Source organism: Notolepis coatsorum, assembly GCF_963971535.1.
Source record: "Notolepis coatsorum genome assembly, contig: SUPER_8_unloc_1, whole genome shotgun sequence".
NCBI classification, from domain to species: Eukaryota; Metazoa; Chordata; class Actinopteri; order Aulopiformes; family Paralepididae; genus Notolepis; species Notolepis coatsorum.
Window position 1 is genome coordinate 2052548 of NW_028174873.1, and position 72089 is coordinate 2124636.

At 44.2% G+C, this 72089-nt stretch overlaps 2 protein-coding genes across 2 annotated transcripts in view; one reads left to right on the top strand and one right to left on the bottom strand.

The window, feature by feature from the left end:
- Positions 1 to 3949: 3949 nt before the first annotated feature.
- On the bottom strand, positions 3950 to 53151 carry pom121 (POM121 transmembrane nucleoporin). Its single transcript, XM_084338374.1, has 14 exons — positions 52710 to 53151; positions 48345 to 48557; positions 46518 to 46682; positions 43671 to 43745; positions 42407 to 42569; positions 38124 to 38192; positions 36505 to 36587; positions 34753 to 34835; positions 31994 to 32115; positions 30143 to 30242; positions 27099 to 27380; positions 15364 to 17310; positions 11533 to 11652; positions 3950 to 4481 (listed from the first exon to the last, which is right to left on the bottom strand). The coding sequence occupies exons 1-14, from the start codon at positions 52820 to 52822 to the stop codon at positions 4381 to 4383; spliced, it is 3636 nt and encodes a 1211-aa protein (XP_084194500.1). The 5' UTR covers positions 52823 to 53151; the 3' UTR covers positions 3950 to 4380.
- Positions 53152 to 64756: 11605 nt separating this feature from the next.
- The window catches only part of LOC311233911 (cornifelin homolog B-like), a 20800-nt gene continuing 13467 nt past the window's right edge, over positions 64757 to 72089 (top strand). Inside the window, exon 1 of the mRNA XM_084338367.1 lies at positions 64757 to 64833. The gene's annotated coding sequence lies outside the window, so the exon portion shown is untranslated. The remainder of the gene's footprint in view (positions 64834 to 72089) is intronic.

Below are 72089 nucleotides of genomic sequence, written 5' to 3' on the forward strand. Positions count from 1 at the left end.
GTAACGTGTTGACGTGCCTCAGTGAGCAGCAAGCCAGGCGAGCGGAGCCCCGTGTTATTACCGTGGTGTACGGAGCCCCGTGTTATTACCGTGGTGTACGGAAGTTCAATCAATAATTGTGAGCATGAGATACTCTCTCATAAAGCCAGAAACCAGAGAAGACTCACACACGTGATGTCATCAGGTATAACGTCTGGTCGCTGCTCCACAGACAATGAATGGGAGACTTTGTGAACCCAAAGAATTTCTATTATATAATTATTATTATTTAAAAAAAAAAAAAAAAAATTATTCTATAGTAGTGTGCTCAGTTCTGCAACAGAAAATGTGCCCCTATACTCCTCTATGTTCCCCTGGGTGCTCTATCAGTGTCATCTATACCATCATATACTCAGAACATTCTCCTGGGTGTCTCTCAGTGTCATCTATACCATCATATACTCAGAACATTCTCCTGGGTGTCTCTCAGTGTCATCTATACCATCATATACTCAGGACATTCTCCTGGGTGTCTCTCAGTGTCATCTATAACATCATATACTCAGAACATTCCCCTGGGTGTCTCTCAGTGTCATCTATAACATCATATACTCAGAACATTCTCCTGGGTGTCTCTCAGTGTCATCTATACCATCATATACTCAGGACATTCTCCTGGGTGTCTCTCAGTGTCATCTATAACATCATATACTCAGAACATTCTCCTGGGTGTCTCTCTCAGTGTCATCTATAACATCATATACTCAGGACATTCTCCTGGGTGTCTCTCAGTGTCATCTATACCATCATATACTCCGAACATTCTCCTGGGTGTCTCTCTCAGTGTCATGTCACCTTTACCATCTCTCCCAATTCACTGTCTATGGAGCAGTTTTAGAGCCAATACCTGATGACATCACATAGTTTTAGCACTGTAGTTTCTGGATTTGCGGGGAGAGTTGCTCATGTTCATTAATATCTTTGGACCGTCTTTGACCATAAGACTAACATATATGAATTCTGAAGGTGGGCATTATTCCCCTTTTAAAGGGCTTCATCGTTGGAATAGGAGTGTAGCCAGGACCGGTGATTGTAGCAGAGTTATAAACATTTACACGTTACCCAAAACCAGCTTGCGTGAATAGCTGGGTCCAGAAAGTAAAGAGACCATGCACAGAATGTTTGTGTAATTATCTTTCTTCCAACATGGATGGTAGAGTAGGAAAAAAAGTTTGGAAAAAGATATTACTATTACACTGCGACTTAGAAGATCCAGTAATAAGACGCCAATTTATAAAATGTTTGTTGATAAATTGGCAACCACCGTTTTGCACATAAGAAACGTGTCTCTTCCAACATGGTGGACAAACGGGGCATTCCAAACATTGCGTGAAAGGCCTCTAATTCCCCGTCAACGTAGCCACAGAGTGAGAGAGTGGGTGTACAGAGAGAGGTAGTCGTATACAAACGAACACAAACCTGGAATAAAGGTGGTTCAGGGATCAAGGAGTATTTTCAAAGGTCTAACTCTCAGGTACGGCCTCTGGAGGAGGCGGGCGGCCGGAGCAAACATCTGCTCCAAAGTAGTTAAAGGGTCACTTCACCAAAAAGAAAACAACAATACCGATTCATTTTGATCACCATCGATCTCACACACATCCAAAAACGGCGCTAAAAAAAGCCGTTTTGCACACATTCATTTAGTTTGACAGTTATTGAGAGTGAATGAATTTGAATATGGCCACCTGGTGATGTCATCTGGGACATTGAATTGTTGCGTTAATTACAGCGCCATGAAATGAGGTAGATGGGGATAAAAATAGCAATACCTTGTCTTCATCTTCAATCCTTTAATTGAGCTGTAATTAACACAACACAAGGATCCAATGTCCCGGTGGCCACGTGCAAACTCACTCACTCTCAACAGCCGTCTGACTGGATGTAACGTGTGTGAGACCACGTGTAGGGATGGAGGCACCAGTGATGTGGTGAGACCACGTGTAGGGATGGATGTAATGTGTGTGAGACCACGTGTAGGGATGGAGGCACCAGTGATGTGTTGAGATCATGTGTAGGGATGGAGGCACCAGTGATGTGGTGAGACCACGTGTAGGGATGGATGTAACGTGTGTGAGACCACGTGTAGGGATGGAGGCACCAGTGATGTGGTGAGATCATGTGTAGGGATGGAGGCACCAGTGATGTGTTGAGACCACGTGTAGGGATGGAGGCACCAGTGATGTGTTGAGATCATGTGTAGGGATGGATGTAATGTGTGTGAGACCACGTGTAGGGATGGAGGCACCAGTGATGTGTTGAGATCATGTGTAGGGATGGATGTAATGTGTGTGAGACCACGTGTAGGGATGGAGGCACCAGTGATGTGTTGAGATCCTGTGTAGGGATGGATGTAACGTGTGTGAGATCCTGTGTAGGGATGGAGGCACCAGTGATGTGTTCCCAGACCGAGCGCTCGCATGAATCACTAGAGCGGCGCTCGAGCAAGTGTTTAGGGAAATACATTTTTAGAACGCTGCATCTTGACCCTTTCACTACCACACTACAGAAGATTAACCTTTCACACTACAGATGGTTAACAGTCTGTAGTGTGTTGTAGTGAAAGTGTTAACCTTCTGTGTAGTATGGCAGTGAAAGGGTTAACCATTTTGCTGCTGTGTGGCAGTGAACGGGTTAAAGTGCACGACGGCAGCAATAGCGAGATATTGCGCAGTCTCACGTGCGCGCTACCGATTTGTATCAAGTCTCGCTCTCCGCGGACGTAGCGATGGACAGCGATATACCCGACGCTTAATGCATAGTCAAAACAGTCGGCTGCCATTTGTAATGATAATTACATGACCTCCACCTGTCTATCTGCATCAGGTGTCCGTATCAACACTAGTCTATGAACGATACGCAAAGTGGGCGACATGTTGTTGGCACAATTTGGAAATGCACAAACACCGCTGTTTTAATTTTTTGGATAGTGGTGGTAAGCGGTAACGCATACACCAGCCATGCTCCACAGCTTCCTGCCACAACTCACGCCTCGCGGGATTTCGGAGAGATTTCAAAGCAAGTTTTCCGTTTCATTAGCAGCACAAACAGGCACTTTTGGTGAAAAAAAAAAAAAAAAAACATAAAATAAAACCGAGCACCCTCAAAAATGTGTTGAAACAAATCAATATAGGTTTATTTATTTTTTTTTGTGAAGTGCCCCTTTTAACTGCAGCTCAGCTTTTGAGCAGCGACAGCCGATCGGAGAGCCGTAGCCGTGAGGTACTTCCGGCACGATCCGCCCACCGCTCGCCGCGCCGTGTATCCAAGAGCAGCCGACACTCGACACCCAACGTCACCGCTCACCGCCATCGGTGGAAATCGAGTGTAAAGTATAAAGAACTGGCTTTGGTTCGTCAGTCGGTCGTCGTCATAATAAAATACTGTATGAACCCAACAACAATGGAATCCTTTCCGTCATTCGATTCCATTATTCCACCGAATTTCACTAACGGAATGGCGACAGTAGTCGTTCGTGGGGAGAAAATAAGAACGTCAGTGTCGAAGGACTTCAAATGTAGGGAATGTTTAAAAAACGAAACATGCGCTACTAGAACACAAGGGGGCGCCAGCTACAGTAAGAACTCTACAGCCCACTATGATGTCCTCAAGTTATACAGGGTCAAAGAGACAATTCTTTAATAACAAAAAAAAAATCTCTTTACATTTATTGTTCTCCTGCCCCCCCCCCCCCGCACGTACATGTACACTGCATCGCGTGCAGCTCGAGGAGGAGTCCTTGTCTCGTCGAATTGTGCGTCACGCCCTATTTTCCATAGAGAATGTATTCAGACCCGCCTCCTTTGGTAACATAAAGACCCCCTAGTTAGCGTCTCATAAAAAAAGTAAAAAAAAAAAAAAAACAAGCCAACTAAACGCTTAATAAGCCGTGGTTTTGGTTCTGTGTCTTCTAATTGACTTTCTTTGTGGGGTCAAAACAAGGAAAAAAATATGTCACTTTGTTTGGCTATGCTTTAAATCAGAATTTGAACAGTTCCAATAGTCTCTCTCTCCCTCCATCTTATTCAAGTATAATACATGGATCCATCTCCTTACCCTTCCCGTCCTCCTCCCGGAGCTCTCAGTCAGGCTGAGGGGGTCGTGTACGGAACACTCCTCAGCCGGCACAGTAGCCAGTCAGCCCAGGCGAGAGGGACAGAAGAGAACGGCGACGTGATGAGCGATAAGTCTTCGGGGCGTTGCCGGGGCGACGACGACGACGACGGACAACTACGCTATAGCCATATTAGCAGCAGCAACAGCGGCAACAGGAGGGTAATCTCTGGAGGTGATCTCGGGCGTCCGGTAGCTGTGCCGAGCCGGGTGGAGGCTCCCCCCCCCCGGTTACTTCTTCCTGGTGTGCTGCCTCCTGGCCTGCAGCCGCTGGCGAGAGCCCACCGGCTTGGAGCCGGCGCCGATGGAGAAGGCGGCCGCGCCCGGAGACCCTGTTGGGGAAACGGATGGAAAGAGGGCGGTTCGGTTAACGTCACGGTGACCAAATGCGTCCACATTTTTATAGGATTCTATCACATTTTCATAACAATAGCGAATATAACTTACCCTGCGCCGTTTTCATTGAGGTTTCTTACAAATTACCAATGTTTTATTTGTCCTTTATATGCGGATAACATTAAAATCTTAAATTGTACCATTATGTTTCCCTTTAGACAACAAACATAATGCTAATGATGCACTTTTGTTAAGATAATTAGGTGACCATTCTCGGTCACTATATTCAGGTCGCATTAATAGTTCTGTGTTGATGTTCAGATCACGTTTTCCTAATCCGGTGCTGACCTGTGAACTAGGTGCTAAAGGTCTTGGGATTTGTAGTCATTTTGTAGTCATTTTTAAACCAATGCTGCCATCTACTGACAACAGAAAGTGTTGTGTATAACGTCAAGTTGATTAGAGAGGCTACCCGCACACTTGTAAACACCGTCGCCTAAAACACATTCTAGAGATTCCCACTTTTTACTGGTACATACGTTCATATCTAATAGTCTTTAGATGACTAAATATAGATGAATACTCGTGAAATTTGATATATATATTCTAAAATAAGTATAATTTCACTTCACCTACCTGTCGACATGAAATTTCCAAACGCTGACAGTAAAAAAAAAAAGCCTGGATGTCGCGCAAAATGGGGCGTGACCGAATTTGGTTTTGGGCGTTCCCAGACAAAGAGAGTGACCGAGATTGGTCTACGTTCCGTTATATTGCTATTCCCACTATATTATATGACCGGCGGCGACCAGGTGATCGTATGCTGCCGCCGCCCGGCGGTCACAATTTCTCAGCCGGAATTAATCAATTTGTTACATGTTACACGTCGTGGCTTTAACAGTTTGAGTGCCGGCCATTAACACGGGAAACATGGTTGAATGCCAGCACCCACTTCAATGATCTCTCTCTTAAATTATGGCTATGTGTCTAATCTGCCTGTCGCTTATCAATGACTTGTTTGCAGTCAACATTGTCGAAACGGATTATTATAATTTTTTCATATAATCGGTTCATTTTCGTTTTATAGCATTTTGAAAAGCCCTCGTTTTTCAGGAAAATATATAGATTCCGTGATAAACGGCATTTACTGGAATATTCGAGCATACACAAAAACTGAAATTTTTCGGCCTATTTATGAGTCATTTTCAAATAAACGCTAGATTATCGATAGTATATGTGTACTTATGCACGCTATAGAGGCGGGCTGAAAAATCGATTCTCTCATTTCCTCATCAGCGATCACAGCCACACACACGCATAGGGCAAACGCTGATATATCTGTGAAAAAAGCTCTGATTACCCCAAGACTGGTAAAATAAATTCCTTACCTGAGATCAGATGTTATCCAAAAAGATTATTCCAATTCCTGATCGCCATTCCAAATATCGATCACGCTTATTGATTAGTGTTGGGTCCTGTAAATACATAATCCACGTGTTTTCCGGGCCGGCGATCACAATCGATCCTTCAGTTGGCTTGACGGAAAAGTAAAATGAGCAAACTGACCACTCCCCCTGCATCAGTGTAAAGTAATGGGGTGCAGTTACACAGGGAGAGACGATAGGGGGCGGTATCTTCCCAATTGAGCTCAGAGAGACTCTGCAGCACTAACCCGAGGCTCGATATATAGCTATATATATATAGCTATATAGCGTCGGGGGCACTCAAAGGTCGGCATGAACTAACGACAAAACGCGTCTGTGGCACTCAATGTGTTAAGTAGGGATGCACCGATCCGATATTGGTATCGGCCGCCGATATCAGTAAAATGGCTGGATCGGGTATCGGTAAAAAAAATATATATATATATCGGATTTTTTTTTATTTGATAAATAATAAATAAAACTAGACAATTCCGGGCAGGGAAAATTGTGAAAGTGTGGGTGACGCCTGTGCACCACCGGCCAACGGGAGAGGGTCTCTCGCGAGTCTCCATGACAAACGGTTCAAAAGATACAAAAAGGGGGCACGGCCTAAGGATCGGGGGAGTGGTCAACATAGACCAATGAAAGAGGATATCCCTGAGTACAATGACACAACCCGCAAGTCTCTACGACAAACGGTTCAAAAGATACACAAAGGGGGAGGAGCCAAACTATGGGCATGGTCAACATAGACCAATAAAAGAGGACATCCCTACTGAGTACAATGGCACAACCCGCAAGTCTCTACGACAAACGGTTCAAAAGATACAAAAAGGGGGCGGTGCCTAATGATAAGGGGGAGAGGGCGTGGTCAACATAGACCAATAAAAGAGGACATCCCTACTGAGTACAATGACACAACCCGCAAGTCTCTACGATTTGATTTGGATTTTTTTTTTGATTTGAAGTCTTTATTTCGAACATGCAATGAATACAACAAACAATAACAAAAAAGAAAAACAACTCAATCTGCATGTTCGAAAAGGAGTAGGAAGAAGTATACACTTATTTAATCCTACCCCTTTTCCACTACTCAAATGAGTGTACTATTTTAAACATAAAAAAGAAAAGAAAAAAGAAAAAATATATATATATATATATATATATATATATGCAAAACAAAAAACAAAAACGATATATGTATAAAATAAAATAAAATAGAACAAAATAAAAATGTAAACACCCGTGAATATCAAGTCCCTTCTTCATCCCTGTACCTTGTGAACATAATTTCCTTATACATCAGTTTGAATTGTCTCATGTTTGGACATTGCTTTAGCACCACATTTAGACTGTTCCACAGTTTCACTCCACATATTGAGATGCAGTGTTTACGACAAACGGTTCAAGAGATAAACAACGGGAGTGTGGCCTAAGGGGGTGTGGTCTAAGGATCGGGGGAGTGGTCAACATCGACCAATGAAAGAGGATATCCCTACTGAGTACAATGCCACAACCCGCAAGTCGCTACGACAAACGGTTCAAGAGATACACAAAGGGTGTGTGGCCTAAGGGGGTGTGGTCTAAGGATCGGGAGAGTGGTCAACATAGACCAATGAAAGAGGACATCCCTACCGAGTACAATGACACAACCCGCAAGTCTCAGAGGGAGCGGTCAATCAACTCAGTACTGCTACACAGAGGGGCCATGAAGGGTTAACTCCCTGAGAAGTCATTGCCAGGTCAGCTGTACTGAGTTGATTGACAGCTCCCTCTGAGTCATGCACACCTGCTTACCCCTAATTAGGCTGATGCAATGACATGCACTTTGGTGGCAATGTATTTCAATGAGGGCTGACACATTCCTTCAGTCTCACGATGATTAAAAGAAAACTATAGGGGCGCCCTCGTGGCGCATACCATAGTGCCTCGCGCACCTATGCGGCCGAACCGGGTTCGATCCCAGCTCCTGTCATTATTTGTCGCATGTCCTCCCCACCTCTCCTCCCGTTCGCCCTCTCCTCTGTCGGTCCTGCGTGACCAATAAAGCTGTAAAAATAATAATAATAATAAAAAAAAAAAACTATAAGAGATGAAGCTTAGTCCTCTTAATGTGAGCGCTTAAGGACCCCAATGAAGGGTTCTGTGCGATATAGTGTAATTCCGTCGACAATTGTGGCCTGGGTGGCGATCGGGAAACAAGGGGGGAAACGCAAAAAAATCTGGTTTTTGCTAGAGTGTGGCTCAGCGGAGTAGCAATACAATCGTCAAATTTGCTGACGACACAGTGGTGGTGGGCCTGATCTCTGCCAACGACGAGAGGGCCTACCTGGAAGAGGTCAAGGTCCTGGCGGGATGGTGCCAGGAAAACAGCCTCTCCCTGAACGTCAGCAAAACAAAGGAGATGATTGTGGACTTCAGGAGGTCGGGGGTCAAGGACTACAGCCCCCTCAGCATCGACGGGGCACCGGTTGAGAGAGTCAACAGCTTTAAGTACCTCGGAGCCTACATATCCGAGGACTTGACATGGACCACACACATTAACAGTGTTGTGAAGAAGGCACGACAACGCCTCTACTTCCTCAGGCGCCTAAGGAAGTTCCAAGTCAGCCAGAAGATCCTTAAGAACTTCTACTCATGTACAATAGAGAGCATCTTGACCGGCAACATCACCTCCTGGTTTGGGAATAGCACTGCACAAGACCAAAGCAGACTACAAAGAGTGACACGTTCAGCCGAACGCACAATTGGAGGGGGGCTCCCCACCCTCCAGAACATTTACTACAAGCGTTGCAAGGGCAAGGCTAAGAGAATCATTAAAGACTCCAGTCACCCGAACAACTGCCTCTTTGAACTGCTGCGGTCAGGCAAGCGATACAGGAGTCTCAAGGCGAGCACAGAAAGACTCAGAAGAAGCTTCTATCCCCAGGCCATCAGGCTGCTAAACGAACAATGAATGAACACTACACAACAACAACCACCAAACGCACATAGCACACACATCCACACGCACACACTCACTTTAAACAAACACACTGTAGCACCCACTCCACACACTTATAGCACACACCCACTTTAAACAAACACACTGTAGCACCCACTCCCCACACTTTATATTTATGGATGAAGGATTGCACTACAACTCGTACACCTTACTGTAAATTGTACCTAAAATTGTACCTCATCCCATTTCTGCTTTGCACTAGATAGTACTGTACATTAGTACACTGCATAGTATTGTGTATTGTATATTATATGGTAACTCAGAACATTGTACATATGTCTATACCGAACACTGTGACCTCATTTTCTTCTTCTAAATTCATGCTATATTATGTTATTATGTTATTTGATACTATCTTGTCTAGCACAGTCTCTGGAGCGTAACAGTAAGAAGCATTTTGTATGAAAGTATTCTGTACTTCTGTATGACAACTATTAAAGAACTTGAACTTGAACTTGAACTTGAGTGAAGAACCCATTGGTGTCTATGTGGAGCATAACTTTCAAACAAATGGTCATAAGTTGAGATAGAAATGTCCAATTCCATTTAGTTTTCTTTCGTGAGCGAGGGGACAGCCGTGTCATCGTTTTGATGTGTTGTTTTTATATCTATGTCCAAAATTGAGATCACTGTCGCAATTTACCCAAGATGATCGTAAAAAAATAAATGCATCTCCTACACTCTAATTCGCCATTCATTCCCTATGGACCGAAATGTTCCCGTTTAAAGTCGATTTGTAGCCAAACGGTGCGGTGAAACTTAATAGCAAACAGTAATAGCAACTCGAGTTGGAGCAAGCCGTCGTTTTGATACCTTTCACGTGTATGTGGTGCGAAAGCTCTGGGAGGAGTTAGCGGGCAAAAATCGGCGGAATAAAGAATAAAAATAGTATAGATTACTATAGTGTGGTTGCAACCTGGCTACGCCAGGTCACCCACACTAATAATAAATAACAATTCAGTACATTTATATCTATGTGTTCATTTGTTACATTTAGTTTCACTAAGTTAGGAAAGTCCTTTGTTTACACACTTGTGATCCTTTACAATTCTTAAAAACAAAATATATTTTAAAGGTGACATGCATTATAAATGTCATTTTTCAGTCTCTAGCATTGTATTATAGTAATAGGAGTTAGTATCAATGTGTTTTAGTGTCTAAATACCATATTGGCGGATTGCTCTGATTCAGCTCAGATCATTTCCTGCTCCAGTAAATTAGGCCATCCTGATTTGAAAGCCTGAGTGACGTCACTCAGGCTCTGGGTAGCAGACAGTGATGTGATTGGCTCTGTGGTTGTAGCTAATGCCCGCCCACAATCTACCTAGACTGACTACACAGCAGTGGAAACCACTTCCTCATACTGTGGCAGAGAAACCCACCTCTGCATGCACTCTAGAGGGAGAGAGAGAGATAGAGCATTCGGGAGCACTTGTGGGGGGGGGGGGGGGGGGGGACCTGCAGCGCGGCACACGGGAGAGTGAAAGAAAGAAAAAAAGGAAGAGAGAGGGAGAAAGGGAGGCCCCCCCGCCCCACAAGCTGCCGCACGGCACACCGAGAGGGAGAGAAAAAAAGAAAGGGAGAGAGGGGGCCTTATCAATAATGGCCTGTCTTCTCTCTCTCTCTCACACTCTCTCTGTCTACCAGTCGCAGACTGTGTGGACTGACTGTCACTCAAAGTGCTTATGGGTGGAGCCAGGTCATAACAGCCTGACATCTTGAGGCTGAAAAATTATGGTTTTGAGTACTTGATTAGAAATATAAAACAATGCCGCACATATATATACACATCTGAGATATACACTCACATAGGGGGCAGAGGCACACATGGATACGAAACACACACAAGAGATAGGAGTACAGTCACATACCAGGAAGATGCACACACACACATATGAGGCATGTACACATGCTTACGTGATACACGTACCCACATACATGTGTCGGAGACATGCGTGCATGCATGTTATCATGCACAACTGCATATGTCTGGGGCGCTTTCTCTCACATGCAATATGGAGAAGGGTGGCATCCCGATAGAGGGTGCAGCACATACCTGCTCGAAGGTAGTTCGGTCTACATGCAAGGTATATATATCAGGGATGTATACGCATAATGTATAGTATAGTATGTTTCTTTTTTCGTAAGTCTTTTTTTATTTTCCATGTCAGTTATTAATGTATTTGTATGAGTCCTTTACATGTTTTGTATGTTCTTACAAAAAAGAAAAAGACAAATCCTGGAAATTGAATATGATGATGTGGAAAGAGATGTTTGGAATGTTGGAGAGATTTGTGCAAAAAAAAAATATATATATAAAAAAAAAAAAATATATAAAACAATGCATTTCTTTGAAAAAAAAACCTTACAGATGTCTTCAATAGACTCACAGGAATTGTGTAAAGTTGCCCAAATAGTGCTAGGAATAGCAACGCATGTCCCCTTTAATATAAATATTTTTTTAAAACAACGTGGATAAATTTTTTCTCTTTTAACTTTGGGGGGGGAGGGGGGGGGGGATTGGACAATGGGTATCGGATCGGTATTGGTATTGGCCGATTAGTATCGGTATCGGGACTGAAAAAGTCGGATCGGTGCATCCCTAGCTTTAAGGCTTACCGAAAGCAGCGGGTGCTGCGGCGCCGAATCCTTGGCCGGGCGAAGGCATCGCCATGTTTCCGAAATTCATTTGGACGTTGGGAGCAGGAGCAGCCTGGCCAAAGACAGAGGCCGACGCGGCTGGAGGGAGAGCAGCAACAACAATTAGGGGGGAATTTTCGTAAACAGTCAATACAGATATAATGAGTTGGAAACAGTTATGCTGTCGTCAGTTGTTAAGTCATGACATATCAGTAATATTGTCAAATACTCGCTCTAGCAAAAGCTTGTCTATAAAAGATTAATTGAACATCTCAATAAAGCACAATATTATTTACACTCACCAGTACAGGTTCAGAAAGAAACATTCAACATATACGCATCCAATTAATGAAATATACAAAGCTAAAGACAGAAAGGAAAACACTACAGGTATTTTTTTTTTTATACTTATCAAAGGCATTTGATACAGTCGATCACAATATCCTCCTGCAGAAGCTCTCACATCTTGGAATAAAAAACAATGCACTGCTTTGGTTCACCAGTTACCTTAAAGATAGACATCAATTCTCCTTTTCTTCCTTTACTTTGCGGTCTGCCCCAAGGATCAATTCTTGGGCCTTTGTTATTTTTGTTATATATCAATGACCTCCCTCACGTCTCAGACAGGCTGTCGAAAATTGTATTTGCAGATGACACAAGTGTATTCTATTCACATCCTGATACCATCATTAGGGTCTTAAATGAAGAACTTAACAAACTATCAATTTGGTTTAAATGCAATGTAGAAGCCAAAACCGACATATTAGAAGTTGTATTATAGGTAATGGTGTATTTATGTTTGAATGGTGTATTTATGTTTGTACACTAGGGGGCACACCACCTCTATTATAAGAGGCTCTGTTAACCAGAGCCTAGGCATGCACCTGTGGAGGATTCACCTTTTCAAACCTGCTTTCACTGTTGGAACTGCTTAGGCCATGCAAAATAAATTGGTTGGTTCCGGTTGCCGACCGATTTTATGTGCGACCCAAATTTTTTTATGAGTTTGTAAAGAAAATAAATTCTATTTAAAAAAAAAAACGCACACAATAAAGTTGAATTAAATCTTAGTACAAAAAAGTGCAGTCAATGTCAATAATGAGAATATATAAAAAGCAAGTATTTCACAATATTTGCACAGCTCTCTGACATCAGGATATTTAGTGAGTAGTATTTAGGGGTGGCATTTTTAATACTACTACCTTTGTACATTGTACTTTTGTAGTACAGTCAGTGTCTTTGTATTTTAACCTTAGTATTGTGGATATTAAACATGCTGGCAGAGTACATGCATCCATGTTGTCGTGAAACATTTTATTAAATAAAAAAATTCCCTATCCATAGTCGCAGTGGGACATTTTTTTTAATTTTAAATTAAATAAATAAATTCCCTACCTACCCATGGCCTTTACTGACAACCAACAGGAACCAAACAATACATTTGGTTAGGCCATACCTAACAAACAACTGTTCTGTTAACCATCATCATCATCTTTCCCGTGGACAATAAACCCTGCAAATTACATCAGAAGCAGCCTGGACATTCCTCTTTATCAACCATCCACAACTTTGATTGCGGAGTAAAAAATTATCTAAGTGCAGTGTTTCCCCTAGGATTTTTTTCAGGGGGGGGGTGGTAGGCCCCCCAAAACTACTAGTGTTGTCACGGATATGTGGTGTACAGTGTCGTCATAGACGCGCGCAGTAAAGTTTAAATATCAACATTATCTGGCCATCCTCAGTAAATATCAAACTTTCCAAAGACCAGAGTTGGGACGGGCATGCGCGCGCGCACACACAGAAAGGGAGAATGGCTTATATGAACTATCCAGTTCATATATCAACTTATACTATCCAGTAGGGATGTCCGATATTATCGGCCGACCGATATTATCGGCCGATATCGGCAGTAAAATGTGATATCGGAAAATATCGGTATCAAAAAAATAAATAAAAAAAAAACAATTTTTTTTTTTTTTACATTTATTTAACCTTTATTTACCCAGGCAAGCAAGTAAGAACCAATTCTTATTTTATTTATTGTCAAAAGTATGCATGTTGGTTTAATTCAACAACAAGAGATATGTAATGTTAATTTTTACTTTTTTAATTATCATATTTTGCACAGATAATGCTTACATTTAGAAAGCCTTTTGAATGCATCCAGTGAAATTATTAATTACCTGAAATTATTCAGTTTTTTTGGGGGGAAACCCTGCATATATCGGTATCGGTTGATATCGGTATCGGTATCGGTATCGAAATTAAGAGTTGGACAATATCGGAATATCGGTATCGGTAAAAAAGCCAATATCGAGCATCCCTACTATCCAGTTTGTTTTTATATAATTTAGCTAGCTCGCCAACGTTACTGTGATTAAAGCTAACTTAAAAAATTTATATATATATGTTTTTTTTAATATAGTTTTTTTCAGAGGGGCGGGGGGTCCCGTTGAAACACTGAAGTGGGTGCATCATGGATGCAGAGGACCAATGACTGCATTCAGGCATTTTGGACGGAGTTGTTAAAATTCACTCTACTCAAAATCTAATTTAAATCGACGTGGCATTTCTCCTAGAAGAAATGCCTACTTAGAAGGCATTCTTCTCTTCTGAGAATGCCTGCCAGACAAAACAAATTCCGGAGAGACGACCCACCAAGGACACAGAGCTGATAGGACTTTTCCAGCTGTCAGGAAAGCAGAATGAGGCTGTAATTCCTCTCCAAGCCCTCCCAGAGAACAGTCGCATATCTTTCCCTCTCCCAGACCTCCAAGGCCACCCGCCCCCCCCTGCTGCCGTCTCATTGCCTCCTAAAGCTGTCTGACTGCCGTGTGGATTCTCGCCTCTCATCGCTATTCATACCTCCCTGGAACCGTCCAGCCGTGTTGACTCAAGATCTTTTTCAACAGAATCAACTCAACTTTCAACCGCAATATGGATCTAATAAGCTGGGCATTTACAGCAATTGATCGCATATTTTCCACGAGGAAGCAGGATGCGGCTGATCCGCTCTGTCCACTCTGGAGTTTCCAATCGGGCTACACGATCGATACTTACGGGAAATGGAACCCAATCAGTTTCTATCCTCTGGAGATCAATGATGTTGAGGATGTGTATCTACTAATATTCATGGTGACCGGAATGGGCGCGCTCAGCATATGGATCTGGTACTGCTTTAGCTTAATTAGGAGAAAAGTAGATCCTTTGGCTGTGGATATGGCCAGGATCGAAACCAACCAGGTAGAACTGTATAAGAAGCTCGCCGTCTATAATTCTAAGGAACAATCTAGCTCAAATGCCATGTTGCAGAGCATCGCAATCTACCACTCTGACGAACAATCGAGCTCTAAGGCTATTCTGGAGAGACTTGTTGCCTACCATGCAGATGAACAGTCGAGGTCACAGGCCATTCTGGACATCGCAAAGGAAATTAGGCCACGTACTAATTGAGTTATAAGTCTCATTTCATGCCCCATATCTAACAGATTAATGTATTGGATTTAGGCAGAGCTAAATGTTTAATGTTTACTGTGAGCGACCTGTAGTGCCAAAATAAATAAAGGATTTCTATTATATTCTATATATTGTGGGGAGCGGCTTTGAGTGTCTATTATAAATGCAATGATAATTCCTTCATTCATAATTAGCTTGTTAGTTGTCCTTGTAGGCTAGCTAGTTTTATGCTAGCATGGTGAGCGTATGATGCTAGGCTACTGTCAGAATACTGAACGACTATATATGACTGAGCCGTTATAACCCTTTCAACATCCAAACCCAACAGCAACAAAGGACATCATCATGACTCACCGAAAGCTGGCTGGTCTTGGGCAGCGGCCCCAAAGTTGAAGCCTGCAGCGGGTGGCGCCGGATTATTGGATGCTGCCGCTCCGAACTGGTTTCCCGAAACGGCAGCGCTGAAGTTAAACCCGCCGGAGCCTTGCTGGGCAGGGGTGGTCATAGTCTGCTGTGGCGCAGCGCTGCCAAAACTAAAGTTAGGCGCCTGGGCGGTCTGAGTCTGGGTGACGGCGCCAAAGCCTGGGGTGGTCGAGGGAACCGTGGCGGCGCCGAAGGCAAAACCGGACGAACCGGAGCCGAACGTCGGCTTAGCCGGAGTCCCGAAGGTAGACGCTGCCGTGGTGACGCCGGATCCGAAGGTAGACGCTGCCGTGGTGGCGCCGGATCCGAAGGTAGAGGCTGCCGTGGTGGCGCCGGATCCGAAGGTAGACGCTGCCGTGGTGGGACCGGATCCGAAGGTAGACGCTGCCGTGGTGGGACCGGATCCGAAGGTAGAGGCTGCCGTGGTGGGACCGGAACCGAAGGTAGACGCTGCCGTGGTGACGCCGGATCCGAAGGTAGAGGCTGCCGTGGTGACACCGGATCCGAAGGTAGAGGCTGCCGTGGTGACGCCGGAACCGAAGGTAGAGGCTGCCGTGGTGACGCCGGAACCGAAGGTAGAGGCTGCCGTGGTGACGCCGGAACCGAAGGTAGAGGCTGCCGTGGTGACGCCGGAACCGAAGGTAGAGGCTGCCGTGGTGACGCCGGAACCGAAGGTAGAGGCTGCCGTTGTGACGCCGGAACCGAAGGTAGAGGCTGCCGTGGTGGCGCCGGAACCGAAGGTAGACGCTGCCGTGGTGGCGCCGGATCCGAACGTGAAAGGTTTACCCGCCGATGCCGTCGCACCGGGGAAGGCCGGTGGAGCAGTCGTACCGGGGAAGGCCGGTGGAGCAGTCGTACCGGGGTAGGCCGGTGGAGCAGAGGAGTCAAACGATGGCTTTCCAAATGCGAAGGTGGACTTTGTGGCGGAGCCGGCATCCACGGTGGTAGTGGCCGCGGTGCCAAAGCTACCAAAGGAGGCGGTTGTGGGGGCCGCCTGGCCGAAGGGGTTCATCTGGGTGTTTGGCAGCGTGGTGGCAGGGTTGGCGGCCGTGAACGCAATATTTGTCCTACCAAACGCAAATGAGTTGTTAGCCGCGGCGTCCGGAGACATGGCTGTGGCCATAGTGGTGGCGGCTCCAAACTGGAAGCCACTACCTGTTGCAGGGGCAGCCGTGGAGCCGGCGCTCGCGGTAGAGGTGGCGGGGGCCCAGTTTCCAAACAGAGATTTAACAGCGGGCTGGGCTGCAGTGTCAGTGGTGGAGGCCGGCATGGCCGCAGTGCTGCTGACCATCCCGGTAAACTGTGGCGACGGCGCAGCCGTGGTGGAGCTGGCTAATATGCCGAATAGGGAGGAGGCGCTGGCGAGCGTGGAGGACATGGCACCTGGGGCCGAGGTGGTCGCCGTGGCTGAAGATGAGAGCTGGCCAAAACCGCCGCTGGTCGGGGCACTAACAAAAGGGGGTTTGAAGGTGGGAACGGCAGGTTTGTTCTCTGGGCCTGGGGTGGCCGGGGAGGTGGTAGTGGCCCCAAAGATGGGTTTGAACATGGTAGCCAGGAGAGGGTTAGCACCACTGGCTGGCTGCGAGGTGGTGGTGGTGGAGGCTGGGGTGCTAGCAGGGGCAGTGGGTGTGGCTAGTCCAAAGAGGCCAGCTGCAAGCATGGTGGGAATACTGCTGGGGGGCTTTGTGGCCTGACCAAGCACCTGGCTGAAGGCAGAAGGCACACTGCTTGACGTCTGACCAAGCACCTGACTGAAGGCAGAGGCTACGCTGCTGGGTGTCGTGGTGACGGGCTGGGAGGCCGGGTTCAGCTGCGGGGAGTCCCATGTAGAGGCAGGCTTCAGCGCTGAACCATCCGTCTCAGCGGGTGTCATCAATGCTGTCCCCCACGTAGGCGGCCGGAGAGGAATTGAAAATAGGAAAAGAAACAGAATGTTAGAGACATACAAAAAAAAAGGATAACTAACGAATCGATCCTATTATACTGGATATGGACAGGGTAACCATTGTAAAACGGACTACATTTTTACTTCTCGTCAGTTGTTGATATTAGCGAACACTGCAACAGGAAGTCTGGAGGCTGTTCCCTTTCAAAGCAATTCCACTGAAACTGCAGCAACTAATAAAAAAATAAATCTAAATGGAGTTATAAGTGAAATTGAACTTCTCAATATCCGTTTTAACTGGCGACAAAGTTTCAGAGTTCAATCTTGCTCTCTTTTTACAGAAAAATGGTATCAAGAACGGCAGTAACTACAAATTCACAGGATAGTAGGGGTGTAAAGGTACACGTATCCGACCGTACCGAACCGTTTCAGTACTGGACCTTAGGTTCAGTACGGCTGTGTAGTGTACCGAACGAATACAACGGTATTGTTACAAAGGATCAGATTAAACCGAATATATATATTTATTTATTGATATATATTGCATAGTATTTGTATATCGTTTTGATATCCCCTGTATATTCCTTGTACATATACACGGAATATCCCTTTAGCCCAGACCATAATAGTTCATTCTCCTATTGGACAGCGGTCCACCGGCGCCAGGGACCGGCCTCCGGAGCCAGGTTCAAAGTCACCGTCAAGATGTGTCTGGACATGCCCGGCCTTGCCCAGGGATACGCGACAGAAATGAGATTGGAACTAGTTTGTTCACCGTGCGTATAAATACGGCGCAGGTGAATATAGAAGCCCCTTACCCCCTTACCTTCCTTAGTATGTTACCGATAAGTTGAAGCCTCACCCACGATACAACGTGCGGTGAAGTATGGCCTGTTTGGCCCCAGAATAGAGCATCGAGACCGCGTGCGAATTAGTAACTGAATTGTCAGAGTTTGGCGCTATACCGTCGAGTGCGACATATTTCTATTAAGTCTTTAATAGTCTATTTGTGTATAGTGCGGTTAGAATTCTACAGTGACCAGCATCTCCAACGCTTCCTCGTATTAGCTAGAGTTCTTATCCAGGCTGGGCCGACCACATGGCGCTTTCACCCGAGGAGACCTAGACGAGAGCCGTATGGACATGTACACTGGATTAATCTACCCGACGACTACATAGCCCTTTGCGGCTGGAATATATTTGCTTTGGTCCTGTGATTTATGGAGCGGATAATCGCCGACGCCTGCACGTGTTGGATTTACCCCGAGAGGAGTCAAGTCGAGTCGGCGCCCAGAGAGCCTGAGGCCGACTAGCTTTCTTCCCTGTGGAGCTACAGTCTACAAGAGAACCAAGCTGTATTCGTCTGTGGATCAAGAGGCTATTGCACCGGCTTCTGTACCTGAAGTCTCCCTAGTCATCGTTGACCAGACGTCCTACTACCGACAGATCTTCTACCCCCCCTGCTGGCTTACAACCAGTGGGAACCCCTTCCAGTATCGCCCGCTATCTTACTAGTGCACCATAGATATGATTCCCTAAGATTCAGGTTGTATAATTACCTCCTGCGTAACCAGAGAATGGACATTCGTTATTGATTTGCCTACGCATATTCCTTTGCCTTACAAGTGCATTCAAAGAATAATGTAAAGTATCCTATGTACCTTTTGCTCCATTAAATACTTAATTAATACCTTTGACTGGAACCGATTTCATTGTGGGAAGTGTTCATCATATTCATATATCGTGTACTGTATGGCCAGTAGTTAAAGTACATAAAGCGGTAGTGGTTTAATACTTATCAATACAGTCAGGGAATTGTACCCCTCAGTTACAATTGGTCCTTCGAGCCGGAGGGTAACTAGTGTAATATTAATATAGTGGTATTAATATTGACATGGCCTATGATGAACACTCCACAAAACGGTTCTCCTAAAGTAGATCGCCCGCAGCGTAGACGGCAGACACCTCAGTACTTAGAGGATTACGTTGCCAATATACTACCTAGCCTTCTACAGACGGTAAACGCGGAAAAAGTAGATAGTAAAATTATGTCCGACCCTATCGCCCAGGTTACCCCGCCAATAGAGGCCCTAGTGGGTTCTAATGTAACTGACCAAGCTCACGGTAGGGACCAGGAGGGACCTGACACGACTTTACCCCCCGCCAAGACCGAAGAAGTAGTCCCCGGAGAGCTCCAGGATAAAGACGGCTCTCCAGGGATGGAACTCTACCCGCTACAAGAAGAAGAGACCCCGGAGATGGATCTCCAGGACTCGCCACAGGAGAACAGATCTCCAACGAGTACTGCCAGGAGCGGATCACCTCAACCAGCGTCTTCCCCCAGCGGGGCGGACAAGATGCTGGCACAGGCATTCCTCGCCAGCCTAGCAGCCTCTACAGAGCGCGATCGACTCCAAGCACAGATGCTTAGCGAGCGCGAACATTCTTCCATGGAAAGAGAACGCATTCAAGCGCAGCAATGGAGCGACGAAGATCGTATACGTCTAGAGATTAGACGCCTTCAGACGGAAGAGAATATGGTAAGAGACCGGGCCGAAGCAGAGCGCGCCGCCGCCGAAGCAGAGCGCGCCGCCGCCGAAGCCCAGCGCGCCGCTGCTGGTGCCCAAAGAGAAGCAGAGCGCGACATCGCTCTCACCAAACGCGAAGCCGAGCGCGACCGATTACAAGCGCAGATAATGGAGCAGCTGATCGCCAGGGCGACACCCCCTCCCTCCGCACGGGGTTCCAGGGCCTCGTCAAGACACGGGTCAAGGGCACCCTCCCCTACCCGATCAAGCGACCCTGAGCCCGACCACCAGAGAGAGCCTATACCCCCCTCCGAACTCCTTCCCCGACCGGTCCACGCGAGGACCAGCTACAAGGAAGAAACGGTCTACACCGCGGAGAGGCTAAATAGACGACTACAGGATCTAGAGGACCTGCCAGAGCAAGAAGAAGAGGGAGAGGAGGAGAGTCAAGCCCGACAGCAGCACAGAACTCCACAGGACCAGGAGGTCCAGTACAGCCCAGGCTCTACCCCTGCGGCTCTGCACTACAGACCCCCGACTCAATTCACGGGTGAGCTTGACGCACGACCAGCCCCGAGGAATAGCACCTGGATACGCGGGCCATGGTACCCAGCAGGTACCAGCCCACCAAGAGGCGTAAGAGGAGACTCGCCTAGGAGGCCTCTCTTCCAACGCTCACCGATGTGCCAGCCATCCATGGCATCATACATTGGCACACCGACGTTTCCGGACTTCACCCACGAGAACAGAGCACAGTACACCGAGCTACGAATGTGCTTAGAGACAATGATGTCCGATGTAGCAGACGAACCGTACAAGTATGCTATCCTACTGAAGCACCTCAAGGTGCCCCGAGCGCACAATATAGCGCTGGCCTATGCCACCTCTACTACCCCATACACAGCGGCTCTAGCAGCACTCGACCAAAGATATGGACGCATATGGGATTACGTAATACAAGAGATAAGGCATATCGACCGCCTACCCCCAGCCACAGACAATCGCTCACTAGATGACCTGTCTATCAAGGTACAATCCCTGGTAGGGAGAAGCTTCCGCCCGCCCGACAAGAGCGCTTCAGGCGGCAAAGAGACCACCGTGATCCTAACGGTCCCGAGCCATCCCTCCTAGACCTAGCCGACTTCCTAGCGAGAGAAGTCAACAGCCTACGGTTGGATACGTTCATGCGGAGCACCCCAAGCTCCAGAGAGGGACCTAGGAGAGCAAACGATGGCCGAAGATTGGTGACCGTCATGCACCAATCAGAACCAGTACCGAGCAGCAAGAACCACAGTACCCCCTCGATGAAAGAGAAGTGGAAGATGGTGTGCCCGTACTGCGAGAAAGAACACTGGTTGTCACAATGTGACACATTCAAGAAGATGACCGCCGACGAGGTGGGTCAATGGATAAAGTCCAACCGACGCTGTTACCGATGTGCGCGCAGTCACATGGCAGCCGACTGCCGCTTAAAGAAGAGGTGTAGTCGGTGTGACGGAGCCCACCTAGATGTCCTACACGACAGTAACAGAAGAAAGCCTGCACCCTCAAGCAGCACAAAGGCAAGTGTTATGTACATTGACCCCGCCAGCAGCGGGGGCGCCCGAGTGCTCTTAAAGGTGGTCCGCGTAACACTGAGTTACCAAGACAAGGTCATGGACACTTACGCCGTCCTTGACGACGGGTCAGAGAAGACCCTTCTCCTCGCGTCCGCTGCGGCCCAGCTGGGGCTGCGGGGGAGCGAAAACCAGATGACGATTCGGACAATAAGAAGAGATCTAAAGACGATAAAGGGCGAGAATGTCTCCTTCACTATCGCAGCAAGCGGGCAGCCAGAGAGACGGTATAGGATTACTAATGCTTTCACCAGCCAAGAAATAGGCCTGTCGCAGTACACCTACCCCATCGCCAAGCTGATGGATAAATATGTGCACCTGCGTCAACTACCTATCCCGCCCATAGACGGTGCCACCCCGACCCTGCTGATAGGCTCCGACCATGCAGACCTCATAGTCCCGATAGACCGGGTCCACACAGGGCCCAGAGGCTGTCCTGCAGCAGTCGAGACCCGCCTAGGATGGACATTACAAGGCCCCCTCGCTAAGTCTCTTAACCGAACAGCAGCCACTAACTGCCTCCACTCCAGAGTGACAGAAGAAGACACCACCCTCCTACAGCATGCCGAGAGGCTATGGACACTAGAGACAATGCCCTTTAAGAACGAAAAGAAAGACATTCGTTCCAAGGAAGACATTTACGCCATAGCACTCCTCGAGCAAGGGACAAAGAGAGTCAAAGTCAATGGAGTGATGAGATACGCAACTCCACTCCTGAGGCGAGAGGGTATGCCTACCTTCCACGCCCCAAAAGAAGCGACGGAGCGGTATCTATTGAACACAGAGCGGCGCCTAGCCAGAGACCCCGCTCAAGAGACTGTGTACCGCGCTGAGATTAACAAGCTAATCACAGCGGGACACATAAAGAAAATTGACATTAAAGAGGCCGATCAGACGACTGAATCATGGTACGTGCCGCACCACAAAGTCCACCACAACGGCAAGGATCGTATTGTGTTCAACTGCAGCTACCAGATCGGATCACAAAATCTGAATAAAGAGCTCTTGCCCGGCCCAACACTCGGCCCCTCCCTACTAGGCGTGTTACTACGTTTCCGCCAGGACAAGGTGGCCATCAGCGGCGACATCAAAGGGATGTTCCTGCAGGTGAGACTAGTGGAGGAGGACAAGCCCCTGCTGCGGTTCCTATGGAGAGAGAGGATCGGGGATGAGCAACCAGCCATCTATCAATGGGAAGTCCTCCCTTTCGGAACCACATGCAGCCCATGCTGTGCTACGTTTGCACTGCAAAAACACGTCGCAGAGGACCCAGCAGCTGATGAAGAGGTCCGAAAAAGTTGAGAAAATAGTTTCTACGTGGACAACTGTCTGCAAAGCGTCTCGACGCCAGAAGAAGCCGAGGCCCTTCTACTCAAGCTCCGCGCCTCCCTGATCAAAGGCGGCTTTGATCTCAGGCAGTGGGCCAGCAGCGACCCGCAAGTATTGCGCAGCCTCTCCCCCGAGGACAAGGCAGCAAGCAGCGAGACCTGGATGGCGACCATCCCAGGAGAAGCCCAAGAAATGACATTAGGACTAGTCTGGCGCTTCAAAACAGACTCGCTCCATTATAAACACACACCCCTGACCAAGGAGCAGGGAAGGTCGACTGCACTACCGACCACCAGACGGAGTGTATACAGAACACTCGCCAGACAATATGACCCGTTGGGATGTATTCTACCTTACACCACCAGGGCAAAGATGATTGTAAGAGCGTTATGGGACAAGGACCAGGGCTGGGACGACCCCATACCCGAACACCTTGCATCCACATGGAGAGAGTGGGAGACGGAACTCAGCTCACTCCCAGGTGTTAACATACGCCGCAGCTACTTCCCACCCACAGTGAGGCCGGAGACGTGCCAGATGGACCTGCACGTTTTCAGCGATGCCTCCGAAGTAGCCTACGGTTCGGTGGCCTACTTGCGTGCCCGAGAGGAGGGAGGAGAAATACATACTGCCTTCATCCTGGCTCGCTCAAGAATAGCCCCACGAAAGCAACAATCTATCCCGCGTCTAGAGCTCTGCGCAGCCCTAGCAGGAGCGCAACTCGCCACGTTAATCCAACGTGAACTCACCATTCCGGTGCAAAGAACAATCTTGTGGTCAGACTCCACAACAGTACTCACATGGATCCGGTCTGATTCGTGCAGATACAAGGTCTTCGTGGGAGTCAGAGTCACAGAGATTCAAGATTTAACAGAAGTAGCAAGCTGGAGGTATGTGGACACAAAACACAACCCAGCTGACGTCATCACCTGGGGAATGTCCCTGGATGACCTCACCCGTCACAACCTATACAGTGACGGGCCAGAGTTCCTCAAGCTCCCGGAAGAAGAGTGGCCTACACCCACCCCACGGGAAGCGAGTAAAGAGGAGGCAGAAAACAAGAAATCTATGTTCTGTGGATTGAACACACTCGTCTCCACAGACCCCGACATAGACGATTGCCTCACCCTAGAAAGTGCGCAGCTAAAGACATTCCTGTGGCACCACCCAGAGGTTCACTACTGACATTACTGCAGCTGACTACGAAGAAGCGGAACTTCTTCTACTACAACGAGCCCAGAGAGACTCGTTCCCCGATGAGCTAGACTGTCTACAGGGAGCAAAGCCCGTCCCATCAGACAGCAGACTGCTCCACCTAGCCCCCGAGAGCGACGCCCATGGTCTCATCAGAGTGGGTGGTCGTCTGCGGAGAGCTCCAGACTTACCGGATGACGTCAAGTACCTGATAGTCTTAAACAGCCGACACAAGGTCACAGAGCTGATCATAAAGAAATACGACGAGGATGTGCATCACGCCGGGGCAGAGAGTCTTCGCGGAGATCAGACGTCGCTATTGGATACTGCAAGGGAGAGAAGCAGTGCGGCGCTTCCAGCGAACCTGTCTAGACTGTCGTAAGTGGCGAGCGCAGCCCAGTATACCCCGGATGGCTGACCTACCTCCCTGTCGCCTCCGACTCGGCGACAAGCCCTTTCACTCCACCGGTATGGACTGTTTCGGCCCGCTGTATATAAAGAAAGGAAGAGGCACCGAGAAGCGGTGGGGTATTGTATTCAAATGCATGACCACCCGAGCGATGCATATAGAACTCCTTCCAACCATGAGCACAGACTCATTCCTTATGGCCTTCCGAAGATTCACATCGCGTAAAGGAAAACCGTCTATATTGTTGTCTGATCACGGGACAAACTTCAAAGGCGGAGAAAGAGAGCTGAGAGAGAGCTTCCAAGCTATGGGCCCAGAACTTAAGACCCACCTCGCTCCATACCAGATTGACTTCCAGTTTAATCCCCCGAACGCACCTCACTTCGGTGGAACTTGGGAACGAGAAGTACGTTCAATAAAGACAGCCCTGTACGCCGTGCTTGGGGCCCAGACCGTGGCGGAAGAAGTCTTAATGACAGTCCTCACGGAGATCGAGGGAGTATTGAACTCAAAGCCCCTCGGTTACGTCTCAAGTGATGTAGCAGATGTCGACCCAGTCACCCCCAACACACTCTTGATGGGGCGCCTGGACCCCGCGCTACCACAGACAATGTACAGGCCTGAAGAAGCGAACGGCCGAAGAATGTGGAGGTACAGTCAAGTATTGGCTGACAAGTTTTGGAACAGCTTCCTACTCCACTACCTACCGTCTCTACAGACCCGCCAGAAATGGGTAAAAGAGAGAGACAATTTGACAGAAGGAACAGTCGTCATGATTATCGACCAGTCACTACCCCGAGCTATGTGGCCGGCCGGCCGCGTAAGCAAAGTGATCACCGGTGCCGACGGAAAGGTCCGAGCAGCCGAAGTGCTCGTCCAAGGGCGGACCTACACCCGACCCGTGGCGAGGCTGATAGAACTGCCAAGGCTCCCCGATACCATCGATGACGACCATGACCCCATGACTTTGTGAACTGACAGACCCCTCACAGCAGACATTGAGTAGTGGACAGTGCGGTTAATCTGTCTCTGCTTAGCTAATTAGGTGGGACTAATTAGGGGGCGGCTGTTACAAAGGATCAGATTAAACCGAATATATATATTTATTTATTGATATATATTGCATAGTATTTGTATATCGTTTTGATATCCCCTGTATATTCCTTGTACATATACACGGAATATCCCTTTAGCCCAGACCATAATAGTTCATTCTCCTATTGGACAGCGGTCCACCGGCGCCAGGGACCGGCCTCCGGAGCCAGGTTCAAAGTCACCGTCAAGATGTGTCTGGACATGCCCGGCCTTGCCCAGGGATACGCGACAGAAATGAGATTGGAACTAGTTTGTTCACCGTGCGTATAAATACGGCGCAGGTGAATATAGAAGCCCCTTACCCCCTTACCTTCCTTAGTATGTTACCGATAAGTTGAAGCCTCACCCACGATACAACGTGCGGTGAAGTATGGCCTGTTTGGCCCCAGAATAGAGCATCGAGACCGCGTGCAAATTAGTAACTGAATTGTCAGAGTTTGGCGCTATACCGTCGAGTGCGACATATTTCTATTAAGTCTTTAATAGTCTATTTGTGTATAGTGTATCGTGCGGTTAGAATTCTACAGTGACCAGCATCTCCAACGCTTCCTCGTATTAGCTAGAGTTCTTATCCAGGCTGGGCCGACCACATGGCGCTTTCACCCGAGGAGACCTAGACGAGAGCCGTATGGACATGTACACTGGATTAATCTACCCGACGACTACATAGCCCTTTGCGGCTGGAATATATTTGCTTTGGTCCTGTGATTTATGGAGCGGATAATCGCCGACGCCTGCACGTGTTGGATTTACCCCGAGAGGAGTCAAGTCGAGTCGGCGCCCAGAGAGCCTGAGGCCGACTAGCTTTCTTCCCTGTGGAGCTACAGTCTACAAGAGAACCAAGCTGTATTCGTCTGTGGATCAAGAGGCTACTGCACCGGCTTCTGTACCTGAAGTCTCCCTAGTCATCATTGACCAGACGTCCTACTACCGACAGATCTTCTACCCCCCCTGCTGGCTTACAACCAGTGGGAACCCCTTCCAGTATCGCCCGCTATCTTACTAGTGCACCATAGATATGATTCCCTAAGATTCAAGTTGTATAATTACCTCCTGCGTAACCAGAGAATGGACATTCGTTATTGATTTGCCTACGCATATTCCTTTGCCTTACAAGTGCATTCAAAGAATAATGTAAAGTATCCTATGTACCTTTTGCTCCATTAAATACTTGATTAATACCTTTGACTGGAACCGATTTCATTGTGGGAAGTGTTCATCATATTCATATATCGTGTACTGTATGGCCAGTAGTTAAAGTACATAAAGCGGTAGTGGTTTAATGATACCATACTTTTTTTTTCTCTCTTTTTTAACAAGTCGATTATTAATTTCAATATAGAATATTCGTCGACAGCCCTACAAGTACAATTAGTTACTGCACACACTACATCACCCCTGAGTGGAACATGGAAAGCCAAACTTTCCCCCACTGTACTGAAAACCCGTACCGAACCGTGACGTCTAAACCGAGGTACGTACCGAACCGTGTTTTTTGTGTACCGTTACACCCCTACAGGATAGTCAAAGAACTTTAAAGCCATTTTTCTCAGTTTCACTGTTTGCATAGTTACTGCCGTTAGTTAGCATGAGACTAATCCTAGTCATACCTGCGGCGGTGGTGGTGGTGGTCGATGTAGCGCTAGCTAGGGGGCTGGAGGCAAAGGCAGTAGTGGGGGCGGGGGCGGCTGTGGGAGCAGACGCCGTGCTGATGGCGCTCGATGGAGGATCTAGGTTGATGACGGGGATGGAGGCGGCCGCCTTGGCAGGGGTGGAGGCGGTGGGCAGAGGGGCGGCCAGGAGGCTGCTCAGAGTGGTGGTGGAGTTGAGGAATGAAGCCAGCTGAGAGGTGGTGGTCACCGCGGCCGGTGGAGGGACCGGCTCCTCGGGCTCTGAGGAAGTAGGACAAATATACGGCTCAATTAATTGCATTCATATGGCGCTTATATCCAAAGCACTTTACAACGTATGCCTCACATTCACCCATTCACTCGCAACACCGACGGCGGTGGCGACCATGCAAGGTGCCAACCTGCCAACCTGGTCATCGGGAGCCATTAGGGGTGAAGTATCCTGCCCAAGGACACTTCACAGTAGGAGAGAACAGACTCTTTTGTGTTGCTTCCACTAGCAGTTAAGGCTGAGCCCGAACGTTCGAACGTTCATTCGTTACGCTGGCGTTCGGATTTTAATTAATGGGTTTGAACGTTCGGGGGGAAAAAAATACGTTCACACTAATATAACTGTTTAGAATAAAATAGTCTATTGGCTGAGTGCGGCCGGCTTTCGTGTGACATCACGCCCGGGCGAGTCAACCAGGAAATTCAAATGACTGATCACAGATACATTCAGACAGTCAGTACTGGATCTAACAAAATGGATTTATGGATTAAATACACATTTATGGAAAATTCAAGCCCGCCAGACTAGAAAGCTTCTGGGAGACATGCGACGGCTGTTCCAATTCATACGGCGAGGTTCTACCGGGCCGGCGGCAAAAAGTGAGTCTGCGTTATATGATATTATGTCTGACTGCTGTCTGACCGCGATACAGGTCGTCTGTTCCCTTTATATTTAGTGCTTTGTTTACATGAACAGCCACCACTGTAAACAATTTTTTTTTCACAGATAGACTATGCAATGCCGCACCTGTAGGATCTGTAATGATAAAATGAATTAATAAAAAAACGAACATCCAAAACGTCTGTTTGAAAAACCCTGGCGAACTCCGAACCCTGTTGGGACAGCCTTACTAGCAGTAGGACAGAACAGACACTTTGGTGTTGCTTCCACTAGCAGTAGGACAGAACAGGACAGACACTTTGGTGTTGCTGCCACTAGCAGTAGGACAGAACAGGACAGACACTTTGGTGTTGCTTCCACTAGCAGTAGGACAGAACAGAACAGACACTTTGGTGTTGCTTCCACTAGCAGTAGGACAGAACAGACACTTTGGTGTTGCTTCCACTAGCAGTAGGACAGAACAGAACAGACACTTTGGTGTTGCTTCCACTAGCAGTAGGACAGAACAGAACAGACACTTTGGTGTTGCTGCCACTAGCAGTAGGACAGAACAGAACAGACACTTTGGTGTTGCTTCCACTAGCAGTAGGACAGAACAGACACTTTGGTGTTGCTTCCACTATCAGTAGGACAGAACAGACACTTTGGTGTTGCTTCCACTAGCAGTAGGACAGAACAGAACAGACACTTTGGTGTTGCTTCCACTAGCAGTAGGACAGAACAGGACAGACACTTTGGTGTTGCTTCCACTAGCAATAGGACAGAACAGACACTTTGGTGTTGCCTCCACTAGCAGTAGGACAGAACAGAACAGACACTTTGGTGTTGCTTCCACTAGCAGTAGGACAGAACAGAACAGACACTTTGGTGTTGCTTCCACTAGCAGTAGGACAGAACAGACACTTTGGTGTTGCTTCCACTAGCAGTAGGACAGAACAGAACAGACACTTTGGTGTTGCTTCCACTAGCAGTAGGACAGAACAGACACTTTGGTGTTGCTTCCACTAGCAGTAGGACAGAACAGAACAGACACTTTGGTGTTGCTTCCACTAGCAGTAGGACAGAACAGACACTTTGGTGTTGCTTCCACTAGCAGTAGGACAGAACAGAACAGACACTTTGGTGTTGCTTCCACTAGCAGTAGGACAGAACAGAACAGACACTTTGGTGTTGCTTCCACTAGCAGTAGGACAGAACAGAACAGACACCTTGGTGTTGCTTCCACTAGCAGTAGGACAGAACAGACACTTTGGTGTTGCTTCCACTAGCAGTAGGACAGAACAGAACAGACACTTTGGTGTTGCTTCCACTAGCAGTAGGACAGAACAGAACAGACACTTTGGTGTTGCTTCCACTAGCAGTAGGACAGAACAAAACAGACACTTGTGTTGCTTCCACTAGCAGTAGGATAGAACAGAACAGACACTTGTGTTGCTTCCACTAGCAGTAGGACAGAACAGAACAGACACTTTGGTGTTGCTTCCACTAGCAGTAGGACAGAACAGGACAGACACTTTGGTGTTGCTTCCACTAGCAGTAGGACAGAACAGAACAGACACCTTGGTGTTGCTTCCACTAGCAGTAGGACAGAACAGAACAGACACTTTGGTGTTGCTTCCACTAGCAGTAGGACAGAACAGACACTTTGGTGTTGCTTCCACTAGCAGTAGGACAGAACAGACACTTTGGTGTTGCTTCCACTAGCAGTAGGACAGAACAGAACAGACACTTTGGTGTTGCTTCCACTAGCAGTAGGACAGAACAGAACAGACACTTTGGTGTTGCTTCCACTAGCAGTAGGACAGAACAGAACAGACATTTTGGTGTTGCTTCCACTAGCAGTAGGACAGAACAGAACAGACACTTTGGTGTTGCTTCCACTAGCAGTAGGACAGAACAGACACTTTGGTGTTGCTTCCACTAGCAGTAGGACAGAACAGAACAGACACTTTGGTGTTGCTTCCACTAGCAGTAGGACAGAACAGAACAGACACCTTGGTGTTGCTTCCACTAGCAGTAGGACAGAACAGAACAGACACTTTGGTGTTGCTTCCACTAGCAGTAGGACAGAACAGAACAGACACTTTGGTGTTGCTTCCACTAGCAGTAGGACAGAACAGAAGTGACTCACCGGGTTCCTCCAGCTCCTTCTGGATCTTGCTGAGGACAGCTTTCTTCTCCTGGTCCAGGTCTTTCACAGTGATGGTGTATCCCAGCTCTGGAGGTGGGGGCTGTAGGGGAAGTAGAATATATTGAGCATTTCAGCCGTCTATGTACCGATACCACAGGTTTCAACTGTTAGCATTAGGGGTGGGAATCACCAGAGGCCTCACAATACGATACTATCACGATACTTGAGTCACGATACGATAGTATTGCGACACTAATATTGCGATATGCTGAGTATTGTGATATTAATATTGCGATTTATTACCTTTTTTCAACTGCGAAGTCAAACTTTGTCAACACGTTCAGTCTGTTCATCTCACTTCAATAATTTTTATTGCAGAACATGGTATTTTCTCAAGCAGACAGATGTAAACACTGTAATTTGTGTTGCATGTACCTGACAAACTGAACTGTTTGTATTACAGTCATATTCCAACTTAACTGAATGCACACGTGTGTGGACTACTGTACTATTACAGGTATTGAAATGACAATGCAACTTTCTTATGCAACAAAAACTTTTTTTTTTATAAATAATTATATCGATACTTGGCGTCCCTGTATCGATAGTATCGCCACGCAAAGTATCGCGATACTACTACGTATCGATATTTTCCCCCACCCCTAGTTAGCATTGTCCAAGTATCTACTCAATCCATTAGTATTATCCAAGTATCTATCTACCCAACCCATTAGTATTATCCAAGTATCTACCCAACCCATTAGTATTATCCAAGTATCTACCCAATCCATTAGTATTATCCAAGTATCTATCTACCCAACCCATTAGTATTATCCAAGTATCTACCCAACCCATTAGTATTATCCAAGTATCTACCCAATCCATTAGTATTATCCAAGTATCTATCTACCCAACCCATTAGTATTATCCAAGTATCTACCCAACCCATTAGTATTATCCAAGTATCTACTCAATCCATTAGTATTATCCAAGTATCTATCTACCCAACCCATTAGTATTATCCAAGTATCTACCCAACCCATTAGTATTGTCCAAGTATCTATCTACCCAACCCATTAGTATTATCCAAGTATCTACCCAATCCATTAGTATTATCCAAGTATCTATCTACCCAATCCATTAGTATTGTCCAAGTATCTACCCAATCCATTAGTATTGTCCAAGTATCTATCTACCCAATCCATTAGTATTGTCCAAGTATCTACCCAACCATTAGTATTGTCCAAGTATCTACCCAATCCATTCGTTTTACTGAAGAGAATATACTTAAGGCCATTCGTTTTGACAAAAAGTGATTTGAGAGACACAATCCAATTTCTCCATTCACAATCTTTCTATGAGTGGCGTTGCTTTGATTTCTGAGCAAGACAGATCTAGGATCAGATTTTTAACATTAAAAAACATTAGGTGCATGATCCTGGATAACGGAGACAAATGGTGCAGACAGTCCTCACTAGGGTTGGGCACCGAAAACCGGTTCTAATAGGAACCGGTTCCTAACTTCCGGTTCTGGAACCGGAAGTAACATATTTGAATTTCGATTCTAAATTTCGATTTTTTTTTTTTTTTTTTACTTTTTTTTTTTTACCCTAGTTACAGTACAGCAACCAAATTAAACTGTATCAAGTCAACTGAAAATGTGAATAGTATGATTTTCTTTTTGAAATAAAAAAATAAATAAAAATCTCCTTCGAAATAAGCTGTGACCTGTTTTGACCTGCACCTCAAAGAATCGGAATCGAGAATCGTTTAGAACAGGAATCGATATGGAGAATCGGAATCGGAACCGGAATCGTTCAAATCCAAACGATGCCCAACCCTAGTCCTCACCAGAGATATCTGGTCTCCACGACGACTGGACACCAGCTGGATCTTGCGTTTCTGTTTCCCACTGCTGCCAACAGAGGGCGCCAAGGCAGCGGCCGGGACCTCAGGAGCCACACTCACTTTACCTGAAACGAGACCACATTTAGTACAGGAACAACACATACTATACCAGGTCCACAAGATGGCTACTTTAAAAAAAAAAAAAAAAACGAGAATAAACACTGAACTAGGAAGAACAGCTTTTTCAAGCTTCGCACCTTGGGCATGGAATGGGCTACAGGACCATATCCACTTAGATACCCTGGTCTCCCTCTGCGGATTTAAATCTGTATTACATAACTTCCTACAAGAAGAATGTCGCTGCTTTCTGTAGTCGGGTCCCAGCTGCAAAACTGCAAAATTACCCTGTATTTTACTGTCGTACACTTTTACTATTATGTAGACTATTTCGTTTTGTGTTTTTATGTTTATATGTGATGTATTGTATATTGTATACATGCACTTTTATTATGTTCTTGTGTGATGTACCGCACATTTTATTGCTGTCTGATATTTGCAAATGTTATTGCTGTCATCTTGGCCAGGTCTCCCTTGCAAAAGAGATCTTGTATCTCAATGGGACTTCCTGGTTAAATAAAGGTTAAATAAAAAAATAAATAAAAAGTTTAAGACAGTGTTTTAACTCCAGCACGTATATAATTAAGGAGAATAAGCCATGTAATTTAATGGTCGACTCCATACGTGGTCGTGCCTCATGACATGAATGTTCCCACAAATGCAGCCAGAAGATCTGAACCAGTATCTTTTCAGTCTAGACCTCTTCAGAAGAATGGCCGTTGCTAAGGGTTACAGCTTGGACCCAGTGTCTCTCCCGTCAGCTGCGCTGCAACAAGGAGTGAATCACTTGGGCCAAAACAGAATGTTTATGAAAAGGTCTATGCCGAGATAGGCGTCACTTTTATTAAAAAGCGTCTGTTGGAAAAACCCTGACGATGTTTTTGTTTCGTTCTTGATTTATTGTGATGTTTCTTCTTGACTTGTTTAAAGAAGACGTGTCCGGCCCATGGGGACATTAATGTGTGTTGTCGGGCTTTACAAATAAATTTGATTTGATTAATTGAAGAATGTGGTTTAGATGACAGATGAAGCCCAGGGCAGGCTGGTGTACTTAAAACTCTGGTGAATCCCGTCTCCTCGGGCAGCTCAAGGTATGACTTCATGAGACACATTAGAGTGTGACTTCATGAGACACATTAGAGTGTGACTTCATGAGACACATTAGAGTATGACTTCATGAGACACATTAGAGTGTGACTTCATGAGAGACACATTAGAGTGTGACTTCATGAGACACATTAGAGTATGACTTCATGAGACACATTAGAGTATGACTTCATGAGACACATTAGAGTGTGACTTCATGAGACACATTAGAGTATGACTTCATGAGACACATTAGAGTGTGACTTCATGAGAGACATTAGAGTGTGACTTCATGAGAGAGACATTAGAGTATGACTTCATGAGACACATTAGAGTATGACTTCATGAGACACATTAGAGTATGACTTCATGAGAGACATTAGAGTATGACTTCATGAGACACATTAGAGTGTGACTTCATGAGACACATTAGAGTGTGACTTCATGAGAGACACATTAGAGTATGACTTCATGAGACACATTAGAGTGTGACTTCATGAGACACATTAGAGTGTGACTTCATGAGACACATTAGAGTATGACTTCATGAGACACATTAGAGTGTGACTTCATGAGACACATTAGAGTATGACTTCATGAGAGACACATTAGAGTGTGACTTCATGAGACACATTAGAGTGTGACTTCATGAGACACATTAGAGTGTGACTTCATGAGAGACATTAGAGTATGACTTCATGAGAGACATTAGAGTGTGACTTCATGAGACACATTAGAGTGTGACTTCATGAGAGAGACATTAGAGTGTGACTTCATGAGAGACACATTAGAGTATGACTTCATGAGAGACATTAGAGTATGACTTCATGAGACACATTAGAGTATGACTTCATGAGACACATTAGAGTATGACTTCATGAGACACATTAGAGTATGACTTCATGAGAGACACATTAGAGTATGACTTCATGAGAGACACATTAGAGTGTGACTTCATGAGACACATTAGAGTATGACTTCATGAGAGACACATTAGAGTATGACTTCATGAGACACATTAGAGTGTGACTTCATGAGACACATTAGAGTATGACTTCATGAGACACATTAGAGTATGACTTCATGAGAGACATTAGAGTATGACTTCATGAGACACATTAGAGTGTGACTTCATGAGACATTAAAGTATGACTTCATGAGAGACATTAGAGTATGACTTCATGAGAGACATTAGAGTGTGAGTATGACTTCATGAGAGACATTAGAGTGTGACTTCATGAGAGACATTAGTGTGACTTCATGAGACACATTAGAGTGTGACTTCATGAGAGACATTAGAGTATGACTTCATGAGAGACATTAAGAGTGTGACTTCATGAGAGACACATTAGAGTATGACTTCATGAGAGACACATTAGAGTGTGACTTCATGAGAGACACATTAGAGTATGACTTCATGAGAGACATTAAGAGTGTGACTTCATGAGAGACATTAGAGTATGACTTCATGAGAGACACATTAGAGTATGACTTCATGAGAGACATTAAGAGTGTGACTTCATGAGAGACACATTAGAGTGTGACTTCATGAGACTTACTGGATTTGGTGGGGGCGTCTGGCGACGTCTCTGATCTGACCGAGGAAGCGGAACTGGGAGATTCGTGGGTTTCCTCCTCGTCTCTGATAAAATAAAATAAAAAAGGCACCGTAGATCAGTCACTACAATACGAGTTCACACACTTCATTCAAAAGGAACATCCCAACATTCTTTTGCTTTAATCCATGATATCGATCTCTTCCGAAGCCAATACGGCCCACTAGCCAAGCTTAAAACCCAGGGAGTTCGATTAATTTGTGCTAAGCTAGGCTAGCTTTCTACTGAACGCACAGATTGGTATCTTCTTGTCCGACTCTGGAGAAGACGGTAAGCAGCACATTTCCCATAAAGTTTGAGTGTCCATTTAAATCAAACCAGGATAACACACGGGCGGTCAGGTGGCGTAGCGGAGATTGCGCTCGTCACCAATGCAAGAGGCTGCGGTCTCGACTCCCGGAGTCAGCATTGCTTGAGGCTTGGGCTGATCGCTATACTAACCCGTTTGGCTGAGTTAGGGGGAGGGCAAGTCATGGGTGGGAATCTGGCGTTGTGGACAGCGACGCCTACAGGTCAGGTCTGGGCGCTTGCTCAGCGGAGGCAGGACTTGATGGAGGCAGCGTGCCCTCCCACGCGTTACACTTCACCAATGAGAGTCCTCGCTGCCAGGTGAAAAAAGAGTCACTGGCTGTCGCCGCGCGTGTCGGAAGAAGCGTGCGGATGACTTCAGGGTTCCCTTGTACCGACCAGTAGGAGAACATGCGCACAACAACCAGGTAGGGGAGGGGGGGGGGGGGGATTGGCACAACGACTAAATTGGGACGGGGAGAAAACAGAGAAAATCGGAGAAAGAGAGGATAAATTTTTTTTTAAACCAGGATAACACACCACATCAGAATAGGGCTGGTCGATATGGAAGAGATCAATATATGATCAGATAACATGGATTAAAGAGAAAGCAAAAATGAAATATTTTGACTGAAGTTTGTTGACTGCAGCAAAGTAAAATTTGTAAAACGCCTGTTAAACAAATAGCACCACTCCACACAACCATTCCTGCTGTTCTCTAATGCAGCATCAAGTTTAAATACTCTAGACCAGAGGTACTCTGACTTACTGTACTGTTCTCTAATGCAGCATCAAGTTTAAATACTCTAGACCAGAGGTACTCTGACTTACTGTACTGTTCTCTAATGCAGCATCAAGTTTAAATACTCTAGACCAGAGGTACTCTGACTTACTGTACTGTTCTCTAATGCAGCATCAAGTTTAAATACTCTAGACCAGAGGTACTCTGACTTACTGTACTGTTCTCTAATGCAGCATCAGTTTAAATACTCTAGACCAGAGGTACTCTGACGTACTGTACTGTTCTCTAATGCAGCATCAAGTTTAAATACTCTAGACCAGAGGTACTCTGACTTACTGTACTGTTCTCTAATGCAGCATCAAGTTTAAATAATCTAGACCAGAGGTACTCTGACTTACTGTGCTGTTCTCTAATGCAGCATCACGTTTAAATACTCTAGACCAGAGGTACATGACCAACTCAGGAGCGACATTGACAAAAAGAAACCAGTTGCTACTAACATGTTTAATCTCTCTCTCTCTCTTTCTACACTGATCTCATTAATGGCCTATACAGACTGTAAATGAGGGAAATCAGTCCATATACACATCACAGTTTTTGCTCAGATATGTGCTCCACGTTCCGTGTGGCAATGTAAAAAGTGAGACGTGAAACAGGAAACGTACCTAGGCTTTTTGGCGGCTCTCTCTGGGGTGTGAGAGCGGGAGGAGTTGACGCTGGAGAGCGGGGAGAGGCCGTGTTTGGAGGCCTTCTCACACGTGGAGGACAAAGAAAGAAAGAAAAATAAATCCATAAGCAGCCATTCCTTAATGTCATCAACTGTAATACTTCCGCATTTACCATTTATCCTCTCGGGGAGCTCGGTCGGAGCGTTCCGTTATCGATCGTAATTAACTACATAAACGACATAAAAACACATGGACCAATTCGAAGAAAGACTGGCCGAGGAAGTCCGAAAATATAGCCATTTGTACTAGGGCTGGGCGATAGCCATATATTTCAATAATCGTTAATAATGACAATTAAAAAAATATTGTTGTTTTGTGACCTGCAACTTTAAAACCAGAGACAGTGTACAGACTTGTCTTTAGAGTTTGCTCTCTAATTTAAAATACAGTTTGAAACCGTCTGTACACAGTAGGCTATGTGTGCTAGCAGAGTTAGCCTCCAGTCACGAGTCACGGTGCACATGTGCGGTGGTTTGTCCACGAAAAAAGCACCAAAGATAGAAAAGAAACTAGCAGAGCCAGAACTGTTCAACTCCCCTGGAGCCACAGCCAGGAGAGAAGCCGGTTTACTTTCACTTTCAAACCAGCTGCAGCCTGAGAACTGGAGTGTGAGGGGATGTAACACTAAAGATGGCGGCAACGACAAAGAATTGCTGCAAAATAAACACACATTTGTTGTTTAACTCAATGGACACCAACCGCGTTTATATACGTGTTTGGCGGACAACCGTTGAACGCCAACCATGTATATATACGTTATTTGATAGTTTTTCCTTTTTTCCGATTTTTATATCCTATTCAATGTCAGGGAACCATATGTTGCCGGTAGAAGGTATACTGCGATGCTGAGGGTGCAGTACCGGCCAGATCCTCCCAGGTGGCGGTATCGAGCACCCTTTGAAACCTTGTATCTTGGCCTGTGCATCGATCAAATGTCTCCGGTAGTTTTAATTTTTTTGTGCAAGCTGAGCGGTTATAACGGTCGGAGTGAGAAGGATCAAATGCTCCCGATGCATGATGGATTATGTTGGCGACACGATAGACAATCAATACTTGGAATGGCCATCAGATAATTGGAATATTCTTTTTGGGGTACATCCTAGTCGAGGTAAGGGCTATATGATATCAATCTTGCGTTGATCCAACCATGTCTTCATATCGATCCGAACGTGTGTGTGTGTAACGTTACTCCACAACGTATGCCGTTGGTGACGATCAAAGCATCAAAAAACTACCCCCCCCCCCCCCCCCCCCCCCCACAGTGAACTGACGTGGAAGTATGTCGGTCTCGCTCCCACGCGCAAAATATCGGCAACCACCGAAGATGAAGCACATCTCGGCCTTAAAAGTGAATGCAGCCTTAGAGCTGGGTGAGGATCTTTGGTGTTTAATGTCCTTACATGCCCGGTTGGACTATAATCGCACTGCCCTGTCGTTCAGCGGGGAATAAAATCTATATCTTGTTTTATCCAAGAAATATTTCCATGATTTCCCCATGTTTTATAACATATCTATGACCCTAGGAGCCCTGGGAGGGGAGCGCGGAGAGGCCGTACCTGGGAGAGGCCGTGTGAGGAGCTGTAGGAGCTCTGGATGGAGTTCCGGTCCGAGGCGGGTCTCTTCCCCTGCGGACGAGAACGTGGAGAGCAATCAGACATTCTGCCAACTCTGACGTCACTCACCCTTTGGAGCAAACCACCTCGTGCTGCACACAGCTTCATCATTAGAGGTACATTAGAGGTACTGTCAGGTACATACACGCCACATAAAAAACAACAGAGACTCAGGGCTAGATCCACAAAGAATGGATTGCACGGAGCAAGTTGCACCCTTACTTACAATTCATTATGAATTGAAAATGGGGGACCCTGATGTAAACAAGACAAAAGTTTTTCTCTGGTCTGCATCCCCTTAACAATTGTGTGTATTGAGCCGTACTGTATTGTACCCATTCTACAATCTGTTAATACAGTTTTCATTCAATCAATCACTGCGCAGATTGATTGATTGAATGAAAATGTTATTAAAGGGTGCAACTTGCACCGTGCAATCCATTCTTTGTGGATCTAGCCCTCAGACTCAGCTTCTTCCCCCAGGCCATCAGAACACTGATCTCTCCACACACACCACACATCCTCATTTGCACTCTCTCACACACAAATACATTACAAAAAGGTCACTTTAAAAACACAACTGTAGGGCGCTCCAGTAGCACACCATGTACCGCGCTGCGTCGCGGATCGGCTGACCCAAGTTCGATTCCCGGACCCGCCGTCATTTGCCAAATGTCTTCCCCTGCTCTCTCCCCCATTTCACCCTCACTGTATCTGTCGGTCATGTTTGACCAGGAAAAGCGATAAACGCTAAAAAATAAAGTAAAAATAAAAATAAAAACATAACTGTATATTTGTAGATGATTGTATATAGTACTCATTACCTTTATTTCTTAAAGCCCAACCTCCAGGTTAAACCCTACTGATCAATTATGGGTAGTTTACATCATTGGTATATAATTTCATTATTTATTTTTTTCCATTTGACACCGGAAATGCCACTCTGAAAGAGTTAAAAAGGTCCACGCACGAATAACATGCACGCGCGAATCAAAAAAGCGTATCAAACGCCGACGTCACTACAGGTGCATATTAATGAGCCGAATCTAAGAGCTTATCAGACGCTAGCACGGCCGTGACGTCACTTCAGGAAATGCCTTGCCCGTCCGGGTCATAGTACTAGATCAGGGGTGGCCAACCCGCGGCTCGCGAGCCGCATGCGGCTCTTTGCCCGTCAATGTGCGGCTCTTCCATCCATAAAAAAAAATAAAAAAAAAATAAAAAAAAAAGATTGTTTTAATTTTTTTTTTAATTTTTTTTTTTTTTTTACTTTTTTTTTTTATGTCACTCATTCCATAAGGACGTAGAATAAACATTTACAATTTTTTTTTAAATGGTCCATTTGCATGTTCTTGGTATCTGAATCTAGGGACATATATGGATCAGTGTCAGAAATAGTGTGTCTGTTACTAGGCTTGAGTAAATTGTAATGAACCAAAGGAGAATATCAATTCTATTTAAAAAAAATATATATCTTTGACTGTAAATAACACCATGCTAAAATTGACCAGACCTGAAAAATCTAAGCAAATGAATAAAGGGAAGATGATTAAACAGAAGGTTTTGTAGATACAGTACTGAATTCTGCCATCTTTTTTATAATGTAAATTTCTCCACCATTCTTCATCATATTGCAACACCGTTTTTTGCAAGACGTTCACAGAAAGGTAGAGAAACTAACTGCGTTCTGTTTTATGGCAATAACGTTCAGGTTTGTGGGAGATAATCCCAAAAAATAAGAGAAATTAAAAAGTAAATCCAGAAGTCAGATGATTGACAGGGGCTGGGTAGGGTAGTTTTTCGAAATTTGAAAGCCCTGAGTCTCTTCCTTCAAAAGACTACACTCACTTTTGGCTGTGCCACTTCCTCCTGTCAATATGCGCCGGTTTCCGACTCAATGCCCTGAGATTTCTATAATCTTATATTTCACTAATAACAGTTAAAATAATTGGTAAACAAACATAATGCTGAAAATATACACTTTTACTGTATATCTCGGGCTTTAGAGGTTAACCCTGTGAGGCCCAAATTAAAAAGAAATTAGCAACTTCAGAGGCCAGAGGGTGGGACATATAAACACATTTACTATCAAATAGCATTGTGAGGCTGAACAACAGGACCAATTGACTATACATGTGCTTAAAGGGGAACTATCTTATAAATGGCTTTTTTCAGTGTTTACCATTGTTTCTTAGCTATGTGGACTTATATTAATAGGATATATGTCTCTAATTCTCATATTGGCGAATTCTTCCAATTCTCCTCTCACAATATTCACCCTCACTGAACTGAGTCATCTGAAAATGTGCATATCTGTGATGTCAGAGATTTCTCAGCTGCATAATAATGTGGCAGTTGATGTGGCAGTTGGCACCAGGCCACACAGTGGTTGGAGCCCAGCCTCAAAACGGTTTGAGGTAGAAAAATGCGGTTTTTAGTACTTGATTAGAAATACAAAACAATGCATTTAAAAAAAAAAAAACCTAGGTGTTCCATAGACTCACAGGAATTGTGTAAAAGTGCCCAAATAGTGAAAGAAATAGTAAAATAGTTCCCCTTTAACATTTTTTAAATAAACATTATTTTTTTAAATGGCTAAAAGTGATTTTGTAATTTTGCAACCGTGGGTCTCACAGGGTACTTTTAACCCTGTGAGGCCCAAATAAAAAAGACATTAGCAACTTCAGAGGCCAGAGGGTGAGACCTATAAACACATGAAGGGTGCCGTGACTGAAAAAAAAGGTTGAGAAACGCTGGTATATGGTGTGGCTCTTTGTGGTACCACAGTCATTTTTTTGTGGCTCTTAGTCTCTGACTGGTTGGCCACCCCTGTACTAGATCAATGGTGGCCCACTCGGTGAATCACAGTTAGCCCAATAGCTCCGCCGTCCCTGCTGCCTACAGTCGGGACCACTACACTGACGTTAGCCTATGGTTCTCTCCTCTTTGTGTGCCCCCGTCCTCGCGGGTGTCCTGCGGAGGAGCTTGTGGACGCAACAACAGCGGCGGCCGTAGCGTAGGGTGTTTGAGCCTGTAGCATTAGTTAGCTCATAGCTATCGTGTACCACTAGCCTTTACGGGCTCGAGCACCCTACAGGCTGCCACCATTGTCGCCGTTGTCGCGTCCATGGGCCCCCCGGCAGGGTACCCGTGGGGACGGGGTGTACAGAGAGGAGAGAACCATTTTGGGTCGGCCGTTCATGCCGGCCAGCGAGCCGGATGTCGGGATATGTTGTTAGCACAATAGCTACCAAGCTAAGCTATGTTAGCTACTAACGTTATAAACACAATATGTGTACAACGACACAATGATTTACATTATTACAAATATGGTAACGTGGTTGTGGCTTTTACAAATAGTGGTTAGCTTTAGAGATGGATGGCTATAATCACGGAGCAATAGTGTTAGGTGAAACAGATACATTTTCATTCGGCTAGTAGTAGCAAGCATATATCTATGGTAGCAAGGCTCTCTGCCTGCAGTGCCTGCCACTAGCTGTGTGTGACTCTCAGCGCCCCCTGGTGAGCCCCCTGGTGCCCTGCACCTGTTGTGACGATCATTTCGATTACACACGCACGTTATGAACCATTGATTAAAATATGCATGTGCGTGGTGATTGTGTTGGGCAGACAAAATGTTTGATAAAAACGCTAAAACTGGGTCAATTTCAATACTTTTTTTTTTCTTTCTTCATGAAAGTCACTGTTGGCCTAGTCCACATTGTTTATTGAACAAAAATACAACGTGAAGGTTGGCCTTTAAGCTTAGCATTGTATTTTATGGAATGCCTGTGTATAGCCATCTCTCTTCAAACATGGCTGCCTGTAATCACGTGTACCTGTCGGGCTCTGTGGATGATGGGGTTGTGAGTCAAGGCTGTACCTGTCGGGCTCTGTGGATGATGGGGTTGTGAGTCAAGGCTGTACCTGTCGGGCTCTGTGGATGGGGTTGTGAGTCAAGGCTGTACCTGTCGGGCTCTGTGGATGATGGGGTTGTGAGTCAAGGCTGTACCTGTCGGGCTCTGTGGATGATGGGGTTGTGAGTCAAGGCTGTACCTGTCGGGCTCTGTGGATGATGGGGTTGTGAGTCAAGGCTGTACCTGTCGGGCTCTGTGGATGGGGTTGCGCGTCAAGGCTGTACCTGTCGGGCTCTGTGGATGGGGTTGCGCGTCAAGGCTGTACCTGTCGGGCTCTGTGGATGATGGGGTTGTGAGTCAAGGCTGTACCTGTCGGGCTCTGTGGATGGGGTTGCGCGTCAAGGCCTGGGTACCGCTACTAGAAGCCGCCGAATGGCTGCTCTCCGCTGACCGCGCCTCCCAGAGCTGACGGCGAGACCTTTTCGCGGTGGACTCCTCGTTAGAGTTTGGTCCCCGCTTCAGGGCGCCTGGTCTTAAAAAAGAAAAACACGCAATAAAAGTATTATTACATTGCAGCCTTTGGAGTTACATGCATCTGTGGAGATTTAACAAGTACCTCCAGGAAGGAGCTGACAACTGATAAAACGTCCGCTATGGACACAAGCCCTTAAGATGCATACCTTTTTCTTCTCTGTGCATGCGGTAGGAGTAGGAAGACGTGCACCGTTAGCCTAGCTTAGCGTCAGTCACTGGAAGTAGGTTCCTCCATTAGCCTATAGTTCCCAACGTCTTCCTACTCCTACTGCATGCACAGATGAGAACAAGGTATGCGTCTTCTTGTCTAACTCCAGGGTAGATGGCAAATAAGCTAATTTCCCAAAATGTTGGAGTGTTCCTTTAATTGACCTGCCTGGTTAAATAAAGATTAAAAAACCAATAATAATATGTATTTATTACAACAGTGTTTCTGCTAGCAGCCAGGGGGGGGGGGGCCTGGAGACGCTGGGAGCAGAAATGACTGTGTGGCAAAGCACAATAATATAGATTGAATATAGATTCTATTGTATTCTATTGCTATATTTAATTTAGTTTATATCCCATTTAATATTATTCAACCTCTTTTATTTACAGTTGTACAGCCCTGGCCTATATATAATTTTATTTCATAATTATACTATATTCTATTGTGCTCAACTTAGTTCATATTTCATTTGATCTTACTCCACCTCTTTATTGTATTATCAGTCTGTTAATGTCTGTCCGCTAACAGAAAACAACCCCCCCCCCCCCCCCCCCCCAATTAGAATGCTCCATCACAGATCCTCTTGGGAGGGGTGCACACACACACACACACCCAGGCGGTCGACCCCCCCCCCCCCCCCCCCCCCAATTAGAATGCTCCATCACAGATCCTCTTGGGAGGGGTGCACACACACACCCACACCCAGGCGGTCGACCCCCCCCCCCCCCACTAGAATGCTCCATCACAGATCCTCTTGGGAGGGGTGCACACACACACACCCACACCCAGGCGGTCAGCGCTCTTCACCAGGCAGGAGTCGAGCAGCAAGAGCAGCTGACCTCAAAGAGTAAAAACACATAAAAGATCTCAAAAAAGGTTCTTCCAACTCACTTGGGCAGCGGCGGACTTCCGTTGGGCAGAAGGGCCTCGAATGCAGAATGTGCACTGCTGCCGCTGTCGGCGCGCCTGGTGGAGAGACACGGGCATGATTTAGAAACATGGACAAAAGAAAAATCCCGCTTTATAGTTGTATGTTAATAACCCTTTCACTACCACACTACAGACGGTTATAACCATGTTAGTGAAAGAGTTAACCTTCTGTGTGATGTGGTAGTGAAAGGGTTAACCATTCATAATCCCTGCCCCTTCCGGTGCTGCAACGGTGGTTTCTGGACAATCTCTCCTCCCTCCCTCCCTCCCTCCCTCCTTACAATCTCTCCTCCCTCCCTCTATATGAATTGAAAATGGGGGACCCTGATGGAAACAAGACAAACGTCTTTCTCAGGTCTGCATCCCCTTAACAATTGTATGTATTGAGCCGTACTGTATTGTACCCATTCTGCAATCTGTTAAATAAAGTTTTCATTCATTCATTCACCCCCCTCCCTCGCTACCCCCCTCCCTCCCTCCCTCCCTCCCTCCCTCCTTACCCCCCTCCCTCCCTCCCTCCCTCCTCCCAAGCTCATTTAACCTACATGTACCCATGTGTTCTTACTATTAAACATATATTGATCATGAATAATAATAATAATACACTTTATTTGTATAGCACCTTTCATACAGAAATTGCAGCTCAAAGTGCTTCACAACAGAAAAAAATACAGGCATAAAATGAGCACATAAAGTGCAGACATATAAAATCACAGTTTTTCACATTAGGATCCAACATCCCAACAGGCCACCTTGTTTGATTGATGGTTTGATTCAGTTTTAAAAATAGACAATAAAAAGAGTAAGATAGAATAGACAAGCGTAAAATAGTGCAATAGTGCAGTGCAAATAAGTAGTAGAATAGAATAGACATGAAATGAGCACATAAAGTGCAGACATAAAAAAAATGTTTTACAGTGCAATAAAATAGTTCTGGATTACTGTTTTAACAGTTTAACGTCGTCTTTACCTTCTCTGTTTGGTATCCAGTTTAAAACCCGACAGTCTTCCCTCCTGTTTTATACCCACTTTAGACTTTGAATATCCGTCTACGACACAATTGATGAGTCCGGTTTCACCACACTATACTACCCTGCACTCAAAGAGTGTAGCACTGAAGTTGGACACCACTGGACGAAGCGTGCCACTTACCCTTAGCCACCAGAGGTGTACCCCTCCTGATGACTGGTGTACCCCTCCTGATGACTGGTTGTACACAATGTGTAAGTTGCTTTGGATAAAAGCATCAACTAAATGACTAAATGTAAAACGTGAACAACAAGTCAGCAGGAGTAGATCTCTGGCAGCTAAGGGTTAGTGGGATTGTTCGTCAAATCGTGTCAAACTTGAGTGTTACACATATTAGCATGATAAGTAGGAGTATATAGTAGTAAGGAACATAATAGTAAAAAGACAGTAATGTTTAAACATGTATAATTTCAGATATTGTTTGAAGGTGTGTTTTTTGTCGACGGTGGAAAATCGGCCCGGGTTTCAGCTGTCCTGACTGTGGTGCGGGAAGTTTGTTCCACCATTGTGGAGCGAGGACAGACCAGGGTTTCCGTTAGAATTTTTTTTTGCAGGTCTGAGTGTCCGGTAGATTTCAATCTACCGGACAAATGGGATAAATTCCGGTCAGAGTTTATTGAGCTTAAAAACAATTGATATGCCTATATAAAGAATGACATCATCAAGGCATTTATAATATTTTAACTTAAAACTAGGCTACTTTTGCGTATATACAGTCATTAATATATTCCAAATAAAATAAGTCCCTCGAGACTTCGTGCTGCTGCCGACTTGAGGTGTCGGTGGGCAGTCTGCCCGACCTTAATAAACAGCAGTCTGTTATAATCACATTTTTATGAGCTAACGAATTCCGTTATATTGGACATTTGTATTAATTATATCAAGCGAAGAACTGAGAAATTTGGCAGAGAGAGACGGCAACATTATCATGGGTTTGCGTGATGTATATCTCCACCTCCCAACGAGGTGGTGCTGGTCATAATGTCCTGTGAAAATAATTCCCTCTAAACACAATTTGATTATTTGAATTGTATTAAAATAGGCTAAAATTAAATAGCCTATGCGATGAACTAAACAATCATTTGTTTCATCGTTGCTTCACCAAGCAGCCGGTCTAATAATGACATCCTGTTGTCAGCGCGAGCTGGCTGCTGATATATTTACGTGAAGCATGAAGCAGCAGTGTTTTTAGGTCCGGTCTGGAAACCGCTCAGCAGCGCCCCCACCCAACAGCTGAATTGCCAATGGCTGAATTGGAGTACTGCACCCTGCCGGCCGGCAGATGGATGCTTCTCGCAAATATATCAGCAGCCAGCTCGCGCTGACAACAGGATGTCATTATTAGACCGGCTGTTTGGTGAAGCAACGATGAAACAAATGTAATGATTGTTTGTTTCGTTCATCGCATAGGCTATTTAATTTTAGCCTATTTTAATACAATTCAAATAATCAAATTGTGTTTAGAGGGAATTATTTTCACCGGACATTATGACCGGAGAGATTAAATATGTCGGACTTCAACAGATTTTGCCGGTCAAATACCGGTAATTACCGGCTAACGGAAACGCTGGGACAGACAATAGTCTGCTTCTATTTCATCACGCCCCAAGAGCTCGGATAGGAGTGGGTCTGAGGCGGCCAGAAGGTGCAGAGCGCATGGGTCTTGAGGGTGTGTAGTTAGAGACCAATGGCTAAATGTATTCTCAGACTCTAAAATGTGAAATCCGTCGCCAACCCAGATTCCATTCCCCCCCGGAGAACGAGGGGGCCCATTATTACCGTCTCTTGCTTTCCCGCTCGACTTCAAAGCTTGCGTCGTCGTCGTCCCCTGCTCTCTTGTTCCTCTCTTTAAGCACCCTGAGCACCGTCTCTTTGGAGCAGGGGTCCACAGGTGCCCCCAGGCCCGGTGAGGCCAGCCCGCCAGGAGAGTTCAAATGGTCAAAACTGAACACAGGAGAAAAGCAAACACAAATCATCACACATGTGGTGCCACTTCTGATTATATATATATATATATATATATATATATATATATATATATATATATATAGAGCTGCCGCAGGTAGGATAGCAGGGTTGGGATTGATCACGTTCAATTCAAACTTTAAAAGGGGACCGACCTATTGTGAAAATGTCCTGTGTTTTGCATCGTTTTGTTTTCTTTGTCCAGACACTGAGAACATGTTAAATATGTGCATTGTTCCTTTTCTGCAGTTCATCTGTGACAAGAACCCTCCCACCTGAAACAAGCCTTTCAGAATTGCAGCCACAATAGTTAACACTTTCCGTGCCACTCACGAGATTTCTCTGGGTTTTTTATAGGTGGTTGCTAGCCACTCACGAGATTTCTCGGATTTCTTTTTTTTTGCGATCTGAAAAATTATTGCATCACCCGAGCCTACCCGAGTATAGCCGAGGGGCGCCGGCGATCACTGTGGAAAAAAGCGCCCCCTGTCGTCTCCCAGATGACATAAGTGATTTTGGAAAGGACTCAATGAAAATGAATGGGGAAAAAAATCCGGTACTCCACATTTTCCAGTTCACTGATCCAACCGGGGTTACCACAGTTCATTCTGGAACCTCAGATCCCCGCTGATCATGGAGATCTACAGTATCGCGTTGGATCCATACACGTATCGATTTTTTCGAATGGTGATCAGGAATTGGAATATACCAGTTGGATACCATCTGATGTCAGGTAAGGACTCTATGTTATCAGTGTTAGGATAATCAGAGTAAGTTTGATGAAGTTATAAGCTGTTTTGTGAAATGTCTTCTTTCGGTTTCACTGTAAAAGTCCGTGAGGAAATCAACGGAGCGATTATCCGTGCGCGGCCGTAATGTGCTTGCGTGCACGTATAATATTGATCATCTAGCGTTTATTTGAAAACGATTCATAAAAAGGCCGACGAATATCAACGTTGTGGAATATTCCACTAAAAGACGATTTTCATAGAATGCTCCAGAATGAGCTGTTTTTTATATCAAAACGGGGGCTTTTCTAACTGCTCTGAAACGGAAACTATGCAATAAAAAAACAATCTGCCTTGACAGCACTGACTGGAAAATAGTCTTTGATAATGCGATGGGCAGATCAGACACATAGCCATAATTTAAAACATAGATTAGGCGATATTAACGTTAACATTGGCGCCGATGGTGGCATTGTGACGCGTGGGAGGATCACACTATCTCCCTTCATTGCTGAGCAGGCGCCCCGACCGACCTGTAGGAGTCGCTGTTTTACAACGACCAGGATAGACAGCCCACGGCTTCCCACCCGCCAACACTGCCAATTGTGTTAGTATGGACGACCGACCAAGCCGGAGGCACCGCCGACAGCTGGACTCGATCCCAGTGTCTCTGCGGTGGTAGGCAGGCGCTTGGTCCGCTGCGCTACCCGGCCGCCCTGTGATCAAGATATCTTGATCAAATGTAATTCTTGTCTTTTCGCCCTAAAGTTGAACCTAAAATATGTTTCCGGCAACATTTGTAACGACAAGATTCCCAGGCCTGTTCCACGGACGGCAACAGATGACGACACAACACTGTTACATCGTGGTGATAGAGCGGTGGTCAGAAGCTGCAAAGTGAACGTGGACTTACAACGGGGACCTGACGCCGTGGTGGTCCGGCCGGGCTATCTTCACCGTCACCGGGCTGGAGGCGGCCGGGGAGTGGCGGGGGCTGAGGATGTTTTTCTTCCTGAAGCTCTCCCACTGGCTGGGAGGAAGGATACCCACCAAGGACGTGCCCTGCCTCTGGAGGGGGTAGTGGCGCTGAGGGGTGGGCGTGAATCTGCCAATGTTGGGCACATCCCTGTGGGGAGGAAAATAACAGAAACAGTCTTTGACTATTTCTATGATTAATTATGATTATAAATAATCTCATCATTAGCTAGTTCGACATCATAGCTACTACCTTGTGCAAAAAAGCACAACATGATCATCAACAGCAGCAGGTAAGAAGATCTACATGTTTCCATCAAAGTAATGCTGGGCATCAATATACAGACAGCAAAACAAAGGAACTGCTGGTGGACTTCAGACGTGACCCCACAACTCCCCCAGCTCTGGAGATAAATGGCCAGAAAATAGAGCGCGTTGAGGAGTATAAATATCTTGGCACCACCATCGACCATAAGCTCACCTTCAAGACCAACACAGACAACATCCACTCTAAGTGCCAACAGCGACTGTTCCTCCTCAGGAAGATGAGGAAGCTTCAGGTGCGACCATCAATCCTGCAGGCTTTCTACAACTCCTTTGTGGAATCGATAATGTCCTTTAACACTTTGGTTGCCTTGGGTTAAATTAATGATATACCATAGATTGCCAGCGCTATTTGTCTATGGAGAAAGTCCCCTTCTTTGCAGGGCTATAACTTTTTAAATTCTATTGCTACATTGCCATTATTAGGGCCCATTCAAAGTCCTATATGTATTGTTCATTGTGTAGCAACGTTAAACTTTTTCATTCACATATTCATAGTAAAGTATGGTCTAATGTATAAGTATGTTTTCATCTCTTTCTGCAACTTTCTCCAGAACGTGATATATAGCCCCAAATGCATTATATTGATGATGAAATACAGTTTGATGGCAATCAGCGCGATATAAAAAATTCCAACTAGACGTACTTCTAGAAGTTACTACACGTCATCTGATGTTGACCGGATGGGCGAGGGGGCGTTTATAATTCCGTGGGCAGCGTTATACCAATCATCTAATGTGGGTCAAATGTTGATAAAAGCAGTTAGTATCGAAGATGGTAACGTTACACGCTGAAACTCACCCCAGTCTCCGCGCGCCGTTGGGCGATCATCGTCGAGTAGAAATTTTATCATTATGGGATATATTATTACCCGGTCCATCTCCAGCTTGTATAATGGTATATACGTCCAAATCATGTTGTTTATCGAGTTATTGGCAATCGATCGCTATGTAGAGTGACGAGCTAGAGTGCCGGAACCTATACCGAGTGGCCGGAAGTAATAGGGCCGACCAGCAAAACCTCTACTGCGCTTCCTGTTAAGCGGTTGCGCCGATCGGCCACCAGATGGCGCTCCTGAACCGCCAGAGAGCTCAGTGGGTCCTGCTGGTGGATATCAGGCCAGCGGAGGGGGAATATGAATCCGATTCCAGATTTTTGAAATATTGATATAAGGACGCTGTACAGCGTCCCCCGGCAACTTTAGCATGGCCAGCAATGACGCTGTAAAGCGTTTTTAGGCAGTCAAAGTGTTAACATCACATCATGGTTTGGAGTAGGGGTGGACGGTATGGTCTAAAATTTATATCACGGTATAATTTGAAGCATGGTAGGTAACGGTATATATCACGGTATCAGTGTTTCCGTTCGAATAAATTTTTTTGCCTGATAGGCAGGCTATATAAAGAATGACATCCTCAAGGCATGTAGATTTATAATATTTTAACTTAAAACTAGGCTACTTTTGCATATAAAGTCATTATATTCCAAATAAAATAAGTCCCGAGTCCGTGCTGCTCCCATTGCAAACAGCCGGGCTGGATGCTGGATTTTGCTAGAAGCATATGTAGCTGCAGAGCCGCAGAGCCAGCGGCGCTTTCAGGTCTGGTCACAGCTTTCAGCCGTTGGGTGGGGGGGCGCTGTTGAGCGGACCTGACCTGAAAGCGCCGCTGGCTCTGCGGCTCTGCAGCTGCATGCTATTCGCAAATCCACTGCTGCCGCCGTCCTCCCGCTGCAGCCGTCGTTATCATAACACTACACGCATATCATAATGTTTACAGCAAACTGTAGTTGATCACCAGGTATGTTTTATTAACGTAGAATAATTCATATAAGAAAAACGATAGGGACATCTCTTACCTTTCTCCACTGGTTAAAAATGCCAGGAACTGAAATTGAAACTTGCTGTGCGCCGCGGTGATATGTGTTTATTATGAAATGACAATTGCGTGTTGACACGCCCACTGCGCGAAGCCTCCTAAATAACCTTTTCCAGTTTGCACATATCTATTATCTATGACTAATTCTATCTATTTTTAGGGGCAAATGCGATTGAAATAGTCGCGCTGTGGTTACATGACGTCATTTTTCACGGTTACACGGTATAGTCAAAATCCATACCGTAGAGCAAATTAATACCGTTTATACCGCCCACCCCTAGTTTGGAGTGATGCGTGCCATCAACCGGAAACCTCTCGACAGGGTCGTTAAGATCAGCGGCAAGATAATTGGGAAGGACCAGGAGCCACTCAGCAGCATCCACAAGAAACTCAGTTAAAAAGGCCTCCCAAATAGTTGAGGACAACACACACACCCTTCACACCCATTACAAACTAATGCCCTCAGGCCGTCGATACAGAGCTTCATCACTGAACAAAAGGGGCTTAGGTAGCTTCGTGCCAACCTCCATCAGACTGCTGAACACCTAGTAAGCATAATATCTACCCTGTCCTGAAGCCTAACATCTCACTTAGACACGGGGGATTCCCTTTGCTTGAACAGCAGATGTTTGGTTTCCCATAGAGAGACGCATTTCAAAACCCAGGTAGGTCAGTCTACGAGGGCAGTGCACACGCCTTCCTGTTACGTTTGCAGTGTTCCACTCGTGTCCAGTCGTCATCATAGATAATAAATTAGAAAATGTGTGCACAATTGTGGTGCCAATCAAAGGGTGCACTGACTGCACAGTCACACAGGGTGACAGTTTGCATAGAATACCTGCAGGCTTGTTGAGTGTGATCTGTAGTAACGTTAAAACAAATCATCCTTGTGCTGAACTAGGTCTAGAAAGAACAGAACCCCTATCACTGTGTCATAATAATAATAATAATTTAGGACCTGCTCAGAGGTCATCAATCGGCACACATGCGATTCGTCTCTGCGATTAACCCATCTCGTCGTCCTCCCCCCCCCCCCCGCCCCCCCCCCAAGGGCAGCCGGGAGCAGACAGGCGTCAACGTGAGCCGCGCCAGGGGACCAATCCAAGTGCTCCTGTCCGTCTTCGTCAAGGACGCCACAGCGTTAGCGATCTGTTGTTGTGCATGTTTTTCCATTGGGTTTATCTTATCGGGGGGGAAACCCTTGCGAGCACGGGGAGAACATGCAAACTCCACACAGAAAGGCCTGGAAGATACCCCACCTGGGTAACTGGCATCATGGAAACCTGGTCCCCAAGCGGGAATCGAACCCTGGACCTTCTTGCTGTGAGGCGACAGTGTTAACCACTACACCACCGTGCATCGAATTGGTGGGAAATTCAAGGCGCAGCCAGCGTCAAACGGCTAACTGACACAAAAAAGTACGTTAGTAGCCCAGCTAAAGTTACAATCACATTGATTGATTGAAAACGTTATTAACAGATTGCAGAATGGGTACAATACAGTACAGCTCAATACACACAATTGGGGATGCAGACCAGAGAAAGACGTTAGTCTTGTTTACATCAGGGTCCCCCATTTTCAATTCATCATAACATATGATATGACATACATGCCATACAGTACTGCTACATCTATACATTTATGACATACCAAATCTACACAGATCATGGGGGACCCTGATGTAAACAACACGAATGTCTTTCTCTGGTCTGCATCCCCTTAACAATTGTGTGTATTGAGCCGTACTGTATTGTACCCATTCTGCAATCTGTTAATACAGTTTTCAATCAATCAATACAAAAAGTGTCATAAAAAAATAAAAAGAGAGCTCTGCTGATTTCTGTTAGGGCGTTAATAAAAACAAGCTTTTTTTTTTTTTTTTTTTTTTTTTCAAAGGACAAAAACAAACAGTTGTCTATTCCGGTTCTGTGTTTAAAACAAACGACACGTTGGGGGACCCGGTTATCCGCTACAACAAAAGCAAGCTACGGTTAGCTAATAGCTAGTAGCTCCTCGCCGGGTCCTCTGCTGTCAAACGGTTCTATATAAAAGGAGTTTGTTAATACATCCAACTCTGCAACACGGCTATAGTAGTAACTCACCCCGTGAACCCACTGTGAACTCTGCCGCGGAGCAGCGCGTCTCGAGGCGGGTTGTTAACGGGAGCCACCCGCCGCACGGTACCGGCTTCGGTCCCGATGTAGCTGCCCATCATCAGTGATCTCCAGTCGGTGACCGGGGGCGGTGTTGTTGTTAGAACAGTACCGTCTCCTCTCCGGTACACGGTCGTTGTCGTCGTCTCGACCCGTCGGTGTTGTTGTGGCCCCGCGGCGCCGCCGGTTCTCCCTCCTCCTCCGCTGCTCGCGGTCCTCCCGCTGCCCGGGAACAGGCGCCGCAGCCCCGGCGGGACGAGCAGGCCTCTGCCGGGGACCTCTCCTCCTCCGGTGCGGTGGTGGTGGTGCTGACGGTGATAATAATAACAACACGCGACGCCACCGACTCCGAGCAGGGACGTTATTAATAAGTAGGGGGCGGTGGGGAGATAATAATAATAAAGAGCGAGGAGAAATATGACGAGCAGAGCGGCGAGGACGGCGGAGACACGACGACACGACGTTAGTATTGATAACTTGTTAGCTCTTGGAGACATGGCGGCTTACCGCCAGAGGACTGAGAGATCCTCCCATGATGCACTGCGGGGAGAGAGAGGCGGGGGCGGGGCTCTTCAGACCGCGTCTATACTTTCCCCAAGGCAGTTGTCCTTCCGCGTTCGGTTTACGCGGCCTGATTGGCCACTGACGCTTCTCTCAACGCCCAATCGCGTTACTCCTAACGCTCGCTCCTAACTTTCAGAACTTCTCTCATTTCCACAAGTCCATCACATCAGCTACCTACCTGCATCAATATACTACTAACTATCAACTAACTCGCTACCGCCGTGCATCAATATACTAACTAACTAGCACATCAATGCACTAACTACTACCGACGTGCATCGCTACTGCTACCGCCTTGTGTGCATCAATATACTAACTAGCACATCAATGCACTAACTACTACCGACGTGCATCGCTATACTGCTACCGCCGTGCATCAATATACTAACTATTGATGTGATGTCGACAGTAGTGGCTGGTGCCGCTGGTGCCTTGTGGGTCGCAGTTCACGTTAGGAGGTCGAGTTGAAAATGTAATGCTCTGAGATGCTCTGGAGCAATCTCTCTCTCTGTCTCTCGGATCAATCAAATCAAATAATTAACACATGTATGTTGTCATTTTAAACAACTCACCATTCATTCATTATGCATCAGCAGCAGCTAAATTAATGTTATAGTTCACAACACAGCATGCAGCGCGTTTTGAATCGCTAGCCTATTATCGTCTCAGCAAGCACAGTCAATACTTTTTTCCGTAGCCGCATTTCGCGGAGACAGCTGTGTATAGCGAGAGAGAGAGAGAGCGAGAGAGAGAGAGAGAGAGAGAGAGACTCACTGTTTAGTTGAAACGTCCAGGGCAGGAGGGCTTGATAAAGTGTATAATCCACTGTTGATGTATTCCAGACCAGTGTCCACTGTGTCCAGACTGCATCCGCCATATAGCTTGTTAGCCAAGTGTTAGCTTGTTAGCACTGCAGTTAGCACCACACAACACAAGTACATTTCTTTGTCCATTTCCGCGTCGAACAGACTGCAAACTACCTGGCGTTCTATCGCCATGCTCCAAGACAAACTCTAACCTTAACCAACTTTGAAAGAGTGCCTAAGCTTAACCGTCTAAAGAACTTGCAGTCACGCTCTAAGACAAACAGCTGCATCTCACAACAACACAACTAGTATCTCTACCACCAACCTAGGAATAAGCTAGAATTGGAACATTAGAAATTGGATTCGGCCAATCAGAGATCGTCTCCGCGAAATTCTGCTACGGAAAAAAATACTGGCGTCGGCCAATCAGAGAGCGTCTCCCCGCGAAATGCGGCTACAGAAATTATTGACGCTGCTGCCTAGACCGCTTCAAATCGCGCCCGGATTCCAACATAATAGTCATATTTCAACGCACAACGCGTTACGCACTGATTGGCTGCGACGGATACAGCGATCAAACCATGACGCGCACTATTTTTTATTTTATATAATAACGTTATATTGTGCATTGGAAACACAAACATACTTAAAATGAGTAAATATTATTAATTTTAAACATGTTTATATTATTTATAGGGCTATAAAACTAAAAACTAAAAAAAAAAATTTCTTGTTCTCTCATATAACCAGGGCAGGGCCTGAGGGGGGGCGGCGCTCGAGCGCCCCTAGTGGCGAGCCGCCACTGGATGTCGATTGATATGAATAGCTAGTTACGTTAATATAGAGAGATGAAAACAATACGTTATTTATATTGATGTGTGATGTCGATTGTTATGGTAGCAGTATAGCAATGCACGGCGGTAGTAGTTAGTGCATTGATGTGCTAATTAGTTAGTATATTGATGCACGGCGGTAGTGCATTGATGTGCTAATTAGTTAGTATATTGATGCACGGCGGTAGTGCATTGATGTGCTAATTAGTTAGTATATTGATGCACGGCGGTAGTAGTTAGTGCATTGATGTGCTAGTTAGTTAGTATATTGATGCACAGCGGTAGCAGTTAGTGCATTGATGTGCTAGTTAGTTAGTATATTGATGCACGGCGGTAGCGAGTTAGTTGATAGTTAGTAGTATATTGATGCAGGTAGGTAGCTGATGTGATGGACTTGTGGAAATGAGAGAAGTTCTGAAAGTTAGGAGCGAGCGTTAGGAGTAACGCGATTGGGCGTTGAGAGAAGCGTCAGTGGCCAATCAGGCCGCGTAAACCGAACGCGGAAGGACAACTGCCTTGGGGAAAGTATTCACGCCTTCAGACCGCGTCTATACTTTCCAATGCGGCTATGCTTTCCGCGTTATTTCTAAACCTAGCCGCATTTCTGGCAAGACGCTCTCTGATTGGCCGACGCCTGTTTCTACACTGGTTAAGCTTAGGCACTCTTTCGAAGTTGGTTAAGGTTAGAGTTTGTCTTAGAGCGTGACGGCAAGTTCTTTCGACGGTTAAGCTTAGACACTCTTTCGAAGTTGGTTAAGGTTAGAGTTTGTCTTAGAGCATGGCGATAGAACGCCAGGTAGTTTGCAGGCTGTTTGACGTGGAAATGGGCAAAGACACAGCTCGTCACGCGATTGGGCAAACGTGTCAGTCTGGCCAATCAGAGAGCGTCTGCCAGAAATGCGGCTAAGTTTAGAAATAACGCATACTTTCCACAAGCAAGTTGTCCTTCCGCGTTGCTCTGATTGGCCACTGACCATACGCTAGTTTTTTGCCCCCACGCCCCCACGCCGGTATGAGAGAAATAATAATAATGAGCAGCGTAGAAATAATAATAATGCGAGAGCGAGCCTCGTAGAAATAATAATAATAATGCGAGAGCGAGCCTCGCACATGTAACCGGTCTCGTATTGCTCTGCGTTGTGTTTCAAATTCCGATTCGACCCCTGTTAAGGGATTGCCCTGAGTGGGAGTTGAACCCCGGTCTCCCACACCGGGGCCGACATCACAAATGGCTGCGCCAAGAAAGGATATCCCCCCTAAGCGCTCAGTTTGGATGCCTCTGGGGAGTGAGTTTACTTGCAGTACCGCTTAACATCCACAGCCACCGAACTACTTGTACCACGTGACTGTGGATAGACTGCGGTACCTCCGTTACACACACACGTGCGCTGAAATGGGTATCGTAGAACATGACATAGTCGCATGACATCTGATTTATTAGTGCCAATACTAAAGATTAGGGACAAACGCACGCAATTGGCACAAGTGTAAATCATGGATTAGTCACTCAGTTTTAACGTCGGCCCCGCATAGCTCAACTCGTTCGTCAGCTGGCTGTGGAGCCCGTGGTCACAAGTTCAAATCACTCTTAGTTCAATTTTTTTCAATTGAAATAACGTATTGTATTGTTTTCATCTCTCTATATTAACGTGATTCCATCAACACAACATAAATGTTCAAAACACGACACAGCCGGGCGGTTAGGTGGCCGAGCGGAGATTGCGTTCGTCACCAACCCCGGAGCTGTGAGCTCGAATCCAATCCAGCTCACAGCTCCGGGGTTGTCACCAGCTTGGCTGGCCGTCTGCACTAATACAATTGGCTGTATTAGAGGGTGGGAGAAGCTGGCGGGGTGGGTCCGGGTCGTTGTAAACAGCGACTCCTACAGTTCGGTCGGGGCGCCTGCTAAGCGCGGATAGGACTTGAGGGGGATAGTGTGGTCCTCCCACACGCTACGCCCTCTCGATGAGAATCCGCGCTGCCAGGTGAAAAGAAGCGGTGATTGGCTGGACGTGTGCCGGAGGAAGCACGTGGTAGCCTCCACTCTCCCAGATGATCTGACTGTGGGGGGTAAGTGCGCAGCGACCAGGAAGGGACTGGGAATTGGCATACGACTAACATTGGGATGGGAGAAAATCGGAGGAAAATGGAGGGGGAAAAAGATAAATAAAAAAAAAAAAAAAAAAACACGACACAGCCAATTGCATGCGTTTGTCCCTAATCTTTAGTATTGGCACTAATAAATCAGATGTCATGCGACTATGTCATGTTCTACGATACCCATTTCAGCACGCGTGTGTGCGAGGCTCGCTCTTGCGCTATTATTATTTCTACGAGGCTCGCTCTCGCATTATTATTATTTCTACGAGGCTCGCTCTCGCATTATTATTATTTCTCTCATACCGGCGTGGGGGCAAAAAACTAGCGTAGGTCAGTGGCCAATCAGAGCAACGCGGAAGGACAACTTGCTTGTGGAAAGTATAGACGCCTTCAGACCAATAGGGGATATCTGCAGAGCCTACTCTCACGTGCTCCCAGTCCACACGCATGCGCACTGTGAAGCCCCGCCCAACAACACAAGGTACAAGCCCCGACGCCCCGCCCAGACGTTAGGCTTGCGGCTCTGCAGATATACCCTACTCCTTCAGACCCTTCTTCTTCTTCTTCTTCTTCTTCTTCTTCTTCTTCTTCTTCTTCTTTGGAGTTAATGGCGGGTCGCAACCACAGAAAGGCGCATACCGCCACCTACTGTACAGCCCAGCAACTGGAGCGGATAAGGCAAGAGAACCCGGCAAAGAAAAGAAAACAATTAAGAAAAACCAACAAACCCAGAACAAACAAAACAAAATAATACCCAACCCTAACATCACCACGCTATACAACCCTAATAAAAATGAAAATAAAACCTAAACACAGACAAAATAAATTAAATCAAATTCAAATCCTACCCCCCCAAACCAATTGAAAACACAAACCCCAAAACCAAATCATGCACCACTTTACTTGATTGATTGATTGAAAATGTTATCAACAGATTGCAGAATGGGTACAGTACAGTACAGCTCAATACACACATTTGTTAAGGGGATGCAGACCAGAGAAAGACGTTCGTCTTGTTTCCATCAGGGTCCCCCATTTTCAATTCATGAATGAATGAATGAAAACTTTATTTAACAGATTGCAGAATGGGTACAATACAGTACGGCTCAATACACACAATTGTTAAGGGGATGCAGACCAGAGAAAGACGTTTGTCTTGTTTACATCAGGGTCCCCCATTTTCATTTCATATTGACATTTATGACATACTCAACATACATGACATTTCTTTTTTGATCCACTTTTTCTCCCATTTTCTCCCATGATTTGTGGAGCTTCCTCTGGTGTTGTGGTTGTGGTATTCACTGACCTTTGGGAAGTATTTTGACATGTACATGGGTACCTTAGTCGTATAGTGTATCTTGTAGACCAGGCCCATTGCAAGTTGCTGTACTCTGCCGTCTACTCTAACTCTCGTTGGTTCGTTGGTTGACTTTTTTTTTATTACATTGGATGCCATTTTGTCACAGGAAAGATTTGCCTCTAGGATGGAACCCAGGTAGGTAATTTCGTCTTTCCTTGTGATAATATTGTCACCCACTGTAACTGAGAAGCCGTGGGTCTTGCTGAGTTTGTTATTTGAACCGAAGAGAATGGACTCTGTTTTGCCCATGTGTAATGATAGTTTGTTATCAGCGAGCCATATGCAGATTTTGCCTAGTTCCGAGCTGAGGGTTTTTTCAACCTGTAACTTGTTCTTGTCAGAGACCAGCAGGGCTGAGTCGTCCGCAAACAGGAACAAGTTGCAGTCACAAGCTGACGACATGTCATTTGCATAAATTAGGAACAGTAGCGGTCCTAGTATGCTTCCTTGTGGAACACCACAGCTCACTGTGAGGGGGGGGGGGGGGGTAGAGTACCCTACAGTCCCCTCAAGGTAGGATTGCATCCAGCTCACTGATAGACTAGCACCGTGCAATCCATTCTTTGTGGATCTAGCCCTCAGAGTGTGTTGCCTTGACGTCTGTGTGTTCAGAGTGCGTTGCCTCGACGTCTGTGTGTTCAGAGTGTGTTGCCTCGACGTCTGTGTGTTCAGTGTGTGTTGCCTTGACGTCTATGTGTTCAGAGTGTGTTGCCTTGACGTCTGTGTGTTCAGAGTGTGTTGCCTTGACGTCTGTGTGTTCAGAGTGTGTTGCCTTGTCAGACTAGTGACTCCACCTGCTAGTTACCATGGAGACCTGGTGGTGTGTATATGTGTGTTACCATGGAGACCTGGTGGTGTATGTAAAAAACGCAAAAAAAATTACGAACTAAAACGAAAACGCAAAAAAAATGAACGAACTAAAACGAAAACGCAAAAAAAAAATAAAAAAACACAAAAGAGGTGTAAGGAAGGTACCCAGTCAGGATCAAATGGTCTCACACGAGAATGGCAGAGAGTTCTTAGTTTGTTTTTTGGTGTTTTTTGGCGTTCTGGAGTAACAGAAGAGAGAAGCAGAGCTAATTTCCTATATTTATGTTTTGTACCAAAGTATCACGGCTGACGTTAAGGATATCATCAAAAATGTACGAACTAAAACGAAAAAAAAAAAAAAAAAAAAAGAAAAAAAACACAAAAAAATGTACAAACTAAAACGAAAACGCAAAAAAAAAGAACGAACTAAAACTAAAAAGCAAAAAAAGAAAGAACTAAAACAAAAAAAAAAAAAAAAAAAGCAAAAAAAACGAACGAACTAAAACGAAAACGCAAAAAGAAAACGCAAAAAAAATTACGAACTTAAACGAAAACGCAAAAAAAAGAACGAACTAAAACGAAAACGCAAAAAACCGAAAAAAAAAAAAACGCAAAAAAAATTACGAACTAAAACGCAAACGCAAAAAAAAACGCAAACGTGTGTGTGTTCAGTGTGCGTTGCCTTGACCTCTGTGTGTTCAGTGTGTGTTGCCTTGACGTCTGTGTGTTCAGTGTGTGTTGCCTTGACCTCTGTGTGTTCAGTGTGTGTTGCCTTGACCTCTGTGTGTTCAGTGTGTGTTGCCTTGACGTCTGTGTGTTCAGAGTGTGTTGCCTCGACGTCTGTGTGTTCAGTGTGTGTTGCCTTGACGTCTGTGTGTTCAGAGTGTGTTGCCTTGTCAGACTAGTGACTCCACCTGCTAGTTACCATGGAGACCTGGTGGTGTGTATATGTGTGTTACCATGGAGACCTGGTGGTGTATGTAAAAAACGCAAAAAAAATTACGAACTAAAACGAAAACGCAAAAAAAATGAACTAAAACGAAAACGCAAAGAAAAAAAAAAAAAAAGAAAAAACACAAAAGAGGTGTGAGGAAGGTACCCAGTCAGGATCAAATGGTCTCACACGAGAATGGCAGAGAGTTCTTAGTTTGTTTTTTGGTGTTTTTTGGCGTTCTGGAGTAACAGAAGAGAGAAGCAGAGCTAATTTCCTATATTTATGTTTTGTACCAAAGTATCACGGCTGACGTTAAGGATATCATCAAAAATGTACGAACTAAAACGAAAACGCAAAAAAAAAAAAAAAAAAAACACAAAAAAAATGTACGAACTAAAACGAAAACGCAAAAAAAAAGAACGAACTAAAACTAAAACGCAAAAAAAAGAACGAACTAAAACGAAAACGAAAAAAAAAAAAAGCAAAACAAAACGAACGAACTAAAACGAAAACGCAAAAAGAAAATGCAAAAAAAATTACGAACTTAAACGAAAACGCAAAAAAAAGAACGAACTAAAACGAAAACGCAAAAAAACCGAACGAAAAAAAAACGCAAAAAAAATTACGAACTAAAACGCAAAAAAAAACGCAAACGTGTGTGTGTTCAGTGTGCGTTGCCTTGACCTCTGTGTGTTCAGTGTGCGTTGCCTTGACCTCTGTGTGTTCAGTGTGTGTTGCCTTGATGTTTGTGTGTTCAGTGTGTGTGTTGCCTTGACGTTTGTGTGTTCAGTGTGTGTGTTGCCTTGACGTTTGTGTGTTCAGTGTGCGTTGCCTTGACGTCTGTGTGTTCAGTGTGTGTGTTGCCTTGACGTTTGTGTGTTCAGTGTGTGTTGCCTCCAGGGGCGGACCTAGCACATTTGGCGCCCTAGGCGAGATTCACCACTGCGCCGCCCCCCCCCCCCTTTTTTCTTTTTTTTTTGTATTTTTTTTTTTTTTTTTTAAATTTTTAAATTTTTTAATTTATTTTTTTTATGGCTTTTGCCTCTTCATAGTTCTCTAACGTTAGTCTTTCTTTCCTCAACGCTCAATTCTATAAACACTTGACCGATACCCATCAATGCACAGCGCTCTAGCATGTTCTGACTGTGAACACCTAAAGCTGAGGCTCAGACCGACCGACCGTTTTAGATTTTTGGCTCATTTTCCCTTATGTTAGAATTTTTTTTATGTAAAAATAATGGTTGCCGATATAGAGGGGGCGCCAAAACTGCACAGAGAAAAAATAAAAAAAAATAAAAAAAATAAAAATAAAAATAGATTTTTTTTTTTTTTTTTTTTGCGCCCCCCTCTGGGAGGCGCTCTAGGCGACCGCCTATATCGCCTGTAGGAAGGTCCGCCCCTGGTTGCCTCGACGTCTGTGTGTTCAGTGTGTGTGTTGCCTTGACGTTTGTGTGTTCAGTGTGTGTGTTGCCTTGACGTGTGTGTTCAGTGTGCGTTGCCTTGACGTTTGTGTGTTCAGTGTGTGTGTTGCCTTGACGTTTGTGTGTTCAGTGTGTGTGTTGCCTTGACATCTGTGTGTTCAGTGTGTGTTGCCTTGACGTTTGTGTGTTCAGTGTGTGTGTTGCCTTGACGTTTGTGTGTTCAGTGTGTGTGTTGCCTTGACGTTTGTGTGTTCAGTGTGTGTGTTGCGTTGACGTCTGTGTGTTCAGTGTGTGTGTTGCCTTGACGTGTGTGTTCAGTGTGCGTTGCCTTGACGTTTGTGTGTTCAGTGTGTGTGTTGCCTTGACGTTTGTGTGTTCAGTGTGTGTGTTGCCTTGACATCTGTGTGTTCAGTGTGTGTTGCCTTGACGTTTGTGTGTTCAGTGTGTGTGTTGCCTTGACGTTTGTGTGTTCAGTGTGTGTGTTGCCTTGACGTTTGTGTGTTCAGTGTGTGTGTTGCCTTGACGTCTGTGTGTTCAGTGTGTGTGTTGCCTTGATGTGTGTGTTCAGTGTGTGTGTTGCCTTGACGTTTGTGTGTTCAGTGTGTGTGTTGCCTTGACGTTTGTGTGTTCAGTGTGTGTGTTGCCTTGACATCTGTGTGTTCAGTGTGTGTTGCCTTGACCTCTGTGTGTTCAGTGTGTGTTGCCTTGACCTCTGTGTGTTCAGTGTGTGTTGCCTTGACCTCTGTGTGTTCAGTGTGTGTTGCCTTGACGTTTGTGTGTTCAGTGTGTGTTGCCTTGACGTTTGTGTGTTCAGTGTGTGTGTTGCCTTGACGTTTGTGTGTTCAGTGTGTGTGTTGCCTTGACGTTTGTGTGTTCAGTGTGTGTGTTGCCTTGACGTGTGTGTGTTCAGTGTGTGTGTTGCCTTGACGTTTGTGTGTTCAGTGTGTGTGTTGCCTTGACGTTTGTGTGTTCAGTGTGTGTGTTGCCTTGACGTTTGTGTGTTCAGTGTGTGTGTTGCCTTGACGTGTGTGTGTTCAGTGTGTGTGTTGCCTTGACGTGTGTGTGTTCAGTGTGTGTGTTGCCTTGACGTGTGTGTGTTCAGTGTGTGTGTTGCCTTGACGTGTGTGTGTTCAGTGTGTGTGTTGCCTTGACGTGTGTGTGTTCAGTGTGTGTGTTGCCTTGACGTGTGTGTGCCCGAGGTGTAAGGAAGGTACCCAGTCAGGATCAAATGGTCTCACACGAGAATGGCAGAGAGTTCTTAGTTTGTTTTTTGGTGTTTTTTGGCGTTCTGGAGTAACAGAAGAGAGAAGCAGAGCTAATTTCCTATATTTATGTTTTGTACCAAAGTATCACGGCTGACGTTAAGGATATCATCACCCCGGCCGCTTTGTAATTGCGTATCGGTAAGGAGGGAATAAATACCCACAACCATGTTGTAATGGATCTCCCTTTGGCTTTCTTGTAGCTCAGCTAAGCTAATCAAAGAGTAGATAATAGTGAGTGTGGTTATATAGCTAGTAAATATTCCGGTGCACCAGTACAATTGTGGGGCGGCTATGGCTCAGGGGTAGAGCGGGGCGTCCAATGATCGAAGGGTTGGTGGTTCGAATCCCGCTCAAGCCCATGTCCATCCCATTACCGTTGTGTCCTTGGGCAAGACACTTAACCTACTTGCCTCGTATGAATGTGTATGCATGTGAATGAATGTTGGTGGTGGTCGGAGGGGCCGTAGGCGATGATTATTCGCCACGCTTCCGTGAGTCTGCCTCAGGGCAGCTCTGGCTGCAATTGTAGCTTACCACCACCAGTATGACTGTGTATGAACGAATAATGGACTCTGTGAAGCGCTCTGAGTCAAAGAAGAGCGCTATATAAATCCAAGCCATTATTATTATTATTTATTACAATTAACCATAAGCTCACCTTCAAGACCAACACAGACAACATCCACACTAAGTGCCAACAGCGACTGTTCTTCCTCAGGAAGATGAGGAAGCTTCAGGTGCGACCATCAATCCTGCAGGCTTTCTACAACTCCTTTGTGGAATCGATAATGTCCATTAACATCACATCATGGTTTGGAGTGATGCGTGCCATCAACCGGAAACCTCTCGACAGGGTCGTTAAGATCAGCGGCAAGATCATTGGGAAGGACCAGGAGCCACTCCACAAGAAAGGGACAGTTAAAAAGGCCTCCCAAATAGTTGAAGATAACACACACACACCCTTCACACCCCCATTACAAACTAATGCCCTCACAGGCCGTCGATACAGAGCTTCATCACTGAACAAAAGGGGCTTAGGTAGCTTCGTGCCAACCTCCATCAGACTGCTGAACACCTAGGTCTGGTGGAGGCCGGACTGCCCCCCCCCCCCCAAGGACTTTGGACTACTTAAAATAGACTCCCCCTTCCACCTGATGGACACATACTATGTACCTGTACTACTATTATTTATATACATACAGAACTGCTCCACATGGTTTTTAATATATCATGCTTTAAGTACTGTAGTTTTAATGTAGTTGGTGTTTTTTTTTCTTCCATATAGTGGTATTTTTATTGTAGTTTTAACTATTTTTTTTATATATATAGTGGTGAGTGTCTATGTATTGTGACTGCATGTTTGTCTTTCAACCACTGAAGCACAAATGAAGTTCCGAAAGGAAAATAAAGTCATTTGAAGTTTGAAGTTGAAGTTGAAGTTAACCATACCCCGTGTGTGTGACGCTAAACATCACACCACTATCTAGTGTGTCACAAGTGCAGTTAGCCCGTCTGGCTTAGCGCCAGGTTTTGAAGATCAAGTTAAAGGGATGTCTTGCTCGCTCCTCCACATTGCTGCCGTCTGTCAGCCAGAGGCCCCCCGTCCCCTTCTATTCCAAAGACCAAAGGGACAGCAGAGCAGAAGAACTGCAAATAAAATTGTGCTTATGATTTTGTGTACATAATACGTTTTGTTATCCCCTTTCTATCCCTTGGATGATCTGTGTGCTCCACTACACACCGCGGCCCAGGTTTGATTGTGTCCCGCGGATGAACATGCTTGTCATTAATGTGCCTTTGACATTCCTTCCTTACCAACCTCTCCCTTTGTTTCTGAGAAACATGCATCACTGACTGGCTTGTCTGGTTCTTTCACGGTGATGTCTATTGGAATTATTTGCTTTCAAAACTCCCTCTCCTTCCTTAGGTCGTCTTCATTCTTTCCCACTTCCTCCCTAACACACACACAGAGAAGAGGTAAGCCATCATCCTCTTTATAAGGCTTAGTTATTATGTGCTATTAATTGATAATATGATTGATATTAGGCTATTAATTAAATGAGTTCCTACCAAAATGTTACTAATGTTGCTACTGTCTAAAGAAAAACTTTGTATTTTTAAAAAGTAGGCTAAGATTTGGTTGTATTTCCAAAACGTAGGCAAAATCTTTCAGGAATTAATGGTGATACATGACTTTTACCATGAAAGTTCCATGGTCAATTATTTATACAATGGCCACGGTAAAACTGGCATTACCATTAAACTACCGTGATACTTTTTTGTGAGGGCAGTTCTGACCAAACCATCTCCACCTCCAACAGTACAGCCAGAAAACACACAGAAGAGATCCAGTGTGCTGCACATATTTATTATTTATACATAATAGACATGGCTTTAACAAAGTTAAATCTGATGAAGGTGGCCATGTGATTCTATATTTGTATTTGTTATATTTGTAGGTAATTGTATTACTTCCTCGTCAAGACAAAGGAAACTATAAAAGAAGGAAGGCTCGTCACGTCTGCTCGGTGCCAGACTTCCAGTTCTATTGAAGCCTGAATTAAAATTCAAAATACACCAGCTATCTGCGGAAATATACATCAACCAATATATAAAACTTTAGCTAGTTAACAATGCAGCAAATTGCCGATGATTCTGACATCCGACTATAATAACCCGTTTAAATGACGAGGAGACGGCTGATACCTTTCAACTCAATGCCGAAGTGAAAGTGTCCACACCAGTGTGCGTTCACGCGCTACCCAGTGACCCGATGACCCTTCTCTCTTTTAGAGTTTCCTTCATCAGGACCCCAGGAAGATAGCGGTCATTAAATTGGCAGCTAATGGACATCCTAATAAAACAATAAACAATACATGAATGTGAACTGAATTTCATCCAGGATAATGTAGCTGCAGTCACCTGGAGCACCCAAAGAAACCCACCTGGTCCTGGTGGTGAGATTCTGGTCAGAATGGATCAGTATGATGATAGATGATAGAACAATAGATTCTGGTCAGAATGGATCAGTATGATGATAGATGATAGAACACTAGATTCTGGTCAGAATGGATCAGTATGATGATAGATGATAGAACAATAGATTCTGATCAGAATGGATCAGTATGATGATAGATGATAGAACAATAGATTCTGGTCAGAATGGATCAGTATGATGATAGATGATAGAACAATAGATTCGGATCAGAATGGATCAGTATGATGATAGATGATAGAACAATAGATTCTGATCATAATGGATCAGTATGATGATAGATGATAGCACAATAGATTCTGATCAGAATGGATCAGTATGATGATAGATGATAGAACAATAGATTCTGATCAGAATGGATCAGTATGATAAATGATAGAACAATAGATTCTGATCAGAATGGATCAGTATGATGATAAATGATAGAACAATAGATTCTGATCAGAATGGATCAGTATGATGATAGATGATAGAACAATAGATTCTGATCAGAATGGATCAGTATGATAAATGATAGAACAATAGATTCTGATCAGAATGGATCAGTATGATGATAAATGATAGAACAATAGATTCTGATCAGAATGGATCAGTATGATGATAGATGATAGAACAATAGATTCTGATCAGAATGGATCAGTATGATAAATGATAGAACAATAGATTCTGATCAGAATGGATCAGTATGATGATAGATGATAGAACAATAGATTCTGATCAGAATGGATCAGTATGATGATAGATGATAGAACAATAGATTCTGATCATAATGGATCAGTATGATGATAGATGATATAGCACAATAGATTCTGATCAGAATGGATCAGTATGATGATAGATGATAGAACAATAGATTCTGATCAGAATGGATCAGTATGATGATAGATGATAGAACAATAGATTCTGGTCAGAATGGATCAGTATGATGATAGATGATAGAACAATAGATTCTGGTCAGAATGGATCAGTATGATGATAAATGATAGAACAATAGATTCTGATCATAATGGATCAGTATGATGATAAATGATAGAACAATAGATTCTGATCATAATGGATCAGTATGATGATAAATGATAGAACAATAGATTCTGATCAGAATGGATCAGTATGATAATAGATGATAGAACAATAGATTCTGATCATAATGGATCAGTATGATAAATGATAGAACAATAGATTCTGATCAGAATGGATCAGTATGATGATAGATGATAGAACAATAGATTCTGATCATAATGGATCAGTATGATGATAGATGATAGAACAATAGATTCTGATCAGAATGGATCAGTATGATGATAGATGATAGAACAATAGATTCTGATCAGAATGGATCAGTATGATGATAAATGATAGACAATAGATTCTGATCAGAATGGATCAGTATGATGATAGATGATAGAACAATAGATTCTGATCAGAATGGATCAGTATGATGATAGATGATAGAACAATAGATTCTGATCAGAATGGATCAGTATGATGATAGATGATAGAACAATAGATTCTGATCAGAATGGATCAGTATGATGATAGATGATAGAACAATAGATTCTGATCAGAATGGATCAGTATGATGATAGATGATAGAACAATAGATTCTGATCAGAATGGATCAGTATGATGATAGATGATAGAACAATAGATTCTGATCATAATGGATCAGTATGATGATAGATGATAGAACAATAGATTCTGATCATAATGGATCAGTATGATAAATGATAGAACAATAGATTCTGATCAGAATGGATCAGTATGATGATAGATGATAGAACAATAGATTCTGATCATAATGGATCAGTATGATGATAGATGATAGAACAATAGATTCTGATCAGAATGGATCAGTATGATGATAGATGATAGAACAATAGATTCTGATCAGAATGGATCAGTATGATGATAGATGATAGAACAATAGATTCTGATCAGAATGGATCAGTATGATGATAGATGATAGAACAATAGATTCTGATCAGAATGGATCAGTATGATGATAGATGATAGAACAATAGATTCTGATCAGAATGGATCAGTATGATGATAGATGATAGAACAATAGATTCTGGTCAGAATGGATCAGTATGATGATAGATGATAGAACAATAGATTCTGATCAGAATGGATCAGTATGATAAATGATAGAACAATAGATTCTGATCAGAATGGATCAGTATGATGATAGATGATAGAACAATAGATTCTGATCAGAATGGATCAGTATGATGATAGATGATAGAACAATAGATTCTGATCAGAATGGATCAGTATGATGATAGATGATAGAACAATAGATTCTGATCATAATGGATCAGTATGATGATAGATGATAGAACAATAGATTCTGATCATAATGGATCAGTATGATGATAGATGATAGAACAATAGATTCTGATCAGAATGGATCAGTATGATGATAGATGATAGAACAATAGATTCTGATCAGAATGGATCAGTATGATGATAGATGATAGAACAATAGATTCTGATCATAATGGATCAGTATGATGATAGATGATAGAACAATAGATTCTGATCAGAATGGATCAGTATGATGATAGATGATAGAACAATAGATTCTGATCAGAATGGATCAGTATGATAAATGATAGAACAATAGATTCTGATCAGAATGGATCAGTATGATGATAGATGATAGAACAATAGATTCTGATCAGAATGGATCAGTATGATGATAGATGATAGAACAATAGATTCTGATCATAATGGATCAGTATGATGATAGATGATAGAACAATAGATTCTGCTCAGAATGGATCAGTATGATGATAGATGATAGAACAATAGATTCTGATCATAATGGATCAGTATGATGATAGATGATAGAACAATAGATTCTGATCAGAATGGATCAGTATGATGATAGATGATAGAACAATAGATTCTGATCAGAATGGATCAGTATGATGATAGATGATAGAACAATAGATTCTGATCATAATGGATCAGTATGATGATAGATGATAGAACAATAGATTCTGATCATAATGGATCAGTATGATGATAGATGATAGAACAATAGATTCTGATCAGAATGGATCAGTATGATGATAGATGATAGAACAATAGATTCTGATCAGAATGGATCAGTATGATGATAGATGATAGAACAATAGATTCTGATCAGAATGGATCAGTATGATGATAGATGATAGAACAATAGATTCTGATCAGAATGGATCAGTATGATGATAGATGATAGAACAATAGATTCTGATCAGAATGGATCAGTATGATAAATGATAGAACAATAGATTCTGATCAGAATGGATCAGTATGATGATAGATGATAGAACAATAGATTCTGATCAGAATGGATCAGTATGATGATAGATGATAGAACAATAGATTCTGATCAGAATGGATCAGTATGATGATAGATGATAGAACAATAGATTCTGATCATAATGGATCAGTATGATGATAGATGATAGAACAATAGATTCTGATCAGAATGGATCAGTATGATGATATATGATAGAACAATAGATTCTGATCAGAATGGATCAGTATGATGATAGATGATAGAACAATAGATTCTGATCATAATGGATCAGTATGATGATAGATGATAGAACAATAGATTCTGATCAGAATGGATCAGTATGATGATAGATGATAGAACAATAGATTCTGATCAGAATGGATCAGTATGATGATAGATGATAGAACAATAGATTCTGATCAGAATGGATCAGTATGATGATAGATGATAGAACAATAGATTCTGATCAGAATGGATCAGTATGATGATAGATGATAGAACAATAGATTCTGATCAGAATGGATCAGTATGATGATAGATGATAGAACAATAGATTCTGATCAGAATGGATCAGTATGATGATAGATGATAGAACAATAGATTCTGATCAGAATGGATCAGTATGATGATAGATGATAGAACAATAGATTCTGATCAGAATGGATCAGTATGATGATAGATGATAGAACAATAGATTCTGATCAGAATGGATCAGTATGATAAATGATAGAACAATAGATTCTGATCAGAATGGATCAGTATAATGATAAATGATAGAACAATAGATTCTGATCAGAATGGATCAGTATGATGATAGATGATAGAACAATAGATTCTGATCAGAATGGATCAGTATGATGATAAATGATAGAACAATAGATTCTGATCAGAATGGATCAGTATGATAAATGATAGAACAATAGATTCTGATCAGAATGGATCAGTATGATGATAGATGATAGAACAATAGATTCTGATCAGAATGGATCAGTATGATGATAGATGATAGAACAATAGATTCTGATCATAATGGATCAGTATGATGATAGATGATAGAACAATAGATTCTGATCATAATGGATCAGTATGATGATAGATGATAGAACAATAGATTCTGATCAGAATGGATCAGTATGATGATAGATGATAGAACAATAGATTCTGATCAGAATGGATCAGTATGATGATAAATGATAGAACAATAGATTCTGATCAGAATGGATCAGTATGATGATAGATGATAGAACAATAGATTCTGATCATAATGGATCAGTATGATGATAGATGATAGAACAATAGATTCTGATCATAATGGATCAGTATGATGATAGATGATAGAACAATAGATTCTGATCAGAATGGATCAGTATGATGATAGATGATAGAACAATAGATTCTGATCAGAATGGATCAGTATGATGATAGATGATAGAACAATAGATTCTGATCATAATGGATCAGTATGATGATAGATGATAGAACAATAGATTCTGATCAGAATGGATCAGTATGATGATAGATGATAGAACAATAGATTCTGATCAGAATGGATCAGTATGATGATAAATGATAGAACAATAGATTCTGATCAGAATGGATCAGTATGATGATAGATGATAGAACAATAGATTCTGATCATAATGGATCAGTATGATGATAGATGATAGAACAATAGATTCTGATCATAATGGATCAGTATGATAAATGATAGAACAATAGATTCTGATCAGAATGGATCAGTATGATGATAGATGATAGAACAATAGATTCTGATCATAATGGATCAGTATGATGATAGATGATAGAACAATAGATTCTGATCAGAATGGATCAGTATGATGATAGATGATAGAACAATAGATTCTGATCAGAATGGATCAGTATGATGATAGATGATAGAACAATAGATTCTGATCAGAATGGATCAGTATGATGATAGATGATAGAACAATAGATTCTGATCAGAATGGATCAGTATGATGATAGATGATAGAACAATAGATTCTGATCAGAATGGATCAGTATGATGATAGATGATAGAACAATAGATTCTGATCAGAATGGATCAGTATGATGATAGATGATAGAACAATAGATTCTGGTCAGAATGGATCAGTATGATGATAGATGATAGAACAATAGATTCTGATCAGAATGGATCAGTATGATAAATGATAGAACAATAGATTCTGATCAGAATGGATCAGTATGATGATAGATGATAGAACAATAGATTCTGATCAGAATGGATCAGTATGATGATAGATGATAGAACAATAGATTCTGATCAGAATGGATCAGTATGATGATAGATGATAGAACAATAGATTCTGATCATAATGGATCAGTATGATGATAGATGATAGAACAATAGATTCTGATCATAATGGATCAGTATGATGATAGATGATAGAACAATAGATTCTGATCAGAATGGATCAGTATGATGATAGATGATAGAATAATAGATTCTGATCAGAATGGATCAGTATGATGATAGATGATAGAACAATAGATTCTGATCATAATGGATCAGTATGATGATAGATGATAGAACAATAGATTCTGATCAGAATGGATCAGTATGATGATAGATGATAGAACAATAGATTCTGATCATAATGGATCAGTATGATAAATGATAGAACAATAGATTCTGATCAGAATGGATCAGTATGATGATAGATGATAGAACAATAGATTCTGATCAGAATGGATCAGTATGATGATAGATGATAGAACAATAGATTCTGATCATAATGGATCAGTATGATGATAGATGATAGAACAATAGATTCTGCTCAGAATGGATCAGTATGATGATAGATGATAGAACAATAGATTCTGATCATAATGGATCAGTATGATGATAGATGATAGAACAATAGATTCTGATCAGAATGGATCAGTATGATGATAGATGATAGAACAATAGATTCTGATCAG

What these genes read in the sequence shown, in the direction of transcription:
- pom121 (XM_084338374.1), bottom strand. Translation starts at nt 52,822, where the DNA reads ATGATGGGCAGCTACATCGGGACCGAAGCCGGTACCGTGCGGCGGGTG. An exon ending in CCATCCACAGAGCCCGACAG is followed by an intron (nt 38,193 to 42,406) that starts GTACAGCCTTGA and finishes TCTCGTCCGCAG; the next exon opens with GGGAAGAGACCCGCCTCGGA. An exon ending in GTGGAGACCAGATATCTCTG is followed by an intron (nt 30,243 to 31,993) that starts GTGAGGACTAGG and finishes CTTCCCCTACAG; the next exon opens with CCCCCACCTCCAGAGCTGGG.